The sequence below is a fragment of the Martes martes genome (assembly GCF_963455335.1).
Source record: "Martes martes genome assembly, chromosome: 17".
NCBI lineage: Eukaryota > Metazoa > Chordata > Mammalia > Carnivora > Mustelidae > Martes > Martes martes.
Window position 1 is genome coordinate 31,742,395 of NC_137905.1, and position 70,620 is coordinate 31,813,014.

Genomic DNA, 70,620 nt, shown 5'->3' on the forward strand with positions numbered 1-70,620 from the left:
TTGGCACCAGGCTTATAAAATGCACTCACAATCACCGATAACACAGAAGATCAGGCCCAAGCGTGGGACACTGTATTTTATACCCTCTGTGGAGTTTTCCCTAATGCAACCATAAATCAGCCCGCAAAGCCAGGCGTTCGGTCCATGCTAATAGAGACAACAGTGAGAAACCCAGGGTGTGTGGGGGATGGAGACACTTTGGGAACTTTGGGACGAACTTCAAATCTTTAACCTGTATCAGGGCCACCTGGATGTCAACTTCAAGGGGGACAGAGCCCTTCTCTTTAGGAGAAGCCCAGGGTCACCCAGGGAGACGTGCCTGCCCAAGTCCCCGCACGTGCATTAATGTGTGTTTTTGAGCACTTGAGTAGAGATTCAGAATCTCGCGGGAGGAGAAAAAGGAACGAGATAGATGGCAAAATTAAAAAAAAAAAAAAATCAGAAGGCAGAATCTTTCTGATGCACACACTTGAGTGTGGAAAGGAGAATAAAGTATTGCAAGGAGGGAAAAATAAGCAGTCCGAAGCCGAAAACCACACAGTTTGTAATCGTTTTCGGCAGTAACTACTATGTTGTTCCTCTGGTTTCTTCCCTGAATGCCCCCGTGAAAGACTAGCATCAAATTAATTTCAAAGAAAAAGGACAGACTTTACTTTTTTTAAAAACTCACCAGCACCCGTCACGGGAGTTTATCTAACTATTTTATAAAGCATCCTGGGCGGGAGGTTTCCCTGGTCTTGGGATGTTGAATTCAGTATCAGAAAAAGAAAGAAGCAGCCTGTCCTCTTGGCTCATCTTTCCCTGGGCATGGTGGCTGACGTTCAGACCCCAGATCTGCTTATGGAAACTGCTCTGCTCCCCCAGTCCTCTTTCCCTCCCTGATTCCTCTCCCCCCACCCCTTCCCTGGTGGGAGTCCAGCTGCCCTTGTTCTGTGCAGGGCAGGGGTGGGGGGGAATTCCAGTCAACCATGCCTGATGGGGAGCCATATAGAAAGAAAGAAGGGAAGAAGGGAAGAAAGAAAGAAAGAAAGAGAGAGAGAGAGAGAGGAAGGGGGGGGAAAATCTAGGTTGGAAAAAAAATAGAGAAGTAATTACTTGCATTCTTTTTTTTCTGCCATTTTCATTCTTCTAGAGCTTCAAGACATCTACGTCCTTGTCAAGCAAGCAAGCAGACATCTAACGAAAATTATTCCTCTGTGTGGGGTCTTCCCAGTTAGTTCTCTTCCACCAAGTGAAACAAAAACTGAAAAAGACTGAATTTGCGGGAAAAATGGACTCTGCTTAATACAACCAAAATTCCCTTAAATTTGAAGAAAGGCTGCTTCCAATCCTTACACATATTTAACCGTTCTGTAAAGACTCTCATTTGCATCCCTGAACACCATTTAAGAGTGAACTTGATTTGGGCTGGAAACTGAAGGAAATAGACAAACCCAGAGCCCTGGTCCTTGTAAATAACCACGGAGGGCAGCATTGACCGGGCTGGAAACCTGTTTCTCCGCAGCCTCTATCATTCCAAGTTTTATTTTCCTTTTAATTAATGTGGAAAATGCACACACACACACACACACACACACACCATTTCTTCTTTAACAATCCTTCCTCTAGTGATATCCTATCGAGGTAGGAAAATAAGTCATTAAGTGAAAAATTTGCATTGAGGTTAGAAGGGGAAGAATCCTGCAAATTCTTAAGACTGGGAGTCTTGAACGTAGTTTATGTTTCTGATATCTGGCTTCATTGTATCCAAATGAAACTCTCCGGCAGTTTTATACAGTTGAAATGGACACAAAACAAAACAAAAAGATGAGAATGAAAGTTAGCTCCCTGCTGCACCTTGCCCTAGGTCCCCATATCAACCTGAAATAACCAAGAAGGAAGGAAAGAAAAGAAAGGAAAGGAAAGGAATAGAGAGAAATCACATTCTCCTTCCAAGAGGCAGACTCTGTGCTCAGTGATCAGGGAAAAATCCAAACGCCTTTCCTGCGCATGGGCTCCCCTCTCTCCCTGTCACTCTCCTGCGCGAAGCGAACACCTTAGGGACATCTCTGAGCAGACCGAACCACCTAAGACCCACGAACAGTCTTCTTACCGCGGGGTCCCTCCCTGACCCAGCCAAGCAGGTGCACAAAAAGTTCTTCCTTCGGCTTCCAGACCACAGGGACCTTTCTGGATGGTCCCGCCCACAGAGCATAGACAGGATCCCGAGGAGCAAGTCCAGGTGGAGAAGGCCAGGCTGGTCCAGCACCGGGCTCAGAGCTCCTGCCCTCGGTGCCCTGGGAACCTCTGGTGGTCACATGACTCCCCAGCTGAGGACAAGGAGGCTGACCTCCTTGTAAAATGTGTCAGCTAGGAGAAGGTGGCGGGGGTGTGGGGGTGTACCTCCTTTGAGGTCCTGGGTGGGAGGCAGAGGGGGACATGTGAGATAGATCCCAGAGGACCTCCCCCACCACACACACAGCAGGATGGGATTTACTGTGAGGCCTTTACCTCCTCCTAATCACGTCTCCTCAGGGGAGTTGGGGGTCCTGATCTAACCTAGTCTGGTCACTTATAGTGAGCCCCGAGGCTTTAGGAGGTAACCTGTCAGGGTCTCCTTGCTGGCAAAGGTGGTGATGACCTTGTACTTCACAGTGCAATTCTGATGACCTGCCTGGACGTCCTCGAGGCTCAGCCACCAGCAGACTCTGTGAGGGGGAGGTGGTGAGTCCGTCCAGCCCCTCTACCCCCAAACGAGGGAAGAAGTGCTTGTTACTGACACCAATGAGATGAGCCCAGGGGACAGAGATACAGCCCGGCCATGGAATCCTTAGCCCAGGGCCCCGCACACAACAAAGCCTCCAGAAAACAAGCTTGTTTGCATGTGTTTGCTTTCAAAAATACTATCCTTGGGGCGCCTGGGTGGCTCAGGTCATGATCCCAGTGTCCTGGGATTGAGCCCGTCAGTGGGGAGTCTGCTTGTCCCTCTGCTGCTCCCCCCACTTGTGTCCCTTCTCTCTCTCTCTCAAATAAATAAGATCTTTAAATATATATATATATATATATATATATATATATATATATATGATCATTAAGAAAAGACAGAGTAGGAGGGAAGGACCCAAGCTATTTGAAGGTCCCAGAAAGTTCCCGCCTACAAGGGTCCCTCTAAGACAGTCAGGAGACATGTCAATCCCAAACAACCTCAATCAGTGCCAGGTGTGTGCTTGTAAAGGTTACCATAAGAAATGGGGAGAGGGGAGGGCGGGGATGGAAGGCCAAGAAAATACAGATTTAGTCATCCTTTCCGGGGAGGAGACCTCAAAAATAGCAGGTCGTGGGGATCTGAAAAGGCAACTTTGAAGGCAGGCTTTGCAACAGTGTAAGGTGAGTGGAGTTCACAGATGGCTGGCCGGTGGGGTCCTCAAGGCTCGCTGGCCTGAGTAGGAGGCCCCAGGGGCAGGAAGATTAAATTCAGGGATGACGAAGACCCCCATGACGTCGAAGTAATATTTCAAACTCAATCCATCACCATCCGTCTTGTTTTACTTTCTCACCCCAACGAAAGAGATCAGGCCCGCAAGTGGGCATTAGAAAATCCCATCTTCCATCGAAGAGTTAATATGGTATTTTTACGGATGTGATATTTAGGCTCTGAGACTCTTATTCATGATTCAAAGGACGGGTGTGGGCGGGTGAGGGCTTGGGGAATTTAAAGAAGCGCACAGTGACTCGCGTGGATGGAAACACGGATGTCAGCGCTGCACAGGGTAAGAAGCTCCCACTGGTGCCACTTGGGTGCTGCCCACATAGTGGGCCCGCCTGCAAGGATCGGTGGGCCCCAGCGTGCCAGATGCTTCTAGCTCCCTGTGCTAGCCCACGCTGGCTCTCCTGCATGCTTCTGCTTCCATCAGAATGCGCGTGTGTGTCCTACTGTCACTGTCCCTTCTGTCTGGCATCCTCCTGCCCCTCCTCAGTCTCTCTCTCTGTCCCCAGGACTCCGCACCTCCCACAGACACCGTTGCTGATAATTATAGTTTATTGATTCTCCCAGTGTTTGCTGCCCCTGGCGTGGTGTTCTTCATCCCGGCCGGGGCACCTTCTCATCGTCCATCACAGCCTGCGTTTCTCAGAGGGAAAAGTGCTCCAGGTTCCAATCCAGAGAGAGGGGGAGAGAGAGAGAGAGAGAGAGAGAGAGGGAGAGAGCTGCCCCATCGAGCGAGGCCCTTGCGGGGGCGGGGGGGGGGGTGAGGTGGGGTAATATCTCAGAGGTGGGCCTGGCCGGGTGCCTCACCCCCAGGCGCCCCCCTCTTCCCCCACCCCCAGGCCCTGGGGGCTTAGTCAAAGGGAGACCCTTAAAATAAGAATCATAGCAGTAAATGTGTAAATTGACACTTACCACACGCTGGGTGAGTCCCAAGTGCTGTCCTCAGGCATCGTCTCCCGTCCTCCCAACCCCCTCCACCTCCTCACTACACAGGACCCTCGCCCAGAGAGGTTCAGCGCTTGCCAGAAGTCACACAGCCATGGCACGGCGCAGCTGGGATCTGCACCCGGAGCCCCGCGCACAGCCCGCAGATCCCCAGCTGTCCCTCAAAAGCAGGAGGACCCATAATGTGGGTGAAGCAGATGGTGTAAGGTGAAGGGAAAATGCCCCCTGAGACTGGCGTGACTGGCAGATTCCCCGCCCCTTGCCACCCAGAAAGAGAAGGTCCCCAGCCAGTGCCCCAGCTGCCGTCAGAGACAACCTGCCTCCCAAGCTGTTTACTTCTCAGCCATAAACAGGAAGGCCATAAAAGGGGCCCCTTTTGGTCAACCAGGCCGGGGCTCCTCTCCCGCCTCCTCTTCCTTTTCCTCCTCCAGTACGCGTCCGCGGGCGGAGGGAGCATTTCCGTTCAAGGTTGCTCCCTCCCAAGTGCCTTGAAGTGCCTCTCCTGGGCTGCAAATGCCATCTGCAAAAGTCATCCCTGAGTGGAGAACGGGGAGATACCGGTGTCACCCCAGAGAGCCCAAGGACAGGCGGTTACAGTGACAGATATGCGGGGACCTCCCCCAATCTCCACTGGTCCCCCTAATCCTTTAAACTAATGGATAAGCAGAAATGACCCATTGCCTGGAAAGAGAAAACTACAATTCTTAAAGAAGCCTGGAAAGAAGGAGGCAAGATATTGAGAGGTGAGAAGAGAAACCGAAAATGAAAAATTAGTGTGTCTCAAAGATGGTTTTCTAGGACATTCTTTTCCAAGAACTTCTGGGGAGGGGGGGGAGATTCCATGGCAAAGCAGGGTGCCATGTTGTGCTGGGAGATGTCCAGTGGTTGTGGGATATTAAAGATTCTGAAAAGTCCTGCAGCAAAGGGTTTTGCTTCGTTGTGCATCAATTTTCCAACTATCTTTGCTTACAAGGTTCTATTTCCATAGATGGCCCGTTTATTCTATTTTTTTTTAATTTTAAGTAATCTCTACATCCAACAGGGGACTCAAATTCATAATCCAGGCATGTAGAGTCATGCTCTGCTGACTGAGGCAGTCAGGTGCCCCGAGCCCATTTATTCTTAAGGCATTTTGTGTTTCCCTCTATGCTTTGGGAACCTCTGAGTTAATACAAGAGGTCAGATGCTCTTGGACATGCATGAGTCTCATCTGACCATGACTTCCCTTAATGTTAAGAGTTACATGGACATAACCTGCTTAACTCTTCATTGTCCCACTCCCCAGGAATAAGCTGAGCCCCACAGACAAACAGTTTAAGAGGAGACAAGTTGGATGTAAATGCCTTGGCCTCATCAGGAACCGGCTTCTTTGGGGTCCAAGCCAATCTCCAGTTGCTGAGAAGGCTTTTTCTGTGCTAACCCCTTGTCCCTTTGGCTGCGTGACACCCTGCCACGTCCAGCTTCACCCCACGTGTTCACAGTGCCAGTCAAGCTTCCAGATATGCATGATATGGAACAATCAGTGTTGCCTCGAGGACTATTTGCGTGTGAAGATGACAGCCTCCTATAAAAATTTGAGTGACTGGGGCGCCTGGGTGGCTCAGCGGGTTAAAGCCTCTGCCTTCGGCTCAGGTCATGATCCCAGAGTCCTGGGATCTAGCCCCACATCCAGCTCTCTGCTCAGCAGGGAGCCTGCTTCCCTTCCTCTCTCTCTGCCTGCCTCTCTGCCTACTTGTGATCTCTGTCTGTCAAGTAAATAAATCTTAAAAAAAAAAAAAATTGAGTGACTGACAAAACACGTTCTGTGCGATTGAGTGTTTGCAAATGTATGTTACTCTCTACGCCCAAGAGTTCCTCCAAACCCCAGTTATTTTGCTGCATGAGACCTCTCCTCTCAAGGCCCTGGACATCTGACTGCAATCCAGCATGCTAAGAGCCACCGCCCCCTCGAAGCCTTCCCAGACTGCTGCATGTCACAGCCCAGTCCCTGAGAACATACTTGCTCCCAGCCTGAATCTCCTGTTGTTGTTTGTTTGTTTGTTTGTTTGTTTGTTTCTTAGTGAGAGGTTGGATGTTGTAGGATCTCAAACTGGTGAACCACACCAAGCTCCCTGATGTCTTGACCTCAAAGAGTTCAAAAAAAAAAAAAAAAAGAAAGAAAGAAAGAAAATGAAAATGACTTCAATGAGTTGGTTATCTATAATATTTAGGATTTTGCATTGAAAATCTGGATAAACGGCCTCTCTTTCATAAAAATCAGAAGATCTGGCAACAACTGACCCACAGTCCTCTTTTATAGCTGTCAGCTGGAGTGGAGTAGCAGCCTCTAGAAGGGACAAGTATCTTTAGTTAAGAAAGTCCCACTGTTACCTGATAACACTGGGAAATGAGGACACTTTGTCCCAGATCTACCACTAACTCGCTGTGTGACCTTGAGCAAGTTACTAGACCTCTCTGTGCCTCGATTTGTCATCTGGAAAATGAGAACAGTGGTAATACCCTACCTGTATCAGTTAGGTTCTGCTAAGTTTACTACGGTTTAAAAAAAAAAAACAAACTGATCTCCAAAATCTTGGTCAATTCATATAACAAAAGCTCATTTCTCACTCAGCTCTCTGTGTCTACTGCGGGTTGACACAGGGCAGGGTGAGAGGAGGAGATGCTGTAATCATTTTAACGACTCTGATTCCCCGGGCAGAGGACGTTCCATCTTAGGACACGCTTCCATCGGTGCAGAGACGGTGAACGTGACGATGCAGGAGAAAAGTGGGGAATCATACACTGAGTCTTGAAACTTCCTCGAAACTTGAAACTTCCTCTTGGAAGTGACGTACATGAAGTCTACCCCCAGTCCATTGCCCAGTGTGAGTCAGGTGGCCTTCCTAACTTCATGGTGGGGGAGTAGGAACAGGTAACGCTAACCCGGGCCGAGGAAAAAGAGGGAAACTAAAGCAGATTTACGGTAACGTTTCCGAGCTCCTCTCTTCCTTGGGCTCCTTGCAAGACCCTGAACCTAATTTTATTTGTAACTTTTTTTTTTTTCCTTCCAAAGGACCTGCAAAATTTTATCAGCTTCAGACCGTGCAAAACCTCAACCCACCTCTGGTCAGAAACACTTGTTAAGAACAGGGAGGGCTTCCCCGGCGTCTCAAAGGCCTGCTCTTAGAAGCGAGTTAAACCTGCAGACTTTCAAGAGTGTCCAACACTGGCTCTGTATGCCTTCAGCGTTAGACGTTATGATTATTAGAACAATAGTAAACACAGAATTCTGACTCATGCTGGGCACAACACGCGCGCCTGCGTGGACACACACACACACACACACACTAAATTTGCTGGGTAAGGAGCTCTGGATCATCAGGAAGTGATGAGTAACCGATATGAAGAAATACCATGATACTAGAGCTAAGTACAGTGTGTGTGTGTGTGTGTGTGTGTGTGTGTGTTGTGTCCTTGGGAACTCGTAAAAGTTTCATCCTTTTTCTGGACCTCTGTGTCCACTTGTGCCCACGGGGCCTGGTCCCAGATGACTTGTCTTCCCCATTATGCTAAGAGAGGGACCTCTTTAATGGGCGAGGCTGCCCAGGTAGGAATGCTAGCCGTGGCCAAGAAAGCGGATTAATTATAGGGCCCGTCCCACCTCTGCAAACCACCCATCTGGGAGGTCAGCCTGCAGATGTTGTTCCTCTTGATATTATAGGCCTGTGTGTCTTTGCCCTTAGTTACCCAAGGAAAGCTTCCCAGCAATCCGCTTCCGGCAGCCTCCCTCCCTGTCCCCACACATTGTCACTGACTCACAGCTGTGAGCCCTTTCTCTAACCAGCTTTGCTAGTCAGACACAGAGATGAAAGGGAGAGCCTTCCGAATGAGGCAGTGCAATCTTCTCCCTGATGTGTCCTTCCCTGAATTGTCTTCACGCTCCTTTCCCAGGTCCTTCTTGCAGGGTCTTTGGCAATGAGATGCTCAGGTTTTTCCTACTTGGAAGCAAGAGAATGTAAAGGAAACTTCCTCACCCTAAATCACAAGAAAAGTCCCATCCAAGCTGCGTTGCCTCCTTGAACTGGCTGAGTGTCTTGGGCAAACCCTTCCGTGTTCCTCACCTGTAAACATGGAGGCACATTTCCTGCCCATCCCTGATGAAAGAAAATTAGTTGGCTACATGTAGGCCACCTTACAGGGGCGCCTGGGGGGTTCAGTCGTTAAGCGTCTGCCTTTGGCTCCGGTCATGATCCCTGGGTCCTGGGATGGAGCCTGGCATCGGTATGGGGGAGGGGGGGGGGTCTCTGCTCAGCAGGGAGCCTGCTTCTCCCTCCCCCACTCCCCTCGCTTATGTTTCCTCTCTCACTGTGTCTCTCTGCCAAATAAATAAATAAATAGAAATCTTAAAAAAAAAAAAAAAAGGTTGCCTTACAAACGTCACAGGGTGAGGATGAGGATACCATAGTTATTCCTGCTCTGATTTCTCTGCATCAACAGTTACTGGTTTTTATCGCCGTATAATGAAGCAACACAAATCTAGTGGTTTCCCATAGCAGCCATCGCTTCCGTCACAGTGCTGTGGGTCAGAAATCAGGCGGGCTCACCTGGCTTCCCGAGGCAGGATCTCATCAAGTCGATTTCTCCAGGGGCTCTGGAAGAATCGGCTTCCAAATTGCTTCGGGCTGTCGGCAGTGTCCCCTTGCGTGTTACGGCAGGCGTGGGGGTCCCACCTCTCTGCAGTCTGGCAGCTGGCTTTGCTCTCTGCTTCCCCCACTGTCCACACTCCTTCCCACGTGGCCCCTTCACCTTCGAAGACTTCCATAAGTGCTTCTCAGTCTTTCAGTCAATGATTCAACTGATTGGGTGAGGCCCACCCAGATAATCTCCCTATCCTAAGGTCAGGATCCTTGGGACTTTAATTCCACCTGCTGAGTCTCTTCCCCAGCAGTCCTTGCATTCGGGTTTGATTGGATAATCTGAGGAGACTCTTGGAAAGGGGCAGGAGGCGTTTTTTGTTGTTGTTTTGAGCTGTGCCTATGGCAAGGTGATTCTTAAACTGCATTTTGCAAAGGCAAAATGATAGCAATAACGTTCTGTGAAGAAAGGAATTCACAGTCCAACCATGGTGGGAAAGAGTTAAGCAGAGTGAAATCACTTTTATTCACATGCTTTTCACTTGGGGGACACATCAGAGCCACCAATATGCCTCATGACTCTGCAACATATACTTTGCCTAAATTTATTGAGCTATGGTACCCTTTTCTGCCAAACACCTGTTTTTCCTCATAACCCAGTTTGGGATCCGGTTATCAAATTTTGAAAGGAATTTTAGCTACTTGTACAGTCAAGGATTCAGATTGGTTGATAGGGATTTCTTTGTACCTTTATACACCCGGGTTTGGTTTTGTTTTTTAAAGATTTTATTTATTTATTCATGAGAGATGGAGAGAGAGAGGGAGGGAGGCAGAGGGAGGGAAGAAGCAGGCTCCCCACAGAGCAGGCAGCTGGAACCAGGACTCGATCCCAGGACCGTGGGATCACAGCCTGAGCCAAAGGCAGACGCTTAACCAACTGAGCCACCCAGGCATCCCCATACATCTGTTTTTAGGGACTGGTGACCTGAGCATTCCCGGTTGTCTCATTATCTTTAGGTGGCCTCCGAGACACAGTCCTGGTTGACTAGTTACCAGAAAGAGTTAATTATTTGTGGGTATCCTAGGGGCCTCCACGCCTCTTCCTCCAAGAGTGAGGTCCACAGTATTGGGTGCCTCAGTCACCTTCACTGCCTCAGAAGCCCTTTCCCAGAGCTCATTTTGCCCTAGGTTAAATCTGGAACGTGGCAGTGAGCTCCACCCCTCTGAAGACCAGAGGGAAAGGACATGGATGTTAACAGTCCGCAGAAAGCGGGCATCTGTCTGTCCATTGCTCTTCCCAGCTGGGCTTCTCTGACCACAGCCTGAAGCGGAGAGGAATGCCCCTTCATGGAAGGTATATGTCCCTAATCAGCAGCCCCATCCCCTGCCACCCCTTCTCTGCTCCCGGGCACCCCTTCCGACAACTGTCCCGGGGCCATGAGACTGGGAACACTTGAGGCCAGACCCGTGGCCACGCTCTCCCTTAACCCTGTGCATCTGGGGGAAGAAATCGGTGCGAATTTCATATTACGTCCCCTGACATCAACTCCAAAATAATTTTCGTTTCCAACCCATTCATCTGTGACTATATGCCTGATTTCAAATGCTGGTTTATTTTCCCCCTAAGGATTGCCTGGCCATCTTTTGGGCATACAGCAAGTTACGTTCTGGGCACTCAAATAAATTGCAACTTCAGATGGAAGGTTGCTCTTGCTGGAGGCAAGTGATTAAACATTTTAATAGCACAGCAGACTTATCAACAGACTTACCAAAGAAAAAAAAAAGGGGGAAGCAATTTTATTCTCCCAGCTTGTGTTTCAAGGTATTTTACCACTGGGGTCAAATGTCTGTCAAAGATTTTTTGAAGCCCAAATTTGACTTTGAACAAGTTCAGACGGTTTCTGTAATGCACACTGTTCCGCGCCCTATAAACAGCCAAGGATTTTGCCTGCAAATGCCTAACTATCCAGTTTGATATCACCGTGGCGCCTAAAAGGTTTTTAATATAGATATTAAATATATCCATATCATCATTTCAGCGAGAGCATGAGCTGTGCTTTTTCCTCTGGGGTCTTCCAGGCTATTTGCTGCTGACATACACTATTAAAAATAAACCTACCCCGAGGAACTAGTCATTTTACACGGTATTAGGACTAATGTTATCATTTAAGTAGCTGTAAAGATTTGCCAACTACAGAGGTCCCAGATAACGATGGAAACATGATCACGTGAGATAATCTTCCGTGCGGAAATGACTTTCATCATCTGTAATATGTCGTTTAGACGCTTATTTAAGACTTACACTATTGAACAAATATTGATGCCTTCAACGGAATAAGAAACATCAATGCCGTGGTGAGGGAGAGCACCGGATTCCCTTCTGGGGCTGGGGACCAGACCGGATTTGAGATCTCCTGGGATCTGTGTGGTGAGGAGGAGGGAAAGGATGGGAGAGGTGAGGGAGGAAGGGGGTTCAGTTTGGTCTGGCTGCACTTCCTTTTAGGCACACGCCAGACTCCAACATATACAAGGGGAAGGAATCTGTTTATCCCCATTTTGCAGATGATGCAAAGTGAAGTTCAATGAGTTTTCCTAAACTCAAATTCAGAGCAAAGTCACCGCCAGGATGCAGTGGAACCGGGATCTGAATGTGGTTCTGATCCCCAGAGTCTGCGTGCACCCCACAAGGTTGTCCTCCCCGTTGGCAGAGGGACCAAGACTCTAGCGGATTTCTCGCTCCATCCATGGGGCAGTGAATTAAGTGTCTGTTGTAACTCAGCAAGCGATTATCTTTTTGACCATCTATGATGCATCAGGCTCTGTGTTAGGCACAGAGCATACAGAAGTGCCAAAGAGAGGTCCACAGGCAGACCCTCAGGTTTGTGAGAAGCTGGATGCCTTCACGGCTCTGTAGCGCTTGGGGAAGACTGGATGGACCTCTTCAACTATCAGAGCCAGAGCGTCACAAATGAGACCCCCTCCATCACAGCAGGCTCAGGGCTCCCAGAAGATATGCTTAACTTCACGTCTCCCGTTCTACCACACTGTGTCACGCATCCACTGTCTCTGTGACCCTCCTAGCCGCCCAGGGAAGTCGGCAATTAGCCCATTTCACAGATGAAGGAACTAAGGCCAAGAGAGGTAAAGTGATTTATTCACGAGCATGCAGGCAGAGTGATAGAGTGGAGAGAGGACACTGCCTTCAGCCTCCCAGGAACCCACTATAGAGGAGAACATCAGCCATCGCTAACGGCTTGCTGGGCCCTTTGAGGTGGGTGCTGTTATTTTGCCCTTTTTCGGGAGATCAGCCCGAGGCACAGAGAGATAAGTCATAGGACATCCAGCTTCTTCTAAGGAAGTGGGCTTTTCTGAAAAAGACAACTTGGTTTTAGTCACGCCTCTTCGGTCATATTAGGCTCCCACTCTGGGGACAGATGTCTTATTAAAGGCCAAACACCAGAGAGGATCTCTCTGCTCGTCCCTCCTTTTCTCACTTTCTCTCTGATGCCGAGATCCCTGTGGCCTCAAGAAATCAGGGACTACTCAAAGAGCCTTTTCAGGGGTGCCTGGGTGGCTCAGTCAGTTAAGCAGCCGACTTGATTTCGGCTCAGGGCATGATCTCCAAGTTGTGAGTTCAAGCCCCTCCTGGGGTCCCCGAGACCGGGCCCCTTAGCTCAGCAGGGAGTCTGCTCAGGATTCTCTCTCTCCTTCTGCCCCTCCCCTCCATGCTCTCTTTTTCAAATAAATAAATCAATCTTAAAAAAAAAAAAAAGAGCCTTTTAAGAAAACTATGGGAATCTATTTTTATATTACAAAGACATATAATTTGCAGGAGGGCTGCAGGGTAGGGAGAACGGGGGACGGAGGCAGGCACCAGCGCGCGGTTCTGCGGGTGCCGTTCTGGTTAAGCCCCACAGCTGGTCTGATGGGATTTGGCAAACCCAGGGCCTGTCTCCCTGCTAGTCCTTTCTACCTGCCGCATTTGCATATACATATGATATCCGTTATCCTAATTATATCTATTTTCCCAGGTACAGACAGACATACCCCAGAGTTGGGGTGCCCATTAGCAGATCACACGGGCCTCTGCAGCTGTGTTTTGATTAGCAGAAAAGGTTCCCTGGCATCGGAGAACCGAAGTCACCTTTCAGAGTATGACAAGCGCAGCCAAGCGTCTCGCAAGTGAAAATCAGAGGTTTCTCCAAGGAAGGAGTGAGAACAACCACAAAGAATTAAAAGGAAATAACCTTTAATGGTTTCAACTGTGAAAGCTCAGTCAGGCTTAAGGACTGCCATCCATCAGGCAGCGAGGCACCAGAGTGCTCCTGAAGCCTGGAGTCGCCCCCATACCGGCTTCTGGAAGGAGGAGACGGCAGTGGGAGCCCCCCAGAGGAAGCCCCACCCACGATTTTCCAGGCTGGGCTTGGGGGTGGGGGCACGGGAAGATGGAGAGGCCAAGGATGGTGGCAGGAGGGAGTGCAAGGGCAGGGTTCGGATCCTGGGGCGTTCCCATCTGCCTGGAAGATGTGCAAAAGATATGCAAATCCTTATGCAAATCCACAAAGCCTTCTTTTAGCCCCTGAGGCTCAAGGACTCCTTACAGAGGACACATAGTGTTTTCATGTTTGCTTGCTCCCACCTTGCCATGCACACCCATGCCCTCCTCAAGGCACTTGTGTCTCTATGCTATGAATGTGACTTCTGGGTCAATAGTTTAGGTGTTAAGCTTGAGAGTCCTTCCTAATACATGCATGTTCCTAAGTTCTATCCTATTTCACTCTTGGCAACTCTATAAGCAGGTCTTATGAACCCAACTGCACTGAGCCTAATGGCACTCAGTGACTTGCCCAAGGTCAAATGTCCAGGCCACCTTGAACTCTCTGACCCTTGTGCCCTAACTTCATATGTGGTGCTGCTACTCCCTCTACACTTCTCTGATGAAAATATCGCACCTGCAGAGTGGCGGTGGACTGGAAAGGCTGGGAATCAGGAGAAGGGATTGTCACTGTCTTCCCCAAAAGGGCCACACTGGAGTGGGGGAGGCAGGGCTTTGTGGATTGAAGATGCTTTCCAGGTGATGACGATGTGTTCCCAGGTACGTCTGGTTGAAAGTTATTCATTAATTCATTCTTTCCCCAAAAAATATTTACTGAAGACCTGAGATGTGCTAGGCATTGTTCTACATGGCTTCGATTATAATAAACACCCCGAGACCAATTTAGAGAGGGCAGTCTCTCTGAGGAAGAGCATCTGAGACCAGGATCCTTCTGGAATCCAAGCCAGCCCTGCAAGAATTAAGGGGAGAGGCTTCCGGCAAGGGTGCAACATGGCAGAGTTTCAGGAGCTTCTAGAAAGGGTGTTTGAGAACCGGAAAGGAGGTGGGCTGGCTGGAGCTGGCTAGAGTAAGGTGGTCGAGGACAGATGGTACAAGATGAGTTTGGAAAGAGAAGCAGGTGGGAGCCCATGAGGAACCCCAGAGGGTTTTGTTTGTTTGTTTGTTTTGTTTTGTTTTTAGGTAGCCTTTAAACTACCGCCAAATTTGTAACTTAAAAATAAATTGGGGTTTTTTTTATCAATAGATTAGAATAGCATAGTATATTCATGCAGTGGTTCTCAAACTTTAGAAAGTATCAGAATCACTTGGAAATCTTGGTAAAGCTCCAAGAACTTTTTCTTTTTTTTTTTTTCTTTTTAAGAGAGAGAAAGAGAGGAGATGGAAATGAGGGAGAGACAGAGAGAGGGGGAGAGAATCTTAAGCCGGCTCCATGCCACTGTGGAACCCGACTTGGGGCTCGATCCCACAACTCTGAGATCATGACCTGAGCTGAAATCAAGAGTTGGACGCTTAAACCACTGCGCCAGCCAGGTGTTCCCAGGAACTTCTGATAATGCGTATCTGGGGTGTGGCCTGAGATTCTACAGTCCCAACTAGTTCCCAAATGATGCCCATGTTGCTGGTTCAAGACCATGCTCAGAGAAACACTGTGTTAAGAATGGACCACCTATATCATGGGCAAGTTTTGTTTTTTGAAACTCTTGTTTCAGTATGTTTGTATGTACTAGATCCTGATATAAAATGTATTTTTTTAAGAGTGGGCCATATTTAAAAAAAAAAAAAAAAAAGAGTGGGTCATATTTTAAGAAGCTGGAAAGCCCCTAACTTAGAAATTGAGGACCTTTCCTTAGACGAGAAATCATCATCCTTCAAGGTTTGAATCCACTCTGCTGGAAATCTTATGACATCCCTAAAAATAAGTAAACGAGCAAATACGTGAATGAAAAACAAAATAAATGAGAGAAAATCTATCTGGAATAGGAAAAGGGTTTATTCATAGCCTCACCTCAGCCTTGATTCATTCGACCAAACCTTTGAAAATACTGTGTCACGCTTGGGCACAGAGCCTGGGATCATGCTGTCCCCTGTCTCCCACACCCAGGAGCACTATGGCTGCGGAGACCCCTTTTTTCCGCCCTGGGGCCATCTCTGCGGGGCTGCCATTCTGCCGAGGGTAGACCAGCATCCAGTCCAAAAGATGGAAACCCTCTTGCCCTGCTCACGCTGTGGCTCAGACGCTTTCCCCACATGCCTGTTGAGTGGTTCCTCTGTCGTTTGGCCCTTCTTCTCCTATTAGCTGTGCTGGTTCCAGATCCCCGTGGGAAATCAGGGGTAAGGCCCTACTTCTCACTCCTGGCCAGTTCTGATATCAGTTACATATCGTGTCTAATCCCCACTCAGGAACGGACCAGCCTGCGGGGGAACATGAGGGCTTCAATGTGGAAACTCAATAGAAAGGCACCCGTCCCTCGAATCTGCACCATCTTGGTCAGTTCCGCCTGCTTTGACCTAGTACCATGCACCGGTAATCACCGTGAAAATGAATAAGGCTGTCTAGTTGGAAATCCACAGAGTGCCTGGAAGGACAACAGGCAGTTGCTGAAATTTTGGGGACAAGTCAGGTTTAATCGCTATGACTTAGATGGTGTTCCAGACAGTGTATTGGGTTGTCAGAGCCCAGGCTGGGCACAGAAGCCCCAAGAAGCCTGCGAAGCCATTCAGAGGGACTGACCATCCGCCCTTCCTCCTCTCATCATTTCTTCCCGTCTCCTGGCCCCTCGTGACACAGCTCCCTCTGTGATGTGTTCCCCAGCCCCTGGCTCCCCTCTCACCAGCAGCCAGCTTGCACTTCTTTGGCACTTCTTTGGCACTTCTCCAGTTCTGCCTGGAACAGAGGAGGGTTTTCGTTCCCCCACTCACCTGCCGCCACTATGCAGTGCCAGGTCCGGAGCGTGACAGAAATTCCACAGAAGCCCACGAGTGGGCAGCTGCCGCGAGGTATGGAGAATGTGCCAGCTGAAGTCCTCAGGAGTCCCCGAGGAAGGCTTCTAGGCTGTGTGCACACCTGTCTCCCCGGCCATGCTGTCATCTTCTTGCGGGGAAGGACTCTGCTGTATCCATGTGTCCAGCTCTGTGGACCACCATTTCCTCAAAGATCCAGTGGCTTCCAGAGGGTCCTCAAGGGTAAGAGGTGAGATCACAGAGACCTTGAATCTCCTTGGAAAACTCCAGGCAGAGCCAAGTCCCCGGACTCACAAGGGAAATTCTCTTCCCTCTCTCCTGCTACCCTCCCTCAACAGTACTAGTTCTAGACGCTTATGATAGAATCCATGGGACCACCCTCCTGAGACTTCCCTTCTCCGAACTGAGGCCATGTGAACCCCTCATTTCATTGGTTCCCGAAGCCCTGTTGCATTTTTTCTGAGACTCTCCAGGATCTGGTTGGTCCCCTTCTTCCTTACACAGGGGGCAGTGTGAGTTTCTGCTGCTTGAAACCCATAGATCCTGGCTCATGGTACCAGATTGCTCTGAGAAGTCTCTCCCCTTGGGAGATGTCATGCTTTTGGTGAAGTTTCTCCTCTGCCCTCCCTTCACCCTTACCCCAAACCAAGAGTCACCCATGGATGGTACCAGTAACTCTATTAGGGGGCAAGCTATGGTTTTAATACAACATTAAACGATGCAATGAACCTATAAAGGTAACGCAAGGTGGGTTAGCAGAGCTCCAGGGAAGAATGTCTGTAAGAGATGTGTTTCTGCCGTAGATGGGTCAGATTCTGAAGTCCAGTTTGGCTAGAGCAACAAACAAGTAATGTATCTTCGTTCCTTTTATGTGGCTGCTAGGTGTAAGAGCCCTTATTACCCAGATAAAGAGAGAAACTGTATCACAGGTTATCAGTATGGGAAACAGATCCACTCACCAGGGTCTTTGTTATAAATAAAAGGTCAGTTAAACTAATACGTATTTCTGGATATTGAAGTGCATTATAATTCCCTTTAGTGGACCATGGTCAGCTCCCTAATATCTGTGTGTCCCCTTCTGTTATCTCAGAAAGGCCATGGAGTTTGGGGCTTGACACCACCTCCAGGGACAGCTCTTGGGTTAATCACGTTGAAGCATGTGGTTTAACAGCGGTCACGTGACCCACTTCTAATCCAGGAGACTCCATGAGAGGTTGGCCAGAGGCTTCTGAGAGCTCTGTCATGTCCTTTAGAGAGTGAGGCTATGACAGTGCACTCTCACTTTCCCCACCGGGGACCAAACACGTTTCCTTACTGTTACATCGGTCTGAGTAGAGTTATCATACTAACAGTCAGCCCTGCGCTCATCCCAGCCGATGAAAGGAAGTCCCTCGGGAAAGGCAGAGGCACTGGCTGGTGAAAAGCTGAGTGTCTGGGGTGTGAGAATTCTGAGTACAAACCCCAGCTCTTCCACTCGATGCCTGTGTCAACTGGGCGATTTGCCCAGCCTCTGGGCCTCAGTCTATACATCTGTACTATGGGGCCATTAATGTTCCTGGAGTGGTTATTTGCCCCCTGGAGCTATGTACAATCCAGCCCCCCCACCCAACATTCAAAACTCCTTTCGGGGATCCCCCAGGAGGGTGTCCTACTGGTGGAAGATGGAGCCTGTCTGGCTTTACTATTGCCTAAAAGAGAAGAGCTTTTGTTCCTCCCCCGACCCAGCCAAATGGCAGGTTTGGTTTTTTTGTTTGTGTGCTTGTTTGTTTTAATTTATTTGACAGACAGAGATCACAAGTAGGCAGAGAGGCAGGCAGCGAGAGGAGGAAGCAGGCTCCCTGCGGAGCAGAGAGCCTGATGCGGGGCTCGATCCCAGGACCCTGGGATCATGACCTGAGCCGAAGGCAGAGGCTTTAACCCACTGAGCCACCCAGGCACCCCTGGGGCTTTTTTTAAGTTGTCCCCAAGGTGGGGCCAGAACTCACGACCCTGAGATCGAGAGTCACATGCTCTCCTGACCGAGTCAGCTGGGCAGCCCACAGGGCAGGTCTTGACGTGAGCCCAGCGTATCCAGATGGAAGGACTCTGGGCCACGGAGGGGACTGGAAGTTCGGTGGACTGGTCAGCAGAGCCGGCCCACGCAATAGCCCTCCCCTGCTGCCTGACCCTCTGGGGCCAGGCCCCTTTCCACAACCTGGGTTCCAGCTCGCCAGCCACGCTGGAAGCCCCAGTCCCCTTCCCGTAAACTCCGTCCTTCTGGACTAGCAAGTCGGCCTCGGTTGCTCGCAGCCAAGAACGCTGCCATATAAAAGGGCCTTCTTTGTAAGTCCTCTGTGAAGCCTATGACTGAGACCGCGCTTGTAAAGGGTTTCAGTGAATGTTTGGCTCAGCGCATGGAGCTGTTGAGATTATTACGAACTCAGATGGCCCAGGAAGGGATGATCCGAGTTAAACACAAGGTTTTAATTGACCGGAAAGGGTACACAGAGTCCTAGTTGCCGAATTGGCAACTTTCCCTCCACACGGAGCCTCTGGCTGCTTGGGGTGTCCCGCTTGCCATATTCACCATGAATTGGCAACACTTGATGAACACAACGGAGTGAAGGCCCAGACCCTCCAGAGGCCAACACCAAGTAAAGAAGAGTGTGGAGTAACGATTTCGGCAACGCAGCGTCCTTCACCAGGGTTTGCCGGCCGTCACGTAGAGGCCAAGAGACAGCAGGAGAAGTCAGTGCTGTGAAGGGTCAGGGCTCGCAGGCAGAGGTCAAGACCAGCTCTGGAGTTCAAACAGTCATCCCACGGCCACGTTCCGTGGCTGCTCGGCCTTGGTTCTTTACCAGCAGACACGCTCTGAAGTGGTCGAACCAGCTTCTCACCGGACGGGGGTGTGAGTCAGGTATAGGCTTACGACTATCGTTTGTCATTGGGTACATTCCAGACAGCAAGTGGTCGTGGCCAACAACATCACCTCCAACAGCAGCATAGCATCTCCTTCCTCTTCCTAACACTTATGGAACCATCATGAAACGCTGGGGATGGGTCACCCATTTTCCATGCATCAGGCCATCGGCTCCTTCTTGGTACCATTACTGCCGTTAACAGACTGAGACTTAACAGAAATTGAGTGGCTTGGAACAGCCCTTTACCGCTCATCTCTACCTCAGCCAGATGGCCAGGAAAGCCCCTCCTTCCCCCACCGACACACATGCTCACAAGTTCTGACTCCTTTCAGCCGGCCTTATTCTCAACAGACCTTTCTCTGCAGGCTAGACAGCCAGAGACAGACCTGCTAAAGTGCCTGCATGTTCTTCCTCAGAAGATGGGTTTTACGCCCCGGTTGGGGTTGGTGGCATATCCTGTCTCTTGCACATTATAAACTCTTACACACAATGCCAGACAAACACCCTTCGGTGATTCTACCTGGATTGACCGGGGCAGTTCAGGCCCACACGCAAAGGCAGAGGCTTGGGTATACACTTTTTTCTGGGCGTTTGGCCTTCAGCCTTCAGGCGTGCAAATCTCCCCTGACACCCCAGCACCAGGGGGCCCCCCGAAAAGGGATGATTTGTGAATGGGATTCTCAGGTGTTTTGTCCCAGATTAATTGTTTTCAGACCCAAGGTGTCAGTGATGGAAAAATGAATCACAGCCTCATTACTTTGCTGAAGAAAACAAATCCAAGGAGGCAGGTGTCTTTCTGAAAGGTCACTGGGCACGCGGATCTGGCTTGTCTCTGCAGGGGGCACAGAATGGCGGTGGGAGGGGAGACCCCGTGAGGACTGTCAGGTACGCTGTCACCACGGGGACCGCCCCACGCAGTACCACAGAGCCGGGGGTGGGGTATGGCAGTCCCCCACCCCCACCCCACCTTTCTCACTTCTCTTCCCTCACTCCAGGGAGGTGGAACCCGGCCGATCGATAGGCTGCATGGCCACAGGTGCCTGCCGCGTGGTCATTTCTCAAGCAAGACCCTGAGGGCACCTATCACAAGCAGTCAAAGGTGGCCCGAGACAGAATCAAGGCCTGTCCCATTGTGGGGCCTGTCTCTGCCTCTTTGATAAACATCCCGTGCCCAAGCTTGCAGCAAAGAAACTGTTTCCAGAATATACCACGCCACGCTTCTGGCACCTGCTGTCCCACTTTCCCCCATCAACATTTCCTTGTACTCCACAGAAGCTTTTCCCAGGTTCCCTGGCACAACGGTGGGGCCAGCCCCAGGGATCGCCCCTCCGCCACATTTTCTTCCTGCATGTTGTGTCAGGAGAGCCGAGCCGCCCCGGGGACAGCTGCTGGAGGGTGGGGAGGAGCTCCTGGCTGGAGGGGACGTGGCACGGAGACCTGGGAAGACAAGAAGCATTGCAAATTCAAGTAGGGAGGCCACACCTCGTCAGTCGTTCCTCTTTTTTTGGAGAGGATAGGGCATTATTCTGCCAACCGAGTTATCTAGCATGCTTTTTTTCTTCCTCTTCTTCTGTCTTTGGGGGAGGGGCGGAGCCAAGTCTGGATGTTGCAGCCAAGGTGGCTCTGAGCATTTTGCTTCTCCCCCGATGCCCCCCCGCTACTGCCCCCAGGAGGCTTCTCTTGCTGATCTCAGCCAGAGAGAGGTGGGCCATGGCCAAAAAGCTTGTGGGTCTAGTTCTGAAGTAGAAGGCACGGGCACACAGCCACCGGGGCCCTTGGCTCCCTTCCTCTCTCCACGTGAATGGGAAACCTACATCACCTGACCCACAGCAACTTTCCCATACAAGGCAGAGGGGTAGGGTGTGGGATGACAGGGAAGCTGCCCCTGGCCTTGGTGTGAACCCACATCACTAAGAGGATACTGGCCTTGAAAGTCAGGAAAAAAACATGAGACTTTTTTTTCTCCACTCCACGGTCAGCTTAGAAACCTATAGAACAGTCACAGGTGGGAGTGGGCACCATTTGAACTAGGGTTTCCTCAACCTCAGCACCGTGACAGCTTGGACCCTGTCACTACTTACCGTGGGGACAGTCCTCTGTATTTTTCTAGCAGCGTCCGTGTGTCTGGCGTACATCATGACAACCAAAAATGTCTCCAGCCACTGCCAAACGTCCCTGACAGTGAAAATTGCCCCGAGGAGGAGATACTGCTTCTAGTGAAGGTGTAGAGGCAGGAGAAAGCCTGGACGCCGACGTCTCCAGGATCTGGAGATGAACATTCCAGGGCCCACACAACTAATAACCATGTCATTAAGCTGCAAGAGAATTTGCAGGGAGATGCAAAAGGATTTCATAAACAATCATCATCATCACCAGCTACCTTTTCCAGAGTGCCTGTGATGTGCCAGGCACGTACCAGCTGTTCAACACACACCGTGTCTAACAAGGATTAGTGGTTATTAATGCTAGTGCCTCGTGCTGGTGACTCAGAGTAACGGGCAGCCAGAGCCACATTTTCCCCAAATACGGCAAGCACCAGATACCATGGCCAGGCCACACTCATCGCTTGCAGGAGCAAAAGGCCATGAGTTTTTTTGCCTTCACACGTGCAGTGCCTGCCCAGGGACATTTCGGGACACAGGAGGAGCTGGGGAACTGAGCCATGCTCCTATCGGAAGATCACTGGCCCCCGTGGACCCCTTCCCATCACCCGATGCCCACCTTGCTGGACTTTTATATTGGCCAAGCCCTCCTTTACACCCTCACTACACAGAGCGGCCCATGCCCAGCAGCATCCGCATCACCTGGGAGCTTGGGAGAAATCTGGAATCTCGGGCCCCACCCCTGACCCTCCAACTCAGAACCTGCATGCTCATGAGATCCCCCAGTGACTTCTCAGGGCACTAAATTCTGAGACCGGAGCAACAGTACCAGCTTGCTGGCATCTGTTAGCATTTTATTTTATTTATTTAAGATTTTATTTATTTATTTGAGAGTGAGAGAAACAGCATATAAGCAGTGGGGAGGGTCAGAGGGCTGAACAGGGAGTAGAAGACCCCCGCTGAACAAGGAGACCAATGCAGGACTCGATCCCAGGACCCGGAGATCATGACCTGAGCCAAAAGCAGATGCTTAACCCACTAAGCCCTTCCGGCCCCCTGCATCTGTCTGGATTTTATTTTATTATATTTTTTAAAATTTTTTCTTTGTTTTTTAAAGTAAGAGCCTGTAGCAGAGAGGAGTTTTGTGAGACATGAGTTGATGCGTGTAAAGCTCTTTTTTTTTTTTTAAAGATTTTATTTATTTATTTGACAGAGAGAGAAAGCACAAGCAGGGGGAGCAGCAGGCAGAGGGAGAAGGAGAAGCAGACTCCCTCTGAACTGCGCAAGGAGCCCGATGTGGAGCTCGGTCCCAGGACCCCGGGATCATGACCTGAGCCAAAGGCAGACGCTTAACCCACTGAGCCACCCAGGCGCCCCTAGCTTGCATTTTAGAGTGTACATAGATGGATGGCAACAGCCCAGCTCTCTCCAGACCCATTTATTCAACAAATATTTACTGAACACCTACCATGTGTAGTCAGGGCCTTTTACCAACAACCCCCCCCCACCCCACCCCACACAGGTGACTCTAGGGAGGAAGTCACTCGATTTACAAAGAAAGATAATGAAGCCCCACCAGCTTAAGAGCCTCAGGGACAGTCATGTTACACATAACCAGGGCAAGGGATTTTCATTCCAACATCCTATTCCTCAATGCTGGCTCTTTCTTCTACACCCATACTAGTTTTCAACTACAATCATCAGGGCAAAAAAGAAGAAACAGAAGTTTCTGCCTGTCTTAACCACTGAATCATACCAAAAGCAGGACTAGGGGCCCGGCGGGGGCGGAGGTGGGGGGTTGGGGGGTGTTATTCAGCCTGACTGCCGGCTTCCGTCATGAACTCATCTAGAATCAGAGACGGTTTAATTCACGGGGGTGAATTTTTTGTTCAACTCCATCAGTTCTAAATCAAAGGCATTTAAAGACCATCCATAAAAAAATACAAAGCAACCACAGCTCTGGAGATTTTAATGAAGCTGCACCCTCTAAGTGTCTCTTCCAGTCATCTGAAATCGAGATGGAGGTCCAGACTGTGTCCCTGTGGCAGACTGCAAACTCCTGCCCCAAGTCCCCTCCTCGCCTGGCCTTCCTAAAACTCAAAAATTTGCTTTTGTTATCACTTACTTCTGCCTGGTTTGGTTTTTGTCTTCTCATAAAGCTATCATGAGACCCGGTTCTAGGCCCCCCGCAGTTCCAAACCTCTGTGATTCCAGAGAAATTACTCCAGAGCCTCAATTTTCTCATCTGTAAAATGGGAAAGGTAGACACTGCTTCACAGAGTTCCTGGGCGGGGGGGATTCATGAAGCTAATTAATGTGGGTACTGGGCTCAGCCCCAAGCCTGAGTCCTGGCAAGTATGCAACACAGGGCAGTTCTCTTCTCCCTCCCTTTGCTCGAGAACATTCCTGGGGCAGTGGGGGGAGGGGTAGCTGGGGGCTGATGGTGATGATGAGTCTTCTTAGTGATTGGGTTGAGCCACTAGGCCTAGGAAGGGGCCCTATTCAAATGCAGAGGATGGAGCTCAACAGAAGAGCAGTTGCCGCCCTAGATGTTTGATGTAAGCTTGCCGCCATCTTGGGCATGTATTCTGTGAACTTTCTGTGATGCTCAGAAAAACCAAAAGGTCGCCATGAACGTCTCAGATGGAGGAGTGGAGCTGTACAAGTCACAGAGACACCTGACGTCCGTCTGGTTCTCCTCAGGAAACCCCCCACCACATGAGACTTAGACTTCTCTGAGACGGAAGCTCAAAATGGCAGACATCTACATTCCCAGCCTCCTTTGGGGCTGGGCAACAGCCACCAAACGCCTCGCTGAAGACTTTGACTCGGGAGCCCGGGCCTGTGAAGGACCCAGGCTGCTGAGGGTGTCACAGCAGTTGGAACTATAGCCAATGCCCAGAAGCTTCTATGCCCAGCTTCTGCGGGGTCAGCTGTGGGACGGCTTCCAGAGGTGATAGTCATGTCTCTTCAGGGGCTACCCTGGAGAGGCTGAGCCTGATCCCCCCCGCCCTCCTGAGGAATCTGCGAGCATCCCAAGTCCCTTAAAAGGTTATTTCTCTGTGGAAATTAAACTGTCTCTTGTTGAAGCTGAGAACCCTAATGGAAGCATTTCTCGGTTTAATTTCTGGTCATCGGTTTAGCTTGTAGAGAGACTTGAGTACATGCTGATAGAGAAAAACCCACTCCTGACCCACCTCCACTGTGTTTGCAAGAGAGTTTCTCAAAATGAGAGAAATGTGTGTCTCTGGGACACGCATTTCAAGGTTGACTACGGTGTAACTAGGGTATGGATAAAAATGCAGATTTCCCTACCTCTGAAACTAATAATAAGCTATATGGTAATTAATTGAATTTAAATAAAAAGGAGACCCACAAAAAATGCAGATTCCTGGTCCTCACTGTGCAGATACTGAATTAGAACTGCTGTGTGCATTTTCTCACAGACCCTTGCCCCTCCCTCCCAGTTGTTTCGCTCCCCAAAGTGTGAGAACTGCTGGTCTATGGTACTTCCTTGCTTTTTCCACATAGACAGCTGTGACATCTGTGGATCCCCATGTGATAAAATGAAGAAGGTCTTTGTGACCAGAGGCAACTGGCCCTGGGGAGCTCTGGGAGCCCTGGGTCCCATCTACCTGCCCCGAGCACTGAGAGGAACAAATATATTATACGGCACTACCTGCTTTGGGGTTCTGAGATTCTGACCTACCACAAGGTTTCTCAGACTGTGGTCTGCAGGCCAGTGCTTGGTCTGGTTTGCTGTCTGTCTGCAACCCTGTAACTAGAGAAATGGAGAGCAAGCATCCAGAAACTACTTTGACCAGGTCCCTAGGTGGTTCAGTCAGTTGAGCATCTGACTTTTGATTTCCACTCAGGTCATGATCTCAAGGTCATGGGATTGAGCCCCACCTTGGGCTTCTGTGCTCACTGGGGTGTCAGCTTCTCCCTCTCCTTCTGCCCCTTACCCTGCCCGTGATCTATCCCTCTCTCTCTCTCAAATAAACAAATACAATCTTAAAAAAAGAAAGAAAGAAAGAAAGAAAGAAAGAAAGAAAGAAAGAAAGAAAGAAGAAACTACTTTGACAGTTTGCCAAGATCATTTATATTTGCTGAATCCGCGACACAATTTTGAGCTTACATTTTGTGTGATTCTGTTTTCTATTCCATTTTTTTCTCAGAACTTCTTCTAGTAATATATTTTCATATTTTCTAGTGTTATATTTTCAAAAATGTTGGTCCATGGCAGATTGGAAAAAACCTTGTTCTTCACTAAAGATGGCCCTTCAGATGACAACTGGTCTATGGCCTTTCAGACTAACCTCCAGTCCCAGTAAACTGTAAGTCAATGTGAACAGTGTTGGTCCAGCTTCAGACCCTGAACTCTATCTGGATTCACCAGCTGCTGGGGGCTGGAAACTTCTCTCTCAACACCAATATAGCCTCTAATTCCAAGACTAGATTAGCACCTGACATTCAAAGGCCTTTTTGCTTCTGGGTAGAATAATAGAAAAAGTCATTATGACTCAAAAACACAAAGAAAACTTGATGCTTCTTCCAGGGTCAAGGTAGATGGCTCAGTGCCAACCCTAGTCCCATACCCACCCAAGCCAATACTTGTTCCCAGATCAAATGCAACCGAGCCACAAAGAACTTTCTGGGTTCAAATGTTTAAACAAGACAGTGGCAACTTCCATTTTCTCTTAAAATTCCTTATCTTTTACATCCATTTCCAAGGTTTTCCAAAGTGGGGTACCTAATTTTTCAACATTGTGGAGCAAAGATTGAAGTGTGCTGAACCACATACACATGTGAGGTAGACAGTCAGATCTGTTTTGAATTATGTATGTCATTGTGAAACCATCACTACAATCAAGATAACGAACATATCTCTTACCCTCATGAGTTTCCCTAGACGCCTCAACAACCTCTCCTTCCCTCCCCTTCGGCCCCCAGGCAACCATTAAACCACAGCTTAGCTCTCTGTCACCATAGGTTGGGTTGTATTTTCTAGAATGCAATATAAATGGAATGAGGCTTTGTTTCTGCTTTCTTTCACTCAGCATAATACTTTTGAGATTTATCCACATGACTGCAAATACCAGCATGTAATTCCTTTTCATGGCTGCGTAGTATTCCACTGTATGGCTACTTCACAACTTATTTTATCCTTTTGACTAAAAAAAAGACCAATTTTTAAAAAAAAAAGATATTTCATTTCTTAAATCCTCCTGGAAGTAGAATAACAAGGAGAAGAGGAAAAAGAAGAAAAAGGAGCACACTTTTCTGAGCCCACTATCTTCTCAGGATCTTTGCAATTGCTCTTTCCTTGGCCCAGAATGCTTGCGTCCCCAAATTGTGGCATGGCTGACACCCTTCCCTCATTCTCATCTCAGTGTGACGGTCACTTCCCTGGAGGCTTTCCTGATCCCCCTCCTCTTCCTCTCTGTGCCTCCTCCCATGCATTCTCCATCACATCACACAGTGTTATATTCTCTAAAGGACTCATCATTCTCTGCATTTATTGAGTCTTTTTTTTTTTTTTGATGTCTATCCCCTTCATTAGAATGTAGACTCCAGGAAACCAAAGAGATCCTCTCCATTTTTCACAATTATATCTTTCATGCCTAAAATACCGACTGGCATACAGTAGGCGCTCAATAAATGTTAGTTAACTGAATGGATGGATGGATGGATGGATGGATGGGCAGGCAAAGGGTCACACTATAGACTGAGTTGTGTTTTTTAAAGTTTTAAGACCTTTCGTTTTGAAACGTCTTAGAACTCCTTGATACAGTAATGACATTTGGGAGGCCACCCACCAACACTGGGAGCTACTCACAGATCAGTTCAGAGGCTAGGAAGAGAACAGAAGGAGCAGCTGAAACTTGGAAACCTACTTAATGCACTGGTGAGAAAACCAGCCTGGGCTAGCCCCACTGCTGGCCGGCTCCAAACCTCCCACAAATCATCTGAAATGTTAAATCATGTTTAAGTCCCCGATTGTGACCACCGGGAACTATGAAGGACACTCACACATAATTTACATACTGCCGAGCTCCTGAGAGCCTCTAAATAAAGCCCTCGAGGGCCCCCAGGCACTATTTTTGAGGAGAAGGACATCAAGTGACAGATTGAATCGAGTCCGTTCCCTCCACGCCAGAGAAAAAAGAAACCTCCCCCTCGGTCGCTGACATCTGTGACTGTCTTAAGCTATGTTTGCCGTCAGAGGCTTCCCAAAGCCGCCGTTAGGATCCTGAAAACCTACACGCCTGACCGTTTCCCATTTTGCCAAACGGGGGTGCCGCTTGGGAGTTTTTTTGTTTTGGTTTAGTTTGGTTCTGTTTTGTTGCTGCTGTTGTGTTTTGCTCAGATTTTCCTTCTTTTTCTAGATCTTAGCCATACAAAGGGTTTTCATCTCAAAGCAGAGGGAAGGGGTATTCATAAGAGCTCTCCGCATTCCGACCGTAAATATAAAATTACCTTTGATCACAACGTGGTCATAACACCGATCACGAGGTGGGCACAGTAGCCGCCAGACCGGTCACCTCCAGAGCCAAAGGACATGCACCTGGGAGGGCAGGACGGGCTGATGGCATCTCCCACCCCAACCATTAGATTTAGGCTACGGGGTGCTCTGTTACTGAACCTGTGCTCCATTTTTATAATCGGACAAAAATGGAAAGCAAAAAAGCCAGCAACAGGAGGCCTAAGTAAACACTGTGAGTACTTTATACCTTTCAAGGGGCCCAAAGCAAAGCAGCACCTGTTTTATTGTTGTGTTTTGTTTTCTGCTCAATCCAGAGGAGTCCATACAATCAAAACACACATGTGTGAGCCAAATAAAACAGCAAAGTGAATATGGGCTGGCACCTAAGCCACAGGCTACTTGCATGTCACTGGTGCTCAGGAACCTTCTAGAAGCAAGCAGAAGATCTGTCTCTGGCCCACGTGCACAATGAGGCTTGGGCTCGTGCACAACCTGCTCTACTTTCAATTTTCTGTATTATTCAGGACTTCCTGTTAAAATGCTAGCAAAAAAGATAAATAATTAAAAACTAAAAAAAAAAAAAAAAGTTAGAAATGCCCTGAAATCAAGCACTGTTTTTACCCTTGCTCCTATGCTGTTCCACTCACCCCCCAACACTGAGCCAGGCAATAAACACACGCCCAAGAAATAAACTCTTTGATCAACTGCCTGCAAGCAAGGAAAGGAGTTGCCGTGTTTCCGTGGTCTCCCGCACACCTGGCACGTTACGCCGCTGGGTGAATGAGTAAATGAATAGAATGATGGAGTGAATGGGGAACGATATTTTCACCATCCTGCAGCATTTGATCCTAACAACCTGTGGGGTGGTAACAATAACAGTTAACACTTATATTATGTTAATTACATGCCAGCCACTATTCTAAACTCCTCATACATATTAACTCTTTTAACCCTCAAGAGCTCTACGAAACCAGGACTATGATTATCTCCCTGGAACAGAGGAAGGAGCGGCTGGAGGTATACGGGGGTCACGCTGCTCGGAGAAGGCTGAGTGAGCTCTTTGCTGGATGATTCGAAGCACTGTGCTTCCTCTCCGCGAGCTACCTTTCCTGCAGCAGGAAACGAGAGCGTAGTGATATTAATTTGACCCACTCCATGGGTGTGCACCTAGGACCGTGTTCCCAGGACGCGGTTCAGTGACAGCCAGGATGTAAATTCCCGCAGCCTGACTCCAATGCCCAGGTAGGGCATGTGAATAAAGCTGGCCAGGGACAGTCATTTGAGATCAGCAGAAAAGACACTGTCAAGGAGATGGAGATAAAAGCCCAGCTTTCTCAGCACTATTCTCCCAAACGGGAGATGCTGTGGGGTCCAGGAAAGAAAAGGAAAATAAAAACAAACCTGGAAAATGAGGGTTTCACCCCAACTCTCCCAGGAGAAGGAGACAGATCTGGAACCAGCTTCCTGTCTTTGGTCCCTGGGCAAAGGCCGCAGGGAGTCCAGGGACCAAGTTCTAAGCAAAAGTTGCATCTGTAAGGGCCTGAGCAAAGGTTCTAAGCAAGGCTTCTCGGGGACTGGGTTTTACTACAAAATAGGTCAGAGGGTCTGGGGTGGGGAGGGGACTTGGGATGAGAAAGTAGAGGCCGGGAAAGAAAGAGAATTACAAATGGGAAGGGAAAGAAAGAGTGGGGCTATTTCCTGACCTTAGTGTGCAGGTGTTGATGGCTTTAGGATTACAATTTAGGAGATAACTCCTCCTGTTTGGGGAAGGCACAAGAAAGTAGGGAGACCCGGGTTTGGAATTGGGAAATGGAGGTCTCTCAAATTTAAAACCCCTCCTTAAATGGGGGATTAAGTCTTAGAGAACTGTGTTGTTGCTGCGGCCAGAGAGAGAAGGATGAAAACCCAGAGAAAGAAATTATAGTACAGAAATTAAGACACTTCATCAAGCTGGAAAAGGGGGAAAGAAGAGCAGGGTGGGCTGTCCACTTGCTTCCTCCACGCCACCCCTTTTTACTCATCACACATAGGGCACCAAAAAAAAAAAAAAAAAAAGAAAGAAAGAAAGAAAAAAACAAACTTGCACTAGAAGGACAAGTTGAAGTTGGTTGGGATGAGGTAAAATTACCATTCTGACTCAAAACTGCAAACTCGGAGAAGAAACACCTCTCTCCCTCACAGAGAAACCCAGAGGAATATCCCCTGGGCAAGTCAGAGCTCAGCTGACATTTGCAGGGTTTGTAAATTCTCAGTAATGTCAGTGACAGGCCTTGCGCACCAGGCTGTGGGGCAGACAAGAGCCAGGACCCCAGGATGGTTCTGAAAGCAGAGTTGTCTGCTTTCAGATGTCTACCAAAGAGAAACCAAAGGGTGCTTTCCTCCATGAACTTGGACCATCCCCAGGCAAGGTCTCCAGGCAGGCAAGCTTTTCATAAAACCAAGATGCCTGTCTCTTTGGAAACTGTTGCTCTGTTCTTTGAAGAGGGACATTGTGCTACAGAACGGTGGCAGAGTATAATTTTTTTTTTTTTTAAGATTGTTAGAAGAGATTTCCTCAATGAGTTGATCTAGGAGTTACCACTGGGAGGTCATTTGAGAGGATCTCCTATATGAATGAAAATGAGTTTCCTGGCAGACCCTCCCTCACCCAGGCACACCCCCAAATGCACACACAGCCCAGGGCTCCACGGATTTCACACCCATTCCCAGCAGATGACATAAGAAGTCATCATTTTTCACTGGATCCCAAAGTCCTACCTCCTGAGCTCAAAGATGAGAATCTGTGAGCCCTGCTGGGCGCTCTGAACATCCTGCTACCAGGTTCCAGGAATTAGCTACACTCTATTGCATGATGATAATTTTTTTTTTTCACGCTGAGAAAACCGCAGTGGGATTTTAACCAAAAGGAAGCAAAGGTTTTCTTTTTATAAATTCGATTAGTCTTTTCCACTTTCGGTACCTCGAGACATTTCCTTTGGGAGGAATTTTATACCCAGAGACCCCTTAGCGAGGCACTGTTGCATGCGGGGCGCACCGAATTTAAGTGCAAGACGCTTCGTGTGGACGCAAAGCAAAAAATCCCGGGCATTCGCAGTCGCTGGCGAAGTCAGTTTCTAAATGCTGCCGTGGGGATGGCCCTGCAAGGGAAGTAAGATGAAGCTGGCCGCGGGCAGGCTGCAGGGAACCTCTGGCTGGGAGACGTGCGGGTGGTTACCAAGCCCGACCTTCGCTCGCCACGGCCGACTTTCCCGCCTGAGCCGGCGCCGGGGCGCCTGGTCCCCGCGCGGCATTCGGCGCCGGTCTGGAGATAGCCCTTGGCTCTGAGCGGCTAGAGTCCCCCTGAAAGTGCGCCTTCTCGCCGCCGGAACTCGGGAGCGAGGGAGCCGAGTGCGCACCGCTTCGACTCCGCCGGGACCGAGGGTACCCACCCCAGCCCGCTCCCCGAGGCCTCAGGTTCGAAGCCTCTCCCACGGCCGAGGAAAGGTTAGGATTTGAGCGCCCGCAGTTCGGTTAAGGAAGGAGTTTCTGAAACTCCCGGAGAAAGCGAAGTCCCGGGGCGTGGAAAACAACCGAGCCTACGGTGGGTTTGGTCTTTGCTTTGGGTCAGTTTCTCTGCCTCCCTCCTCCCACTGCTCTAGCCCCCACGCTAGCAGAGCGTTCTAAGGGCTAGGGTAACTGTGTCAGTCCTTTCTCTGCCCCTCCACCCCAAACTTTCAGACCAGAGAAATAGAAGTAAATCCCAGGAGTGGTTAATGCGGGTGCGTCCAGGCGTCCCCATCCCAACACACACACACCATTATCCGGGTCGCCACCACCACCATCACCATCACCACCGTGGCCCCCACTCCGTCCCTCCCACCTCCCGGTACATGAAGGACTGGGAACCTGATCTCCAGGCTCCTGCCCTAAACGTTTCCCCATCGATAATACCGAGACCATCGACGGGCCTCCACCCCCACCCCCGGGGCACTGCTGCCGCCCTTTCGCCGTTTTTTTTTTTTTTTTTCCCTTAACCCAAGAAAACGAAACCTCCTCTCCTGCCCTCCTAGCCTTGGCCCGGGGGCCCGCGGGGCCTGGGGCCTACGGCTGAAGGAGCAGGGGCACGGCCAGGGCGCGCGGGGGGGGTCCCGCAGTTCCGGGGTGCCCAACCAGTGCGGGCGGAAAGAGGAGGAGGGTCCCGGGCCCAGGCCAGGCCTCATTTCAGGCTCCATCCCAAACCTGGGGTCAGACTGGGCCAGCAGGAGATATTTTTGCAGGTGGGAGAGCCAGGCCCTTGGAAAGGGGAGGCCCAACACCCTCTCCCCTTCCCAGAATCTGGGATGAAGCGGAGAGTCTGGAAAACCCGTTCGCTGGGAACTCAGCAGTGGCCCGTGGCCTTGGGGCACAGCCCTTCGGTCCACCAACCCCACAAGGCGCTCTAGGTCTTGGGAATACTGAGGAGACGCATTAGGAGAAGCACAGCCAGCGAGCCCCCCAAATGTGAGTTCACACAACTCGCCAAACGCCTCCTCCGTGTGCGGTTCTCGTTGGCCCACGAGGTCACGACCCTGGCGCAGCAGCAGCCTCACTTCGGGCCACCCCCCGTTCCCTCGCGTAGATAAGCCCCTAAGTGCCAGGCCCTCTGGTGGAAACGGCTGGTCGGAGCCGCGTCCGCCGGGCTCCCCCAGCAGCTGCCCCACCCTAGGCCGGGCCGGCGCGACCCCCTATAAAGCGCGCAGGTCACTGGGGCGAGCAAGGCGTGGGGACGGGCTTCAGCTGTGGCACTTCGGTCGCACTCACTGCCTTCTTTCGACCCGCTCAAAAGTAAAAATCAACCCTCACTCGGTCTCCGTTTTTATTAATTTAATTATTTCTTTGCCTCGCGGCACGCGAAGCCTCACCCGCGCCCTGACATCGCAGCTCCCGCGTCAGCGAACCACGGAACTTGGGCCCCAGACAATGGCCCGTAATTGATGTATTGCCATCAACAATAAAGACCAATTCTCCTCTCCCCGCCATTCCGACCATCCCCCTCCTCCCATCCCCCCTCCTCCACCCTCCCCTCTCCTCTCTCCCGGCCACAGAGGGAAAGAAAACAAACAAGAAATTAGCGGGGGACGCCGCTCCCAGAGCGAGACGCCCGCCTCTAGCCGTCGAGGACGCAAAAGAACGAAAAAAGTTATTAAAGTTTGGATCCCCCCAATTAATTCGTCTCTGCTTGCCCATTTTTAATTAAACATCGGGAAGCTGTTTTTGCGTGTGCATTTCGTTTGGTTGTTTGTTTTGGTGTTTGGGAGGAGGGAAGTCTCCCCCCCCCCCATCTTAATAACACATAGAGCAAGGAACGAACACGTGTGAAGCTATTCCGGGAGCTTCCCGTGGCGCACGCGGCGCGCACCGGGAAGAAGGGTTTGCGGGATCGCCAGCTCGGCTCGGTTCCTGGCAGCACGCGGTGACCCGGAGGCCCGGACTTGCAAGAAGCCAAGAGTGTTAGAGACGGATGCGGGCGGCTCCAAATGCAGGCACATTCGGAGAAAGGAGCGTGCGACTGCATATGTACCGGCACGTTAGTGTACCTGGGATAGTGCGGGCTGCTGTGTGCGAGGACCACAATTTGCAGGGGTGGGCGGGGGGTGGGGGTGCGGGATTGGCACGTGCTACTGTACACTTTCCCGGGGGTCTGGGGGAAGTGAGCTTCTCGCACCCCAGGAGCACGCAGATCCATCTTTGCCGAGGGATCTCTTTAAATATTCAGTGAGAAATAATGGCATTTGAAGCACCACCTATGGAAACATTATTATCTTCATTCTTCAACATCAGCCCCACTGATAGCTTCGTTTGTCTTTTTATCAAAATCTACTGTAACCAACAGGACCTGGGGAGAAAGGGAGAGCGAGGTGGAGAGGGAGTGTGTGTGTGCGTGCGTGTCAGGGACCGAGCAAGGGCAGAAGAGAGGAAAAATAAGAGGGAGAAAAGGTGAAGAAAGGGCGAACGAGAATAAAGAAAGAAGGGAGAAGTGAGACCAAGGTGGGGGGGAAAAAGTCGCCAAGAGGAACACAGAAACATTAACCCGCACCCGCACACAAAAGATTTGGAATTTAAAAAAAAAAAAAAAAAAAGACCAACGAAGATAAAAGAGAAGAGTCATTTGGGGAAGAGCGGTAAGGGTCCCAAGCACGCGAAACTCTACTCGAAAGATTGGTGCCCACTTCGCGCGAACCGACTGTGGTGCTCTCCAGACTCAAGGGCGCTCCCGAATTGGGGCGTCCTTATGAGCCCTCTCCTCTCCCGATAGCGAGATAGGGCAGGGATTGTGTATCTGCACCCCCCCTCCTCCCCCATTCCTCAAGCGAAGTTTAGTTTGTCCTTCGGGCGCAGGACTTCGGGAACCCTGGAGCGAGGAGACCCCGAGGCGCGAGGGGAAAGAGCTAGGCTGAGCCGAGGACTGAGCCTCAGGTTCGCGGTCGCCGGAGCCCAGCGGAGGGAGCGCAAGACCCACGTTCCCGATTCAGGACCCCGGGGCGCGGGTAGGGAGGCTGCGTCCCAGACTGGGGAGATGGAGCTAGTGCGAAAAGTTTGGGTGCCGCGCTCGGCAAGCGCCGGAGAGACGGAGGCGAGCTTCTGTCGGGCCAGACAGCTGTCCCCCCACCCCCACCCCCACCCCTACTACTCCCCGCTCCGCACGGCCACCTGGTTGCCAGGAGCTTGGGGCGCGGTCCCCTCCCCCCAGGGCGGGGAGCCCAAGGGTCCCGAGGACTGGCTTTGCCCACGGCCCGGCCGGCCTGGGCCGCGCCTCCCGAGGCCAGGGGCGGGTTGCAGCGTTCAGGGTAAGCGGCGGCCCCTCCCCTCCCCCCGGCTGGAGCTGAACTCGGATCCCAGGCCGGTCCCTGCTCTCCGCCCGCCCCGGGCTCGGCGGCGCCACCGCCGCCGCCGCCTCCCCGCGGAGTGACGCGCCCTGCAGCCAACCGGGGCAGCCGGGGGGGAGGTCCGGAGGGGTCCTGGGCGGAGCCGGGCCGCCCCTTATCCCACGGGCTCGGGGCTGCTTCTCCCGAAAACTTCAGCCCTAATTGTCCTGGGAATGTCCGAGGTAGAGAAGGGAAGCGAGGGAGCAACGAGAGGCTGGAGGATCGGGGCCCTTTGAGAAGGATCCGGGTGGCGGGAGAGTTGTCCCTCCCCCCTCCAAAAGCCCCAAACCCATCACGTTCCCAAACCTTTCCTCGGTCCTCTTCTCCGCGCCCCCGCGAGCCCGCGATCCAGGGGATGGAGAACTCGGGGCGAAGGAGCGCCGAGCCAGGCGGCGAGCGGGAGGGAGGCCGGGCCGCGGGCAGGAGGCGGACCGGCGTGGGGCTGGCTCTTCCCCACTCGCTTATTTTTTTTTTTTTATGGGGTGGGGGTGGGCTGCTTTCTGGTAGCTCTTAAAGAAACGAAGAAACACTCACGAAACGGGACTTCCTCCCCCCCAAATCCCGCCACGGGACTCCCTCCCCCCGCGGGCCGGCGCGCCTAGCGCGGGAGTTGGGAAGTTCGCCGCGCGCCCGCAGCCTGGGTCTCCAGCCCCCGCCGCCCGGCCCCACCCCCCACCCGCGAGGCTTAATTCCGGGGAGGGCATGCTAATTCGGGTCGGCCCAGCCCGGGATGGGGGGGGCTCGGAAGGGGGGGCGCAGGCCGGGGCGCCGGGCGCGCAGAGGCGAGGAGGAAGGCCCGCGGCGGCCGGGCCGCGGAGTCCCGGGCGGTCGCGAAGAGGGTTAACCCAGTGTCGGGCGGCGCGGCGCGCAGAGCCAGCCCCGCGGCCGGCTTATTGGGCCAGCGCGCGGAGAGACAGGGGTCTGCAGCAAATCACGAACTAATTGATTAAGGCGAGCGGGTTTGAATAGCGCTGGCCCGGTGCCAATCGCCTTTCAAAGAGCCCCTCTATGATTAATCGCAATGCATTATTGATAATCATAATTATAGCAGGACACATGCGCGCTGCGCCCGGGGCCGGGGAGCCGGGGAGGGGGCGGGCGGGCCGGCGGGCGGGGGGAGCCGCCGCCGCCGCCGCCGCTCGATTTCCGTAATTTTGAGAAGATTTTTTTTTAGTAATTTTTTATTCTGCCCCAGCTGATGTTTGAGCCAGCATGTCGCGGAGGAAGCAAGCGAAGCCTCAACATTTCCAATCCGACCCCGAAGTGGCCTCGCTCCCCCGGCGAGATGGTGAGTGCTCCGGCCCGCGCCGCGGACACACACACGCACACACACGCACTCACACTCACGCACACCCGGACCCACGCACACGCGGCTGGCCCCCGCGCCCACCGCCCCGGCCGCTGCCACCGCCGAGTCCCCGCTCGCCTTTCCCACTCGGCGTATTTCTTCCTTCCTTCCTTCCTTCCTTCCTTTCTTTTCTTTTCTTTCTTTCTTTTTTTTTTTTTTTTTCTTTCCTTTTAATTTTCAATTTGCCTGCGCTGGGCTTCCCCCCTGGCCCGGAGAGAGCAAACACTTCTCCCGGCAGGATCTTTCCGGAGTTGTTGGGTCCTCCGGGGGGCGGGGAGGGGGGGGAGGAGAGCGGGCACGCGGGCCCGGCTTCTCCGGCCCGGCTTTTCCGGGGAGCGGCGGCCGGGTCCCGGGTGGCCGGCGGGACGCGGGGCGGACGGAGGTCTGCCGCCCGGGGCCCCTCACGCTCCCCGCGCCGGCCCCGGGGCCCCCGGGCCGGCCTCCGCCGCCCCGGCCCTGCTGCCTGCGGGAAGGAAGTTTACTTGGTACTCCGGGCTGAACTCCCAGCGCGGGGGAGCCCCCGGGCCGCGCCCCCCCCCAAACGCTCACACTCCACCTGGGTCCGCGCAGGGGAATGGGATGCCTTTAGGGGTTCAGAGCTGCCAGAAGACGGGGACCTGTGTCCGGGCGCCGGTGCCCGACACGCCGGGGTCGCGGCAGGGGCGGAGAGTGCTCTTTGCTGCTGGTTGCTTCTGAGACGCAGTGCAGGCGGACGGGGAACCGTGTTGGTTGGGGTCAGGCTACCCAATGGGTTTATCCCCGTATTTTTTCTCCCAATACATGCACCCCACCCCTCGCCCCCGAGAAATCTTTAGATTGGGTGTGCGCCCGCTGAGGATCGTGGTACTCCGTGCTTCCAGGAATCGTGAGGGTCTTTTTCCAGGGCTGTTGAGGGGGGGTCTCTAGCCAGAGGAGAACCCCCCCCACAGAGGCACTCGCTTTCTCGGATGGAGGCGACAACTGTGGGGTCCCGAAGGGAATGAACAAGTCTAGAGAAAAGTTTGTGTGAGGGCGCCGAGGCCGAGAGTAGGAGAGGTCCCGACTGGGGATTTGGGGTACGCATGGAGGACACCTCGAATCCCTCTTGGTCCCTGGAGGTGGTTCACTTTAGGGGCCTCCGAGCTGCCAGGCCCAGCGCCTGAGGCGAAGGAGCCGCGCCGGGGTCGGTCCCGGCAAGATGCTCGTCTCTCGGCTGCGGGAGGACGAGGGCAACCCCGGCGGAGTCTCTGCGGCTCTGGATGCCCTTCGGAATGCTCAAGTCCTGGGCGGCATTTGGGGGTATGGAGGAAGCACCTGGAGCCCGACAAGGCTCAGAAGCGTGCCCTTAGATCGTCATCTCTGCCCACTAAACTCCGCGGCCGCCCGGGCCCCACGGTCCCCCGGCTCCTTCCCTAGAGGCCTGCTTCTCAGTAGGGCTGGGGCGCGGGGAGCCGCGCAGAGCCCAGGCAGAGAAGCCAAGGGACTTCCACTCCCCTAACCCCAGCTGTTGGGAAACGGGACTCCTGGCGTGGGGGTCCCCGTAAGAAATTGGGGAGAACTGAGACAGATTAAGAAAATTGTTTACAACATTTGCCGCCACCCCCCCACCCCAGTACTCTTTCGAGCTTCCAGCCTTACCCAGAGTCTAAGATTTCTCAGTCTGCCGAGAAGAGCCCCCAACCCCGCTTTCCATCCCAGGCCAACCCGGGGACGCGAGATAAATTGGGGGGAAATTACCCCAGGCCGCAGCAACAGCTCCGAATATTTTTCCGGGTTTTCTCAGCTGGTTTCTTCTGCTTCTCGCCCCGACACCCATCTTTCTCAAAGTTTCTGCTAAGACCTTTCCGCCCTGGAACACTGTGAAAGTTCCCAGTCTGTGTAGGAAAAACCAAACGGGAGGAGAAGAAAAAGTTTTTCAGGTTTTGTTTTGTTTTGTTTGTTTTGTTTTGTTGGGGTTTTTAAAAATTTTTTGTCCATTTGTCCTGATTTCATACATTTTCAAAAAGGAGAAAAAAAGACTGGGGCTTCCTGGAGAAAGGATGCCTGCTAGATCTTTGCCTTTCTCCTGTCGCCCTGCGAATCCAGAATTTTTAATAGTTAAGGTTTCTCATAAAGCAATAGCATAAAAGGAGTTCACTACCTCTTACCATTATTATTTATTAGGACTTTTTTTTTTTTTAGTTTATTTGAGCTTTGAGGTAAGTTCATTAAGTCACTGAATCAAGTTTCCTTTCTTTTTTTCTTTCTTTCTTCCTTCCTCCCTCTCTTTCTCTCCCCCCCCCCCTTTTTTTTCTCCCCCAAAGCTGGTTCATTGTCCTAAGAAAGAGCAAAGTGTTAGGGGCATGGCCAGGACTTCCCTCCCAGCTCCTTCTCACCTCTCCCCACCCCCTCTTTTTCTTCGGTGGTAATGGTTTTAGGTTATGACTGTTTTTACATGGTTGAACAATAAGTTTGGGGGAAGCTGCCTAGAGGGTAGATTTTGTAATAGGGTTACAGGATTCCGTATGTTGTAATAATATTAGCACACAAGTAATCGTCCTCAGTGTCTGCCTAACCCGAGAGACTTCCAGCACCCCATCTTTTTATTTTGGGGTAGTTGGGAGAAAGTGGGGCTTGAGAACATGTGAACTATCTCCAAGTTACCTTTAAAAAGTAGCGACCTTTTCTGCAAGGAATCGGCAATCTCTTTGCACCTCCCGAGGCAGAACACACTTCACCGAGTTGTTAGGGTTTGGGGCTTTTTTTCTTTTTTTTTTTTTTTCTTGGTTTTGTTTTGGGTGGATCTCCCCCCACCCCCACATGTACAAAGGTTATTACATTTTTAGGAGACAGCGCCTCACTCCCAACAGTGTGCTACTTTTTCTTATGTCTCAAAATGGTCGGGAAATAGGGTCCATGGAACCTCAAACAAACTGAATTAAATCTAGTTGGTGCGTTTGACACACGCTGGCACCTCAGACGTGCTGATTTCTACCTAGAGCAGGACCTAGAAAAGTTTGTGGGCCCTGGCGCAGGAGCCCAAAAGCAGAGACTCAGGCTGAGAGCAGCCTCATGTATGTATGTGTGTGTTTGTGTGTGTGTATGTGTGTGTGTGCACGGGCATACAAAGAAAATCAGAGCCATGCCAAACAGCCACACGGATAACTCCCTCAGAACAAGTTCAAGAAAACAAGATGATTTGGTCAGCCTTCCGATGTTCCTATTTTAATTTAACTGTAATTCCAGGAACCCCTCCATTCACCTGGGAAATTTTTCTGTTTCTTATGAAACCAAGATTATGGCACATATTACTTGTCTCTTAAATGGTATTCAACAAGTCTCGAGTTATTTGTAGAAAGATGACTGCCATTGGAAAAATTATTTACCGAGATAAATAATTCGGAGAAAGGGGAATATTAGAATCTAATGATTTTCTCTGCGGGTTCTTTACTAAGCTCTGGGTTCCAGAGGTGTGTGTGTGAGTGTGTTGGGTTTTTCTTCCTTGGGTGGTGTTTTTAAGATTCAGGTAGCTACAGGGATGGCCCATTCCAACTCCATTCGTTTATTTAAGTATTTTGGTGCTCAGCTTTCTCAAGGAAAAGATAATATTGGAAGAGAGATAAAAACATCATGAACTCAAGATAAAACATGGACTCATATAAAGTATCATAAATGTTCCTCTTATTTATATTAATAATGAAATTCTATTATTTACCAAAGTAATTTACTCATTGTGAGCAGCTTAATGGCAACACATTGATTTCTGGGCCCAAAAGGTTAGAGAGAACTATAATTAATTGCTTTTTTTGAAAAACCGACACCTGCACGATAAGGCAGTTGGAAAGAATTCATGTTTAATCAGGCCTATTCTAAGTTTGTGGCATAATGGAAGATTCTGGATGAGAGAATGCAAACTGTTTTGAGGGGATTTGCTCCGGGCTGCAAATACTTTCTAAAACGTTAAAAACAAACATACCAACAAGCAAAGTGGAGTTGGGTGTGAGAGAGCGGACACAAAAGTGAATTTGTGATAGTGAGGGTCTCATGGTTTCTGGTACATCAAGTTTCTCTTATGGTTTATAGGTACAAGTGCCAATTTATAGGTTATCCTTAGGGGACTTTATTTCCTTTCTTTCTACATCCTGCAGGTAGCAAGTCATCTTTACCAGGAGCCCTTTAGAAGGCAAAAACCCACATTTCTCACGTGGAGAGCTTAGTGGGAACCCGAGCAAGCAAACGGCAGAGTCCCAGTCTGCTAAGTTTTTTGAAATGGTTCAAAGCCCAGCTCTCTGTAGTAACCAGAACAAAGTCCTTCTGCCGTCTTAATTCAGTGTTTCTAAGACATCGCATGGTGTACAGCTTGCCCCGTCTTCCAGAATTTTCTTAGCTTACCAAAACTGAAGGAATTGAGCAGTTTAGCCGAGATGGTAAATTAGCCGGAGCCCCAACACCCCTCCCCCCCCCCACACGCACAGAAAAAAGTGTGTGTGTGCCAGGCTTTAGAGAAGCTAAATGTGTCGAGCTGTTTTAACCTTTGCTAGCCTCCTCCCATGCAAAGGTGACAAGGTCCAGATCATAATATGTACTTCAGTATCTTCCCAGTGACCCCCAAATTGAGTCTTGCTAGTCACTTAGCAGGAAGTTGGTAGTTTACTTTAGTCTCACCTTATCAGCTTGGCTTCTTTTCCTAACCTTATTCCCCTGTCACCCTCAGATGCCAGACCCCCAAAGGGGAAGATTGACAGGTAGTCTCCATAGCTCAGTTTTACCCTCAAACAACAGGGATTTAGTTTCTTGTGCCTTTGCCAATGTTTATGTAGCCAAAGTTTAGATCTCGCCTTAAGGAGTCTCTTTTTTTACGCGTCACTGGAATAGGAAAAGCCACAAAGAAGTTTTTGAACAAACCCTTACAACTGGAACCCCACCTAGTGTTCAGTTTGATTCATCCAAGGGGAAGACATTTTCCCCCTTTCATTTATTGTGTGTGTTAGGTGGGCTCGCATCCCTGCTTAAAAAGGAGTGTCTTGTCCGTGGGTTTTTTTTTTCCCCCCAGAGATTTTGCTTGTGTTCTTCCACTCGAGAATACACTAATCCTGGCCAGAACACGGAGGAAATTGAAGCAGGCTGGTGATGTGTCATTTGGTTGCGTATCACAGAGAGGGAAACTTAAGACGTTATTATAGACAGTATGCAGGGCACACATGGGAGTGTTTAAAATTTCTTTGGAATCTTAAGCTGGGCATTCAGGTTTAGGTTTTTCCCAGGTCTGGGCAAAAAAAAAAAAAAAAATATATATATATATATATATATATATATGATATATATATATGTATATTAATAATAAAAAGATCAAGACTGGTCAATCAAAAATGTTCCTGATGGCCTTTCTCAATTAGTCTACGGGAAGGAACAGCCTGTAAAGATTATAGGCTCCAAAATCATAATCCTGTGAGAGGTTCTATTAAACATGTTAATGTGATCCGTAAGGTAATGGAAAGTGAAGTGAAGGCTCTTTCTGAAGAGCTCCAAAAAAGAAAACTAAATGTGGTAGAATAGGGTTGTTTTGTTCTGTTTTGTTTTGTTTTGTTTTGTTTCCTGGCTGGCCCAACCTTGCTGTGTGGGGCATAGTTTTATTTTTGTTTTCACAGTAGACAGATATATTGGAACACTTCAATTTTCTGCCTCCTATTCTGCCATGTTAGGTTGAGATGATGAAAAACTGACAAATTTGAGTTGGGTGTCCAGCCCCTAAATAGGACAAGACCGAAAACATCTGGGCTTTGAGTATAAGTTGGATGGAACTGTTAAGTTCACCACCTTATCCTCTGAAAAAACAAAAACAAAAACACAAACGCCGGAAAAATTCCAGATATCCTTTTTGTGCGTACAAACTTAGCAAACCACTGGCTCTCAAATTTTCCTGCCCGAGGAGGATTATAAAATCAATTTGTATGCAAACTCCGTAGAAAAGGACCTGGAATGTTACTTTCACCCTAGTACAGGGAGCAAGGCTACTGTATTTACTATAATGGGGTCACCAGTTGCAACCCTGTGTAACAGATTATTGAGAAACAAGATAGCAGACGGTCCGAAAAATGAATTAGAACATGGTGGTAGTGTGTGTGTGTGTGTGTGTGTGTGTGTGTGTGTGTGTGTTTGTCTTACTACAACTTAAAATATTCCCTCTGGTAGTTAAAGATTCAAACTAGTCCTCATGCTTTGTCTTTGTCGTGTTCAGCTTCACAGCAGCTCAGGTCAGAATACAGATAGATTTAAAGTTAAGAGCTATTACAGTATAGCGACACCTGCTTTTGAAATAAATCAAAATAGATACCGGAATTTTTTTTTTTTTTTGGTTTTCATAAACATCAGGAGATTAAATTAGTCAACTCTACAGTGAGATCAGATGGCAGCTTATTAAAATGTCGTGAAAATCCAAGCTAAAACCCTGGGCAGCTTTTGAACACAGTCTCTTTCTTAGAAGCAAGCAGGCATTTATTTTTAAGCATCTACATTTTCCGTCCAGTTAGCACAATCCTAAATTTAAAAATGTTCAGGTTGAAAAACTTGAAAATTCTCAAGTGAGTCTTGAAGCAGTGCAAATGCTAGAATTCGAGCCCAGGAAAGCAATAATCAGCTAAATCCTGTAAAGTAACCTTCTTTTTATTTTGTCCATATATTATGAGAATATCAGATGTTTGCAAGTTATAAAGAATTAAAATGCCCTTTAATCGTGAACACAGATGTGCTAAATATTTGAAAAAAACTACATTGTAATGTGTACAATTGATGAAGTCAGTTTTCTGATTTCCCTTGCTAGTTATTTAGTTCTGAATCTGTCATTATTTGTCTAAGCCCAGCTGACCAAGCAAAACTGTGTTTTAAAGTGGCTTTATGTTTTGATAAATGTGAGCTGGTTGAAAAGTATTTTCCACTGAATGCAGAGCTTAATAGAACATGCTGACATAATAGTTTTAATGCATTTTGTTGAAAATGTGTGAACAAACAGAATAGCTTTTGTTCCTTCATAATTGGCTGTAAAAGTAGATGGAAACATAACCATTACATATGGAAATGTGCAAAGAGAAAGAAATAACATTTCTGTTGAATATATTAGGAATTGCATTTCCTAGTTTAAAATAAGCATCTGAAATGGATGCATCATTTAAAATTGGTTGTCAAAATAAGAAGCTTTAAACGGAATTTTTGTCACATTATTTTTGTCCCAAGTTAAGCAACATAACTTTGGTGAATTTCGTTTAATATTTTGTTTACATTATTTTAAGGCAGGGAGAGAGACAGAAAGTGCTTAAAACAGCACCTTGAATGTGCATAGGAATCCGGTGCCAATTAGGATGATTAAACATTAAATTAAAACTGAATCATTATTGGTATTTTCTGCTACAGCTAAGATTTGTTTGGTATTGTTAATGCATTTCGCTCCATACCCTTGTGGAGATTAAAAGATGGGTATTAGCAAAGCTAGCTTGTTAAGTATAACTTAGCTACTCAAATAACACTCCCAGTGAATAAAGTGTGCATACATCTGGCATACTTCACAGGGGGTTCTCATCAACTTGGGCATCACTCAAGGCAAATAGAGTTAAAGGAATTTCCAGAAGTTAGTATTTAGGTATTAATTATATTTTCTGGAATGCAAAAGTCCTCAAGCTTTTTTGGATGTTTACTACGAAAAGGCAGATGGCTGGCTCTTTGGAGTTGACTCTCAAGTTTACCGAAAAAGCAACATTTTGAATTTGTATTTATTCATATTTGCAATTAGTTTTCCTTTCTTTTCTTTTCTTTTCTTTTCTTTTTTTTTTTTCCCCCTGCAAGTTTTCTGGGAGATTCAATTTGGAAGTCATGGAAACTAACTATTATCTGATTCAGTTCTGCAGAAAAGCATGCAGGGAGGTAATCCTTGAATTAAACAGTTTTTTTTTTTTTTTTCACAGCCTTCGGAGATGACCACACACCATTTGTACAACAGAAGTTGGTGTTCCCCATGCTGGGCAAACAATGGGGCTCCATCCTGTCTTTGAATAGGATGTTAGCTTGGAGTTGGAGATTTTTATGTTTAATTTACAAATGGATCTTAGCGAGAAGAAATCTGAGCAACCCGTGGAAACAAACATGAAATAAAGGGATTTTTATAATGAAAGGTTCAGGACAATCTGTTAAACAATTGATAACAGTTAAGAGCAAACTGTTTTTAAAGGCATTCAGACAAGGAGAATTGCACAGCCGTTCCAAACTCTAAACCAGGAATTATTTCTTCCCTTCGCCTTAACAGCACATCCTTCTAGAAGTTGATGTTGAATCAGAAACGTAAAGCTTGTGCCAGTTTTTATAGATAGAGAGAGCACTTTTGATGAAATATTTAGAGACATAACGTTGCCATTTGGAGCCTGGTGGCATCTATTCCTTGAAGAGTGGAATGGTAGCCAAGGCTGCATTCTTTAATTTTAAAAATAAACATGCCATGGGGGTAATATATAGGTGCGAGGCAGGCCTTGTAACAGATTATGATCATTGCGTTTCTCTTCGTTGTGTGTGTGTGTGTGTGTGTGTGTGTATGTATGTGTGTGATGCTTTCTTCTCTGTATTCAGCAGAGTCTTGAGCGGTCCCGAGGATTTGTTACTGATGTGGCAAAAGTGTGATTGTCACCGATCAGCCTTAGCTCAGGTTCTAGGTAGGGGCTGGAGGTGATTTTTAAGTTGTCAGTCTTCTGCTTGGTGATATGAAGCCCCCGCCCCACCCCCCCACCCCCGTCAACAACTGATTGGAACCTGAATGACTACAAATTAGTTTAGTGACAGAACAAACTGTCACAGATATCTTTGAATCAGTTGAAAATGAATAGGGTTGACAGAAACTCAAGAGACTAATAAGTCCTCAGAATGGTTGCTGGACCCTCTCTGGATGAGTAGACAATAAGGTGTATAAAATATTGGAAATCAATATCTTGCTATGGAATTTCATTATGCACCAATGTCTTCAGTTCGTAGTATTTTATATTTTGATGGATTATCTGAAGACCGTGGCTAGCTGAGAGAGGGGATTGATAGGAATTCCTCCACACCCTCCACATGTAATTATGAACCTTCTTAGGTGGTATTGACTGGTTTTCGGGGGCAAGGGGTTAAAGTTTGGAAGACAGAAAATGACTGGTCACGCTCCTTGTTCTGAAGTCGCGGGTGACCCTGTGTGTCCCGGCCCCCTTTCTCACCCTGCCCCTTTTGATGTTGGCAGGAGACACAGAGAAAGGTCAACCCAGTCGCGCCACGAAGAGCAAGGACGCCCACGTCTGTGGCCGGTGCTGCGCCGAGTTCTTTGAATTATCAGATCTTCTGCTCCACAAGAAGAACTGTACTAAAAATCAATTAGTGTTAATCGTCAATGAAAGCCCAGCCAGCCCACCCGAAACCTTCTCTCCCACCCCTCCTCCCGAGCATCCCGATGAACAAATGAATGACCCCGTTCTCAAAACAGATCAGGCCGACGGCAGCGACCTTTCGGAACACCTCGGCCGCCACAGGGAAGAGTCCATGGAGGTGGAGGCCCCGGGGGCTAACAAAGGTGGCGGGGGCGCTCCAGGGGGCGGCGGCGGCAGCGGGGGCGGCGGCGGCCCCCCGCCAGGCTGCAGCGGCGTTCCCTCTACCGGTACCTCAGCGATCACAACCTCTCTACCTCAACTCGGGGACCTGACGACACTGGGCAACTTCTCCGTGATCAACAGCAACGTCATCATCGAGAACCTGCAAAGCACCAAGGTGGCCGTGGCCCAGTTCTCCCAGGAAGCGAGGTGCAGCGGGGCCTCGGGGGGCAAGCTGGCTGTGCCCGCCCTCATGGAGCAGCTCCTGGCCCTCCAGCAGCAACAGATCCACCAGCTGCAGCTGATCGAACAGATCCGTCACCAAATACTGCTGTTGGCTTCTCAGAACGCAGACTTGCCAACATCTTCGAGTCCTTCTCCAGGTACTTTACGAACATCTGCCAACCCCTTGTCCACACTAAGCTCCCATTTGTCTCAGCAGCTGGCGGCAGCAGCTGGCTTAGCCCAGAGCCTCGCCAGCCAGTCCGCGTGCATCGGCGGTGTGAAACAGCTCCCCCCCACCCAGCTACCTCAGAGCGGTTCTGGCCACACCATCGTTCCACCCAACAGCGGCTCTTCCCCCAACATTAACGTTTTGGCGGCAGCGGGGAGCACCCCGTCCTCGGAAAAAGCGGCTTCGAGCGCTGGCGCCGTGCACGCCAGCCACCCAGCAGCCTCGGCGTCATCGTCACCAGCTTTTGCAATAAGCAGTTTATTGAATCCTGCATCTAATCCACTTCTACCTCAGCCGGCCCCCGCTAACCCGGTGTTCCCCAGCCCTTTGCCCAACATCGGAACGACTGCAGAGGAGTTGAACTCCTTGTCTGCCTTGGCCCAGCAAAGAAAAAGCAAGCCACCAAATGTCCCCGCCTTCGAAGCGAAAAGCACGTCGGACGAGGCGTTCTTCAAACACAAGTGCAGGTTCTGCGCGAAGGTCTTCGGGAGCGACAGTGCCTTGCAGATACACCTGCGCTCCCACACCGGAGAGAGGCCCTTCAAGTGCAACGTCTGCGGGAACAGGTTCTCCACCAAGGGGAACCTCAAGGTCCACTTTCAGCGCCACAAAGAGAAATACCCTCATATCCAGATGAACCCCTACCCCGTGCCTGAGCATCTGGACAACATCCCCACGAGTACCGGCATCCCGTACGGCATGTCCATTCCTCCGGAAAAGCCGGTCACCAGCTGGCTAGACACCAAACCGGTCCTGCCCACTCTGACCACTTCCGTCGGCCTGCCGTTGCCCCCGACCCTCCCAAGCCTCGCGCCCTTCATCAAGACCGAAGAGCCAGCCCCGATCCCCATCACCCATTCGGCCACCAGCCCCCCAGGCTCTGTCAAAAGCGACTCCGGGGCCCCCGAGCCAGCCACGAGAAACCCGGGTGGGCTCGCAGACGAAGCCGAAGAGTCCGCCGGGCCGCCGTCGGGGGGCAGAAGTGAAGAGAGCGGGACGGCCCCTGGCTCAGCCCCGGTGGCCGGTGGTGGCAGCGGCTCTCTGAGCTCCCCGGTGGCCGACGGGGGCCCGGGCAGCGCGGCGGCTTTTCCCAACCCCCTGCTGCCGCTCATGTCTGAGCAGTTCAAGGCGAAGTTTCCTTTCGGGGGACTGCTGGACTCGGCCCAGGCCTCGGAGACCTCCAAGCTTCAGCAGTTGGTAGAGAACATTGACAAGAAGGCCGCCGACCCCAACGAGTGTATCATCTGCCACCGGGTCCTCAGTTGCCAGAGCGCCTTGAAGATGCACTACCGGACACACACCGGAGAGAGGCCCTTCAAGTGCAAGATCTGCGGCCGGGCTTTCACCACGAAAGGGAACCTGAAGACCCACTACAGTGTCCATCGGGCGGTGCCCCCGCTCCGAGTCCAGCATTCCTGCCCCATCTGCCAGAAGAAGTTCACCAACGCCGTGGTCCTGCAGCAGCACATCCGAATGCATATGGGCGGTCAGATCCCCAACACCCCAGTCCCCGACAGCTACCCTGAGTCCATGGAGTCGGACACGGGCTCCTTCGATGAGAAGAATTTCGACGACCTGGACACCTTCTCTGATGAGAACATGGAGGACTGTCCCGAGGGCAGCATCCCCGACACGCCCAAGTCCGCGGATGCGTCCCAAGACAGCTTATCTTCTTCGCCTTTGCCCCTGGAGATGTCAAGTATCGCTGCTTTGGAAAATCAGATGAAGATGATCAACGCCGGCTTGGCAGAGCAGCTGCAGGCCAGCCTGAAGTCCGTGGAGAATGGGTCCGTCGAGGGGGACGTCCTGACCAATGACTCATCCTCGGTGGGCGGCGATATGGAGAGCCAAAGTGCTGGCAGCCCGGCCATCTCAGAGTCTACCTCTTCCATGCAGGCTCTGTCCCCATCCAACAGCACCCAGGAGCTCCACAAGTCCCCCAGCATGGAGGAGAAGCCACAGAGAGCAGTGCCCAGTGAGTTCGCCAACGGTCTGTCCCCCACCCCTGTGAATGGTGGGGCTCTGGATCTGACGTCCAGTCACACAGAGAAGATCATCAAGGAAGATTCTTTGGGGATCCTCTTCCCTTTCAGAGACCGGGGTAAATTTAAAAACACTGCTTGCGACATTTGTGGCAAAACCTTTGCTTGTCAGAGTGCCTTGGACATTCACTACAGAAGTCATACCAAAGAGAGACCATTTATTTGCACAGTTTGCAATCGCGGCTTTTCCACAAAGGGGAATCTGAAGCAGCACATGTTGACACATCAGATGCGGGACCTGCCGTCCCAGCTCTTTGAGCCTAGTTCCAACCTCGGCCCCAATCAGAACTCGGCGGTGATCCCCGCCAACTCGTTGTCATCTCTCATCAAGACAGAGGTCAACGGCTTCATGCATGTCACTCCTCAGGACAGCAAGGACACCTCCACCAGTCACGTCCCCTCTGGGCCTCTGTCCTCCTCTGCCACGTCCCCAGTTCTGCTCCCAGCTCTGCCCAGGAGAACCCCCAAGCAGCACTACTGCAACACGTGTGGTAAAACCTTCTCCTCGTCCAGCGCCCTGCAGATCCACGAGCGAACTCACACTGGAGAGAAACCCTTTGCTTGCACTATTTGTGGGAGAGCTTTCACAACAAAAGGCAATCTGAAGGTACCTCGCTCTGTCTGTCCCCCACCCAACAGCCCTCTGGCTGGTTTGCCATTGATTATCTGTAATGCATGCTCTCCCGAGCCAGCACCCCCCACCCCCCGAGGCAGGACATGCAGGGGGAGAGTTCTCGCGAGGGTTCCTGCCACGTGGGGCTGACAGGGGAGAAACGCGGGTGCCCCCGGCCGGCAGTGCGTGAGTCAGGATCGTGGCAGGGAGCGGGGCGGGCTGCAGCCCAGCGGAGCGGGTGGGTGCCTGAAATCATTTGGTCTGCTAAGCGAGGCGGTGGCTCCTCCCCACTGTCTCACTAAATGCACCAAATGAATTGCCTTACCTACCCGGGAAGACAGGCCCTGCGTTGCCATGGGGTATTGATTAAAGACCTCCACGTGGCCTGTGTGCAGCCCGTATCACTTCACAATTACCGTCCTCTTCGGCGGGTGCATCTATTTTTCATAACGGCGCCGTCCAGCAAGGCCCGCGTCCCCTAAAAACAATAACGTCACGCTGCCCCGCTAATGGGTATTATGATAATTGATTATACGACGCTTCCCGCTGATATGTGTTGGAAATAAAGCAAACACGCTCAGGTTCTAGAGCAACAGTTGAGCGCTCTGACTGTGTACATTTTTCTGTTGACAGAGTATTTCTCTAGAGATTGCTGCCAGTAATGCGAGATGAATAATTACTTTCTGGCTTTTCTCTCTGTGCACCGGCCCTCCACCGGGCAATCTGTGAGGGGTACTTGCTTCCCATCTGAAAAGGACATTTATAGGGTAAAGGGTGTCAGATACAATCCTTACCATTGCAATGAGAGTGGACATAACAATTCTAACCCTGAAAGGAGCTATCTGCGCCTGACGAGCTTGCTTGAGGCCATTATAAGCTAAATACGGGTAATAAAAAAAGAGTAAGTAAGGCAGGCATCTTGGCCCAGGAAGAGGGAAGGCGGCCCGGGGCCGGGGAGGGCGCACGCGTTATTAGGAGGGGGCTCGAGTGGATGGTTCCCTATTCCTTGTCCACTGTCTGGCACTTAATAAGAATAGACATGTGGGCCACTTGGTTTGTCGAGTGTTGGGATATGAGCTGAGACAGATTCAACTATTAAGCTTCTCCCTTCCTCTCTCTCTCTGTTTCCCTTTCTTTCTTTCCCTTATTTTTTTTTTTTTCCTTTCCCCTCCCTGACCCTGGTCTCATCTCAGGTACACATGGGCACTCACATGTGGAATAGCGCCCCTGCGCGACGGGGTCGGCGGCTGTCCGTGGATGGCCCCATGACATTTCTAGGAGGCAATCCTGTCAAGTTCCCAGAAATGTTCCAGAAGGATTTGGCGGCCAGGTCAGGAAGCGGGGATCCTTCCAGTTTCTGGAATCAGTACGCAGCAGCGCTCTCCAACGGGCTGGCCATGAAGGCCAATGAGATCTCCGTCATTCAGAATGGTGGCGTCCCTCCAATTCCTGGAAGCCTGGGCAGCGGGAGCAGCTCACCTATTAGCGGCCTGACGGGAAATCTGGAAAAGCTCCAGAACTCCGAGCCCAGCGCTCCCCTGGCCGGCCTGGAGAAGATGGCCAGCAGCGAGAACGGAACCAACTTCCGGTTCACCCGCTTCGTGGAGGACAGCAAAGAGATTGTCACAAGTTAAAGCAACTCTGGCTGGAGAAAGAGCATCCCGGCTCAAAAAGAGACCCACGGTTGCCTCCTCCTCCTCCTCCTTGCCCCGTCCCCCCTCCCCCTTCCCTCCTGGTTCCCCCAGATCTATGAACTACAACATTACGAAGACATTCTTTTGTACCTTGTTCAACTTCTAGAGTTATAAGAAAGCTTATTTATTAGTGATATAACCTGGCTTTGCAAACAGAATGCAAGCGTTAACTTTGGTCTTCTGTATTTTGGACTAAATACTAATTGACTAGAGTGCTGTAAATTTGCTGTAACATTTATGGCAATCGCAAGTTGCCCTGCTAGGCGGTCTTAATCTGGCATTAACTTATTTTCTATATCCGGTTTAATATGAATCTGGTGTTGATGCAATGCCTCAGTGATGCATTAGATCTCTAATAAAGTCTGTATATAAATGTACACTTTGATCCTGCTGGAAAAGTTTTATCAGCAAACACATTGTCTAATCTTTCGAAACAAATTTAAGCAAAGGACTGAAAGTACAGACTGATCCATGTGGTTCTTTGAAAGGTTTGGGCTTTTGGGTTTTTTGTTTTGTTTTTGTTTTTGTTTTAATTTTTATTGGAAAATTCAAGTTGCTTTTTTTTTTTTGTAGATTTAACCATTTCCGTTTTGAACTGCTATTTGTATTGTGCTTTTTACTTGAGTCGTCCTCAATGTTGATAAGTTTCTGTACAGTAATAAGCACGCAGAATTCTTTAGAGAAAATACAAGTGTTGTTTTGGTAGTTGAAACTGAGACGTAACATTTTGCCTTGTAGGTATATTCACAATAGAAAATGTGTGCTGGAATTACACAATGCTGCTAAGTATGGCATCTTGAACAACCGTCAGTGGAGAAAATGTAGATGCTCTTGTACATACGATAAGAAATATCACTTTCATTAAAATGTACATATGTTCCTTACAAGAGCGAATGCTTCTTCTTGATCAAGAGAGCAGGTATAGTGTTTGCTTATTTTGTATTAGGTATGGAAGAAAAAAAAATTGGACTGTTACATGCACTTTCTTGGAAAGTTGAAAGGAAAGGGGGGGGTCCAATTTCTTTAACATTTAATACTTACTAACAACAGAGATACTGTAATTTTACCCAAGTAATCAAATACATTTTTTTTGCAACAGATAAAACAAAATACTGTGTCTGTGTTTTTAGAGTGCAGTTCTATTTAGCCAGACCCCGAAATGTATTTTAACATTTCCCCAGGCGCCAGTTAAGCGTATGTGAGTGTGTCTCTCCCTCTAAATAAGGAATTGCAAAAGGCGTAACAGAAACAGGTTTGCATGGGCCTGTGGGGGTTTTTTTTGTTTTTTTGTTTTTGTTTTTTTCCTCCTCTTCTTTCATTTTCATCTTTTGTCTTTTTAATTTGGAGGATCTAGATATTTTGCCAGTTATCTATGACCCATCTGGGCACTCTGCTCACACTCCCACCCCCCAAAAGGAGGAAAAATGAAAGGAAATAAACAGCCCTTATTGGAAGTTTGGTCTGGACAGGTCATCCCTGAAGCAGGACGTTTGGCCCATATAGATTTCAGGTTTATTTCAACTGTGCTTGTTTCTTTTCTCAGGCAGGGAAAGCAGCGTGGCTAGCGAATGCCCCAAGCAGAGGGGGATAGAGAATCTGACTCTGAAACTAGGCCTCAGACCACAGAGGTCAGTGTTCTTTAATTAGGCTTTCATGTGTTTTGAAACTCACATGCATACCTGAAAAGAAAACGTCCATTACAACTTGAATATTTCGTCATTAAAATTCAGTCTGAGTCTTCCTCTCTCCCTTTTGTTTTAGGGGAAACGTGTTTTCCTCCTGAGCACTATTTTGGGGTGAGCAAACAGACAGGGTGGAAGTTGGTGTCTACAGGGGTCTGGCGATTTGTTTCTTTCAGGGAGGTAGGTGGTGAGCCCCTGCCCGTGGCCGCGCTCAGGTAAGGGACAAGCATTGGGCCGCCTCCCAGTAGAAGTTTGCACGGGGCGGGGGGGGGGGGTGGCAGGCCACCCGGGGCGCGCCTCCCCAAGCTGGGTGGCTCAGCTTGGGGGAAAGGGGACCAGGCCAGGACAACGCGGAGGCGGGCGCCCCTAAAGCAGGAGAGGGTGCTTGTGGGGCTGTGCGCGAGGCGTCAGGGTGCAGAGATCTGGGGCCTGCGTCTCTGCAGCCCTGGCCGCGCGCCCCAAGAGAGACGCCTTTGCTCAGGAGTGGGGACACGGAGGGAAGGCCGCAGTTCTGGCCAGAAGCTCTTGTTCTACGCGGGGCCAGAAGGGGACGTTTCCGTGGCGTTGGGGGCGTCCCTCCCGGAAGCGGTCCCTGCGTCCCGGGACGACGCCCTGGGACAGGCTGGGAATCTGCGACTCGGGCCACCGGGAGGGGCGGTCTCGCAGTGCCCCTCCGCGCCCCGCCCGCCGCTCGAGAGGGGCCCAGCCGGCGGATCCCCGACGCCCACCCCGGCGCACGCCCGGCCATGGCCCGGGTGAGCCGCCCCAGGCCCCGGCCTCCCACTCGCCGGCCCCCCGCGGGGTCACGGCCTTGCGCCACCCCGGGCTGCGCGTCCGCTTCCGCGAGTCCGCTTCCGCGAGGCGGGCGGCCCGGGCCGGGAGCCGGGCAATTGTTTCTCTACCCGCTCCCCACCAACCTCCTCCCTTCTAGCGCTTTCTGGAAGGGAGTTGCGGGGAGCCCAGGCAACTTTTCGCTTAGACAGACTTTCCGAGGCAACGGAAGCCCCGGAGGGGAAGGTCGGAGCCCCGGGGTCCGGGTCTCTCCCCCTCGCTGCGCCTTTGTCCCCGCCGAGCCATCTATCGATCCACTATCTCTCTAACCTATCGATCATTACCTGCCCACTCGCCTTGCCGGTCATTTCCAAATCAAGGCTCGCGCTCGGCCCCGCCCTGTGCGATCCCCACGCTCGGCCTTCAGGCTCAGCACCCCCGCAGGAGAGACACGGATTCAGATTAGTAAAGCAACGCGGTTTATTTCTAGGCGGACCAAGTTCACGCAGCAGCCCCCCACCCCCACCCCACCTCCGCCCGCTAAGCCGCGGCTATGCTTTGTCCCTTCTGAAACTTGGGATGCGTGGAGGTAGTTTGGAAACCAAAGAGAACTGAATTTTCTGGGTTGTTGTTGCCGGGAATGACGACGGGGAAGTTGACGACATTTTTGAACTAAAAATATGGATTTGGGTGACATGCGCCCCAGTTCCTATTTTTAAAATGTGCACCGTGAAAGTATCGTTAAGCACAGCGAATCATGCAAAGAAGCCCCTTGTCTAGAAGATAGACTTGGAAGGGCAGTGCAGTGATTGACAAGGACCTGAAGAAGAGAGACCGATGAGGGACCCAAACTGCCCAAGACACCCCCTCCCAGGAATGACTGTGGGGGAGGGGCAGGAGAAGGGAAAACAGGTCCCTGCCGACCCCTTAGAGACACCTGAAAATGACTCTTGAGTTTTGAGTCTTCACATCTCAGCCCCCACGGACCAGGTTGATTGAACTGACTTTCATGGGTGTGGGGGGGGGCAGTTTTGTTTGTTTGTTTGAATTAGAAAAAGTGTTCATACAGAAAATCCTAAATGATTTGCAGTTGACATAAACTTCTAGCAGTCGATTATTTGCTTATTGTTTTTGGCGTGTTGTGAAAGTCAAGAATGAGAGAACCTAAAGGAAAAAAGAAGGAAAAGGCTCCCCACTCTGTTAAACCCTAGCAGCCCTGTTAGAAAAATAAAGCGTCGGAACCTTTACTAGGAGTCGCACACTCTACCCCAAATGAAACAAATGTCAGAGGGGGTAACAAAGTGGGAAAACATGCAAAGTGAATTTCAAAGGGTTCTACAGTAAAACGCAATCTGAGATTCACAGAAAGTGGAGACGGATAAGACAGGAATTAGGTCATCGCGTCCAGACCCCAGGAAATATGTTTAGATCAAAGCCTGCTCCCTTAGAATAAACAAAACTGGGCCCATTGGGCCCTACCAATATTTTCATCTCTGCGCTAAGAGCTGCTAATCTAACCGGCTCTAGTTGATGAAAGCGGGTAAAAATTACAACTGTAAAAATGACTAAGTAAAAAAAATGTCCTCTCAACTGTACTAGGAAGATAAAGATTTAGATTTGAGCTAAAAAGTAACAAGATCCAGGCCCAGATCAACACAAACTTCCTGGAATTTTAGCACTAACTAAATTATCTAATCCCAGGCCATTGTTCCCTCCTTGTCCGCACCCCCCTCCCACCCAACCCATGCAATTCAGTATACCAGATGATTTACATAAAAAAAATGTTAAATTTTAACTGCAGGAGCCTTGCAGGAGGCCAACTTTTGGGTTCACTTACTTTACATTCCTTAAGGACCTACCCCCCACTAACCCCAGTGTTGCCTCCCGCCTTGAGGGGGAAGCTCCCTGGCCTTTATTGTTATGGATGGTCCTTTAAGGCCAGTCTTTGAGTTTCCTCTCTTTCTACGGAGGGCAGATAAGCAGAGACTAGAGCCTCCATCCTAGAAACCAGGCTTTGGGTCCCTACCATTCCGCAGTCCTTGATGCTTTAGCAGCTAAGCCCAAGTACTATGTAAAGCTTTCTTTCACAGCAGAGCTGATGGCCTGAAACCAACTGCCAGGGAACATTTGATAGATAGAAACATCCAGAAACAGGACAGGAAATCCCAGCAAAGGAAAATTCACCCAGGCTAAATCCAGGGTTGTAGCTCCTTGCTGAGCTGGGTTTCCTCTTAACTGTTTAAACATATGATTTGGCCTCTCTTCTGTTTCTATGTCCATCTGAGCTCAAGTTGAACAAAGACTCGGGGACCGCCTGTCAGCTTGGTTCTGACCCCCTCCAAAGCCAGGACGACGGGGGTGGGGCATGGGAGGGGCCTTTACAAACACCGCCAGGAACAGGCCATCTTATGGGCATGGGGGGTGGCCTTTGGTGACGGTGCAGAGGGCAAACCCAGGATCAGCTTTTGACTTAAAATTCACGGAGGGGTCTGAGAACAAGTGGCCTGTGTCGGAGGCCACACAAGCCGATCCTTCCTTGTTCGGCCCAAGGTGGACCGCACCCAGACGGCCAAGTGCAGCAGAATTGCGATGCAGCACCATGGGTCAGTTAGGACCTGGGGGCAGAGAGGCTAGGGGTCATGGCATCTTGTCACAATCACAGCCACATCCAGTACAGGGCCTGAATGGTCACCTAGAAACATGGGTGCAGGCCCACTTCTGATGGGAGGGATAGGGAAGGACCTAAAGTCCTGCTGAGCTCCTTCTACATTCAGAATCTGGGGCTTCGGGGCGCCTGGGTGACTCAGTCATTAAGCGTCTGCCTTTGGCTCAGGTCATGATCCCAAGGTCCTGGTATCAAGCCCCTCAATGGGCTCCCCACTCAGCAGGAAGCCTGTTTCTCCCTCTCCCATTTCCCCTGCTTGTGTTCCCTCTCTCTCTGTCTCTGTCAAATAAATAAATAAATAATCTTAAAAAAAAAAAAATCAGGAGCTTCCACATGTCTCATCTTGTTATAGATCTATGAGACAGGCAGGGTCTCTGACATTTACCAGATGACAAAAGTGAGTCCCAGAGAGCAGAGAAGGAACACGAGGACACCCCAGAGCCGTCACTTGCTTGACGGCCAACACCAGGGCACAGTCCTCACTTGCCTGACCCATAGACCACTTTCCCCATCTCTCACCACGCAGGCTTTGCTTTCTGTCTGTATTTCCAGTAGCTTCCATCAGACTACCACAGTTACCATGTCACACTGTCGGGGTCCCACCCAGACCCTTAACCTATTTGATAATTTCATGTCAGTTACTCCCTTTTTATTTTTATTTTTTGTAAAGATTTTATTTATGTATTTGACAGACGGAGATCACAAGTAGGCAGAGAAGCAGGCAGAGAGGAGGAAGTGGGCTCCCTGCAGAGCAGAGAGCCCAATGCAGGGCTCGATCCCAGGACCCTGGGATCATGACCTGAGCCGAAGGCAGAGGCTTTAACCCACTGAGCCACCCAGGCGCCCCAAGTTACTCCCTTTTTAAAACGTAAGTGTATTTATTTCAGAAGGACTAGCAAACACTGAATTTGATTCTCTGCAATAGTCTTTCCAGCGCCGTGCAGGAGAAATCTTACCGTCCACCGCCATTCCGTGCCATGACCCAAATCCAAATAACGCCAATGCCAACACCACCGAAGAACACCGCCGCTCTGTCCTCTCCTGATTTTCTAACTGCCTCTTACTTTAGACAAGTGTGAGGCCTGTGGGCCTTGAAGAATTTTCTTTCCCCGTCTGTCGCCATCCAAGCCCTCTACTTGTCAGCATGCCTTGGCCCTGGCCCAGAGTTTTTCAGACTCTGGGTTGGGACCCATCGGTGCTTTATGAAATCAGCCTAGTGAGTCATCACCAGCATTATTTTTTTTAATGGAATAGAGTAGAAAGCATCAGAATATATCCCACTCGATAGTAAGGGTGAGAGGTGTCTTATTCATTCCAGTGTGTGTGTGTGTGTCTGTGTGCGCACACGCGGGTGCACTAGAACACAGTGATTAACACAGTTAGCATGGGTTGCCATCAGAAAAAAGTTGGAAAGCCACTTACGAAGGCCCTGGAAAAGGCAGTTCTCCCCTCTCTCCTTCTCAGCTGAAATCACAGCAAACCAGGGCTTTTGAGAGGAGCCTGGCCATCAGGTCTGGGGATGGGAAGAGCGAGCGGAAGTGAGGCGCAGGCAGATAACCTAAGCTCCCGAGCTTTCTGCAGTGACTCATCCATTAGGCAGCGCTTTCTAGCTGCCCCTTCTGCAGGGAAAGAGAGGCGAGCCGCGGGGCTCCTGGCGTCGGCCTGTGTGTTCTCCCTTCTTGGGCTGCTTCCACGTGGAGGGTTTTAAAAGCATTTTGCTGTAAAGGGGATTTCTCCTTAAACGCATACACGAGTGCCAAAGAAAAAAGCCAAACTCAGCGCTAAAGCTTACGCGCTGCCATAAACCGCACTGTCCCAGGAAGATCCATCCCCACCACCCCCCGTTGGTAATTGGGCCCCAGCTCTTGGGTACCTAAGATAACGTTCTCTCCCGAACCCTGCCATTTCTGAACATCCCTAGTCAAGCTGCTCACAATGGGGCTTACCGGGGCCCAGAAGTAGGAGGTCCTGAGCAATCAATCATTCTTAGCAGATCCTTTGCAGAAACACTGCTCAGATAGGGAGGCTGTCTGTGGCCTTTGGCAAAGGGCTCACTCTAACAGACACACCTGTGCCTGGGCACATGCGCACACATTTACCCAATTTCCAGAGCCAAGAGTGGCCAGGAAGGTCCTTCTTTGTTTGTGCAGAACTGAGTCTGAGAGCTGGGGCCCAAGTTATTTATCCTTCCCAATCTTAGTCCAGTACTTCCTAGGTAAATTATCACAGAGATACAGGGGTGCCTTGGTGGCTCTGTCGTTAAGCGTCTGCCTTTGGCTCAGGCCATGATCCCAGGGTCTTGGGATCGACCCCTACATCAGGCTCCTTGCTCAGTGGGGAACCTGCTTCTCCCTCTGCCTTCTGTTCTCTCTCTGACAAGTAAATAAATAAAATCTTTTTAAGACAATGTATTGAGAGTGATTATGAAATGTCAGGCATCATGTTAGATGCTTTACTTGCATTCACTTGTTTAATTCCTGTAACGATCACATGAGATGGGGACTATCGAGACACGCATTTGATGGATAGGGAAACTAAGGTACAGAGGGATTCACTGAAATTTCTAAAAGCACACAGCTGGCAAAACAGAATTTAAGCCCAGCTCCAGGTGCTTGCCTTTTAACCACTGTGGTATCCTTTTGCCCTGTCCCAAATCTTGCCAACAAACCACCAGCCAGTCCCTCCCTAACGCAACCCCAGGCCCAGAGTCACAAAATAAGTACATCAAAGCTCTGCACCTTTCACTTTTTTCTACGCTATGTCGAGGTCTCCAACGAGGTAGCATCCTACAGGATTCCCAGGCCAGGGCTCTTGTTTCCCAAACACCTGCTCTAGCCAGGAGAACCCTCCCGACCAGGGTCCTTCATGCTCAGCACGTGGTGTAGACAGAAAGAGCAGGTATCCACACTAATTGGAAATCCACACGCTGATTCCCGTACCCCGCTTCAGGGAGCCCGGGATGCTTTATGCATGTGATCTTCATTATCTACCCTGTAAAGACCTTGTTAATACTTACAGATCAAAATATTTGTGTATCTCTTCCATAGAGGACATGATCCAGCCACCTAGCCGTGTGTGGGGCAGGGGGGCTTTGCTTGCCCCCCTCTTTCCTTCTCTCATGGGAAAACACACTAACTGGTTTTTCTTTCCTTGTTCACACACGACAAGCCATGCACTCGTTCACGGTGGGGGCAGAGGGGGAGAACTGATGACACTCATGTTTTCTTTTTTTTTAAGATCTTATTTATTTATTTGACACAGACACAGCAAGGGAGGGAACACAAGCAGGGAAGCGGGAGAAGGAGAAGCAGGCTTCCCGCGGAGCAGGGAGCTCGATCCCAGGACGCTGGGATCATGACCTGAGCCGAAGGCAGGCGCGTAACCAACTGAGCCACCCAGGTGCTCCCAACATTCTCGTTATCTTACTGCACAAAGCTAGGGTCACTGGTCATATAGACTCGGAGGCTGCCCTAAGGACCTCATCTGAACCTGATTACACCGGCAAAGTTGATTTCCAGGTAAGGTGGCATGGGCAGACCCCCCAGGGCTAGAGGGAGGCCATCACAAAGGCCCAGGTGAGACCCAAAGAGAAGCTGAAGAAAAAGAAGGTGGAAGGAGCTCTGGGTGTTTTTGAGCAGATTTCACAGCCCAGAAAAACCACAGCTCTCAGAGCTAAAAAGGCACCCAGAGGCCCTGGGTCACAAAGCGGAGACTCACAGGCTGACTTCGACCCGCATATGTGTTTTATTTGGCTCACGAGGCATATTTAACAAATTTGAAAGCACTGCCAGCATTTGAAAGTCAGGAGATCTCATATAAAAGTTCAAATTTCCAGAATATTTTTTCCTTTTTTTTTTTTTGAATGTCAAATGATCTAGTGTTCTCACCTTCCCACATTTCAACAATTGGCTGGTACAGAGGTGTGACTGTCTGTCCCATGGAGGGAGCAAACCTGCCCTCCTCTTTTCTCCTGTTCCCACCCAAACCATCTCCTGCTGCTACCAGCCCTCGGCTCTCGGAGCCTACTTCACTTTCCTGCCCCGCCGTGGCCCAGCCCGCTCGTTCTGTAAATGACGAAAGGAAGGGCCCGGAGACAGGAGGACCTTGGTTCGTGGTGAAAGCCGCACAGATTAATTCAGCAGGGAAAGGTGTGAGGGCAGAAGGCAGATAACCTTCACAATAAAGAAATAAGGATGTCAGGAAGGTAAACCACAGCAAGAGGGCATTTCAGGAGGAGGACTCCATCAGGAAGCAAATCTTGGGGTTCAGACAGGACCTTGGATTTCCTGCACACGTTCTGGCTGGAAATTCGAGGTAGAGAAGGGGACAGGAAGAACACGATGACTTCAAGCTGGCCAGGATAAGCCAGAGCTTAGGTTTCCCTGGTCATTCTTTGCACGCCAAAGGCTTAGTGCTTTACAAACCACTTCCATACTCACCGTCTCCTTCAACCCTGCAGGGTGCAGAGGATGGTACCTGCATTCCTTTTAAACAGATGGGGAAACTGAGAGCTAGAGAACTTAACGAGACCTTTCCAGGGTTGCCTAGTCAGTGGCAGAGAACTATTGAAATCCAGCTTTTCTCCTTGCTAGCCCAGGGCTCTTTCTAATGAAACACTATTTCAGGAGGTTGTAATTGTCCTCTGGCAAAAAGGTTCTCCCACCTTTGAGTCTGGAAGGTTCAATTCAGACCCAGCCACAACAAAGCCTAAAAAGTGTTAGCTTTCCAGATCGACATGGAGTTATGTAGAGAGAGCAATCTCTAATTAACCACTTTACCCAGAGCCTCCCTTCCTCTCTTCCCTCCCACCTTTCCTCATTCCTTCCTTCATCAAATGGTTATTAAAGCTTATTAAACTATGAAGCACCTCTAAGTGCCAGGCAGTTTGGTGAGCCCCAGGCTTACCCTCTGGTGCTCGCAGAGCCATGCAGACCACCGCCGTGGAAAGGCATGAGTGCAGTGAGGTGTTCTAGAAGTTCAACACCTGGGACCGCAAAGTCTAGCTACAACAGGAGATGAACTCAGGGAAGCCCTCCCAGGCCCCAGGAATGTGCCTGCTGCTGTGTTCCTTCCTTCCTTCCTTCTTTCAGCAAATATTCAGTGAGCACCTGCTCTGTGGGGGGTACTGTGCTCTGTTCAGGGATACAGCAGTGACCAAAAGCAGAAGGAATCTCTCCCCGTAGGTTGCTTACAGTCAGCTCCTTTTCTAAACGCTGGTATCCTACCCATGTGGAATATTAACAGGCCTTAACAACATCAACTGCCATAGAGATATTTACATCCTGCATTATTAGGATGAGAAGGGGACCAAACTGCCACGGGCCACGTACTAAGTGAGTGTCTGCATTTCCAGGGACATGTGTTTCTGGAAGTCTAGAACACAGGAGAACCCTCCTGCTGAAGAAGTCCTGCACGTGGGAAGAATTTTCTTCCTATGAGCTTTCTGCACCCAGAAACCTGAATCAAACAGCCCTTGCCTGCATTCCAGGTGGGGACACTCTCCCCAGGTGAGGTGTCTCCTTCCAGTTCAGATTACCTCCAGCCAGGCTAGGGGCAAAGAGCAAATATTTTCCACAAGAAACATATTTATGACGGATTCAGGCAGAAGAACAGTGGCCTCTGATGCCCTGTAATTAAAGAAAGAAAAAAAATCAAAATAAAAAAGGTAGTGTTCCTTACCTAGGAACCCTCATTCATAGTTTGCGGTAAACCCGCAAACACTCGTGGGCTGGTGGGCTTGACATTTATCGCTGCGGGACAATCACCGGAGGGCTCATACAGACACGGTCTTTTCTTGGCCACTGAAGGAAAGGCAGCAGGACCTGTCTTAGAATCAGTGAAAGCTGGGGTGTCTGGGTGGCTCAGTCCTTAGGCATCTGCCTTTGTCTCCGGTCATGATCCTGGGGTCCTGGGATCGGGCCCTACATTGAGTCCTCTGCTCGACAGGAAGCCTGCTTCTCCCTCTCCCACTCCCCCTGCTTGTGTTCCCTCTCTCGCTGTGTCTCTGTCAAATGAATAAATAAATAATTTTTTTTAAGATTTTATTTGCTTATTTGACAGACTGATTTCACCAGTAGGCAGAGAGGTAGGCGGGGTGGGGGGGGCCGAGGGAGGGGGAAGCAGGATCCCCGCTGAGCAGAGAGCCCGATGCGGGGCTCGATCCCGGGATCCTGAGACCATGACCCAAGCCGAAGGCAGAGACTTTAACCCACTGAGCCACTCAGGCACCCATGAATAAATAAAATCTTAAAGAAAAAAAAAAAGAAACAAAAACCAAACTGCAGTAACAGCTATATTAATGAGAAAAGAGACAGAGATGGAGGGATTTTACAGGGTAAAGGAAGAACACAGAGATGTTCACAAAAAGGGCAGTGAGAAAAGTCAAGTATTACAAAGCATCCTGGGTAAGAGGAAGACGGAACAGGAGAGGAGATCCGTGACTGTTGAAAGTTAATGATGGAAGTCTTTATTGATAAGACAGTGTTTGTATTTCTTTGTCTTACGTATTTTAAAAAACATATATGTAATTCTAGTATAACGTAGTAAATTTTTTTTTAAAGATTTTACTTATTTATTTGACAGCCAGAGATCACAAGTAGGCAGAGAGGCAGGCAGAGAGAGAGGAGGAAGCAGGCTCCCCACTGAGCAGAGAGCCCGATGCGGGGCTCGATCCCAGGACCCCGAGATCATGACCTGAGCCGAAGGCAGAGGCTTTAACCCACTGAGCCACCCAGGTGCCCCTAACGTGGTAAATATTAATGCACAGTTGCTTTAATAAAGAACCTCTCCTCCTTTTAAAAAGAATCTAGGGGCACCTGGAAGGGTCTGTCTGCCTTCAGCTCAGGTCATGATCCCGGGATCCTGGGATCGAGCCTGTGTCCTTCTCCCTGCTCCTCAGGGAGCCTGCGTTTCCCTCTCCCTCTGCTCCTCCCCTTTCTTGTGTGCTCTCCCTCTTTCTCTCTCTCTTTAAGTAAATAAACAAAATCTTTAAAAATAAATAAAAGTAAAAATTTTAAAAATCTCATTTGTAGGGACACCCAGCTGACTCAGTGGGCAGAGCATGTGACTTGATCTCGGGGTTGTGAGTTTGAGCCCCATGTTGGGTGTAGGGATTACTCAAAATATAAAATATTTTAAATAATTTTAAAAATCTTTAAAAAGAAATAAATCTAAACAATAAAATAATTTTCAGTGTCTACTGCTCAGTTAAGTTTTATAAAGCCAGTGAGTTCAGATTTCAAGGTTTCCATTCAGACCCTACAGTTCACTCCAAGGAAGCTTAACACAGCCATAACCTAAAGCAAAGTTTCACTCTTGCTTTTTTCCCGCGGCTTCCTAATACCAGAGAAAAATGACGGTATAAACAGGTACTTTGTTGTTCGTCTCTTATTACTAAAAATCATGCAGTTTTCACTTTTCTTTTCCCTCTATCGAAGCTTAATTATGGTATATAAGGTACTGGTTTTTTTTAAAGATTTGTTTATTTATTTAATATACAGATAGATATCATATGTAGGCAGAGAAGCAGGCGGTGGGGGGGCAGGAAGCAGGCTCCCCGCTGAGTAGAGAGCCCGATGTGGGGCTTGATCCCAGGACCCTGTGACCATGACCTGAGCTGAAGGCAGAGGCTTAACCCTCTGAGCCACCCAGGCACCCCAAGGTACTGGTTTAAAGCAGTGTTTCTCCAACACTGTGTATGGCGGTCCCTTGGGATGGTATTGAAATGCAGATTTGGATTCCCTAGAGCTGGAGAAGGGCCTGAGAATCTGCATTTCTAGAAAAGCTCTGGGGTGAGGCTGGTGTTGCTGGTCCGTAGCAAGGTTCTGAATGAATTCATCACCACCTTTGTCAGAATCAGTCCCACAGTTGTTGGATAAAGTGACCCCTTGAGAACCACTGTTCTCAAAATTTCCAGTGCATCAACATCACCCAGAAAATTTGCTTTAAATTCCAGATTCCAGGGCTCTGGCCCCAAAGATTCTGATTCATTTCCTCCACCCCTCAGTATGCCTTCACCTTAGCCTGGCTGCAAAATCCAGTACCAGAGCTGCATAATCAGGGCCCTACCAACTTTCCAAACGGGGCTCCAGCTTCTCTCCCCCTTGCTTGCAAAACTCCAATCTCCAATCTTTTTTCTTTGAATGTTCCACATTTGTTCTGTAGGTTTGGACATAAAATTCAGACTTGGAAAACTGCCCCTAGATCTTCCCAACTTCCCTGTGACTCTGTCCTCTTGTTCTTTTTTTTTTTTTTTTTAAGATTTTATTTATTTATTTGACAGACAGAGATCACAAGTAGGCAGAGAGAGAGAGAGAGAGAGGAGGAAGCAGGCTCCCTGCTGAGCAGAGAGCCCAATGTGGGGCTCAATCCCAGAGGCCTGGGATCATGACCCGAGCCGAAGGCAGAGTCTTTAACCCACTGAGACACCCAGGAGCCCCTGTCCTCTTGTTCTTTAGTTCTCAGTGTCAATGTCACCTCCTTCAAGAGGCCCTCCCTGACTACCTTAACGTAGGGTAGCCTAAAATAGTCTAAAGTAGTGCTTTCTCCTAGAGTCTTTTTTTTTTTTTTTGGCCATATCCCCTGACTATATCGTCATCAGAGCTCCTATTACTATCTGGAACGATCTTGTCCATGTATATCGGCTTCGTGTCCTTCTGCCATGAAGGCAGGGACTCTGCCTGTCTTGTTTTCCACTGAATTCCCAGTACCTAGCACAGTACCAGGGTACTGAACGAATGAATGAGTGAATCAATGAACAAGCATGCCCAGGTGGAGAAGCAAGGTGTAAAAAAAAAAAAAAAAAAAAAAAAAAAAAACCAACACCATGAATTCTGGTCTTAGATGCTGAAGACTGCAGAGGAAAGCAGATGTGAGGGTTTAATGAGCAGAGGATCAGAGAAGCAGGAAAGGAGTCGCTCAGCTTCCTTGAGGGTGTGGAAGAAAATTAAATTAGGAAGACAGGATGGCGATGCGTTTGCGGCTTTCTACTCCCGTGCTGTATAACACCAGATCCTTTGTCCTTTTTTTGTGTCTGCTTTAAAACGGGAAAAATAAAGTTAAATGAGAAAATACATACTTCATTATCTCACCTCCCACACATAACAATGGTTGTCATTTTTGTGTTTTTCCTCTTAGCATACTTTCAGTAGTTTCAAACACCTGTGTCTTACAGGGTGTGTATATGGCAGTGGCCTCTCGTGGTGTGCTCTTTTCTTACTTAACATCGTAGGATGAGCACATTCTCATGCCTCCGCAGTATCTTAAAAAATATTTTTTTTAATGATTGCTTAATGCTCCATTAAACAGATCAAATTGTCTAATTCGGGGTCTTTGTTTCTTTTACTCTGTTGTCCGGAGAAGTGCTATATAACTTTGCGCTCTCTCTCTTTTAAGGGGAATAGAAATGTCTAATAAATGAAGTTTTCCTTAATGAGAGTAGTGGTTCTCAACTGAGGACAGTTTGCACCCCGCCTCTCCCAGTGGGTTTGGGTGGGCGGGGCGTCGGGCTATGTCAGGAGACATTTTTCGCTGGTCACCACTGGGGGGAGGAGGGTAGCTGCTGGCATCTAGTGGGTAGGGTTACTGCTGCAGCGTGGGGGAGAGTCCCTTGCAACAAAGGACTGTCCAGCCGGAATGTCAATAGTGCTGATGTTGAGAAACTTGCCAGCCAGGGCAATGTCAGGGTTAATATTCAACCACCGCTTAAAATTGCAATTAACACTCTACCGTTAAAGTGCAGGACTTGTCCCTGGGACTCTGCTGTAGGATAATCAGAATTGCAGTTACTAGAATCTGCAATAGCGGATAGTTTACGTTCACAACTTCTATTTTATTAGAGATGTTTAAATCTCTTATTGAGAGATGTTCTCAATAAGAGAACGTGACACTAGAGCTTCTATTTTCAAAAGTCAGTTTCGAGGATGAACTTTGTGGTCCGGACGTTGGTCCTCGTTTGGGTCCTTACTCTCCTGTAGACGCCGAGGACCAGAGAGTAGACAGTCCCAGGCTGATCGATGGGCTCAGTAGAAAACATTTTCTAAGGCAGAGAAGGGATTTGGCTAATCTAGAAAGAGTTACTTAGTTCCATGTGGATCTTCGGAATCCGCTTCTCTGAGCCTTTCCCTGAAGGAAGGTTTTTCTCCTTTGCAGCTTTTGTAGTAAGTGCACTTGCGGAGGAATTCCACATTTAGTAAGCCAAATCCCTGAAACCGCCCCCACTTCCCTTCTGTTGAGAAATGCGTGCGTCCCTTTCATCCCGATTGCGATCTTTGGGACTTTACCCGACCTTCACAGGGACAATTGAGGTAGAGACAATTTGTTATGACACATCACAGATGATCCAGCTGCCATCGGTTCAATGCAGAACAAAGGGAATGTTTGCTGCTCCTTTTCCTCGGCCCACATTCTTTCTGGGGTTTACTGTGAATGGAAGAGAGGTCTCACTTGGAAATGTTTGGAATTGTGGCTCGGATATCCCAAAGATTAAACAGAAAGCCTTCCCAAGCAGGGGCTTGGTAAGAGATACACCACAGGAGGGTCAGGAATCACTTTCTGAGCCGTAACAATGGAAATGCGATCTTTAGTTAACACGGACTCAGAATTTAGAGCGGGCGAGCAGAGACCAAGGTCAGTGGTTTGCGCCTCGAGATCGATGCGCGCGTCGGACTGAGATCATTTCTGTGTGCTGCGCTTGTTGGTAACTTTGCCTCCTGCACTAATTTATGGGATTCATCTGCGGAGCCTCAGAGCTACAGAGAGGGGGACAGGGGAGTTTCACTTGCGGGCAACTCATCTTCCAGGAGGAAGACATCTTCCCACCTCTCCTCTGCGCGGCGTTGGCTACAAGACAAGCAGCAGCTCCGGGCTCTAAAACGGCTACATCAGCCAGACTGTCATTTGGGAGGCCTGAGAGAAGGGGCGGGGGGATAGGAAAGACAGAGCCTGGAAGACAATTTAAAATAAGCAATCATGGGCTGGAGGAGACGTTGTTGGCTATAAAAGAAGTACAGGAATAAAAGAGATGGATGGGAAGTCAATTCTCGGGTCTCTCTGTTGTAGGTGATGTACGGTCTTTCATTTTTCTGTTCTTGGTCGGCAACCTGTGGTTTCTGACTACTCATTTTCTTTGTAATCTGCCATTAAAATATTGCTTCGACTGCTGAAAGTGATACAGCCGCTGCTTTCCAGATTCGCAGGCTGGCAAGAGATACACACCTGCAGACACAAATGCACCCACACACGCACGTGGCGACACAGAACGCACATCCACAGGCATACGCCATGGAGACGCCTGTAAACATAGGCGATGCAGCAAAGGGGATGTGCTCATCGTCAGCTGAACCCAGGGTTCAAACCCTTCGTACTGGAATGGGTCTGGGGGCAGAGAGTGGAGGGAGGGGTAGTCAGATGGGAGGGGGAAAGGAATGAACTTCACCTCCTACTGCACAATCCCTCCCAATATTCTCCAACTCAAGTCAAAGCCCCCAGGTCAGGTCTTGATTGATATTTCCAACAGTTTCATCTTTGAGTGAGCGAACACTTAGGTAGCATCTGTCCGCCTGCTGGAAACCACAGCGATACCCGTGAATAGGATACCGGAGTTGCCCTCGAGAATTAGAATCCTGGTGGGTTCTTACCAGGATCTTACCCAGAGTGGTAGCCTAAGTTATCATGCCTGGGTTCAAACTGACCTTTCCTTTTTTTTTTCCCCCCCTCCTTTTTAAAAAATTAATTAATTTATTTTTAGTAGGCTCTACGCTCAACACAGGGCTTGAATTCACAATCCCTAAATCAAGAGTCACATTCTCTACTGATTGAGCCAGCAGGCGCCCCTGGCTTTTCAGTTCTAAGTAAGAGTATTGGAATTGGCACCTAAGATTTCTTTCAAGTAATTCCTGTCAGTGCAACCGGGCCTCCCAATGGATGGGGTGGTCAGGCTGTGGGTGACACTGTTTTATTACATGGACCATGAGACCTGTGAGTTGGATTCTTCATTAAAACGAAGGGAGCCTCCTTATCCGCAGAGTTGATGATACTACAATTCTAGCCTTTTTAACCCCAGAATAATTTTGCTTGATACTATAAGTAAACCAAGAGCAAGCGATGCAAACAGGGACTCACAGAGCTCATTATTTGAAAGAGCTGGGAGTGGAACACAGGGACAGACATTTTTTGCCCATTTTCTAGGTTCTTCCTGCAATGGCACATTTTATTCACGCCCAGGAAACAAGTAGAACCAGGATTTTTCACTGTATTAGGTGTATGAGCCTAAGGTTGTATTTGGATCTGGTCAGGAGAGCTGGAAGAGCCTTCCAAAGATAAACAGTGGAAAGCAGCTGGCAAAATGCCCACTGTGTGACAGCTCTTGGGACACAGAGGGTCCCCTCATCGCCGTCATGCTCTGTGTCTTATCATTGTATTCTACGCCAACCTCTACTTCGAAAACTAGTAAATTCACTTCTCAAAAAGATTCCACACCTTACAAAGCCATCTTCAATAGTATTCATTTAAATGTTGACCTGCCCTCCAAAAAATTTACACGCATGGGGTACATTATTATGTAAAGAAGGATCTATTTATCTTTAATTGGAACACATATTTGCATCACTTAAGAAATATTAAGTAACTTCTCGTTTGTACTGTCTACCAGACAGTGATGATAAAAGATATGGACAGTGATGTCTATAAAGTCTGGAAATAGAGTTACTAGTTCTTGACCACATTATTTATATTCACCTATGTTTCCAGACATTATGGACATCCTGTAGATCATAAACATAGTAAACAAGAATAAATAGCTTGACATTTTGGAGAAACTCCTAATGTCTGGCGTGCTTGGCTTCAAAAAAAAAAATACATTTTATGGTGGAATCTCTGTGTTTATAAACAAAGCCCCCAAAAAATGTCCAGAGAAAGAAATCATTTTGACTTTCTTACTCAACATTGGTTTCATAAACCATGACTGAATTATGGCAAATCCTAACTTGAAGGATGATTGAGTTATTTTGTTTAAGTGAGTTTAATATGTTCGGGACTGGGCAATTTTGTTGTTGTTGTTCTCCCTAAATTTCATCCTTCTCTGAAGTTTGACAATTCAGTCATCTGGGTTAATTTCTCTTAGGCATTTCTGAGCCTGACAATATGGAAAATTTTGTTATGCAGGATCTTTCTTTTTTAGTCTCATTCCCCAGGCACGTCCTGGAAGCGAAAACAATTTAGTTTTCAAAAACATTTTTTTTAACCTGAAAACTACAGAACAGATTACTTTTTAGTGTGGTTCTTCACATTATCAGATTCTCTGTGGCTATCAGGCGAACTAGAAAATACGAGGCCACTTCTTAGTTTGCTGTACCCAAATGAAACTGGTTTTTAGTTTCTGCGATGACAAAAATCATAGCCTGGGTGACCATCTGTCTAGTCAATAAGTGGCCAGTGGTGGCCTGAGTCAGCTAATTGTGCATAATTGGGATTATGTAGTAGAGATGACACTCCCCCTCTCCAAACAAAGAAAATCACATTTGTGCTGTTTCATGTGACCACTGATCTCTTCTGGCCAGCAAAAGCAGAAATTTGGGTCAATGTAAAGTCTGTGTCTACAAATGGCCAAGATGGTCAGAATGATCAATTCTGGGATAAGCACGAGACAATAGGCAGTGGGGGAGGGGAAAAAAGGAAACAGGGACAGGGTAATCAGATCGAGATGGAAGGAGGTGGGATTTTGTGGGGAAAATTATTGGCACCCATCTTTTTAGATTCTGAAATGTAGGCACATTCAGTGTCGAAAACCAAAAATGGTTATCCAAGTAGCTTCCTAGGACAGGTGTGTTGTGGGATCCATGGAGAGGACAAGGGGAGGGAATTTGTGTGGGAGGAGGTGTTGGAGGTTTGGGGAGGGGTGTGAGGAGTGTGTTGGGTATGCATGGTTGGGGGGTGTGGAGAGCAGAAACGATGCCACTGATGTCAAGATTGATGATTTGCTGGTTAAGCCCTTCTGATGAGTCAGGTACCTTGGAAGCCAGGCAGCAGCTGAGACAGCCAGCCTTCTGCGAGAGGGTGAATGGTTGGTGTGCTGGAAGATGTCAGAAGGAGATCTTGTCCTCCAGGGACCCTGGAGCAAAGGCCCAGAGCTATAGCAGCACTGCAGACAATGGCAGTCAGTGGTTGTGGAGTGGACGGCTGGAATGAAACCCTGATTCCCAGCCATGATATCAAGAAGGGGCATGGGTTCTCACGCTCCCTATCCCCCTTCTCCTAGAGAGAGTGGCAAAGGCACTGTGGTTGAAACAGTGCCAACAGCACTGTTAATTCTGGCCAGAAGGCCTTGGTGCGGGCTTAGTCCAGAATTTCTCAACCTTGGCCCCATGGTCATTTGGGGTTGGACAATCCTGTGTTGTGGGGCTGTCCTGTGCCTCATGGAATGTTTAGCAGCACCCCAACTGCTACCTACTAGAGGCCACAGCATAACTTCTTCCCTGCCCTCCCATCCTCTCCTCTCCCCAGGTCATAATGACCAAACATGCTTCCAAGATGGTGCCAAGTGTCCCCTGGCTGGGGGGGTGGGAGGAAGGGAAACATCACCCCAGGTGAAGAATCGCTGTTCTGAGCTCTTAGGAGGCTCTGCTCTGCTAGTATCTACTGAGGCAGGGTCTTTCCCAAAACTCATATCCTCTGAGGATTTATGCCTTCATAATCCGGCCGAGTGCGTACATTGGTTCAGGTGTGAGGCTTTGCGTCTGTGTGTGCGGATACATTTACATGGGGCCGTCCATGTTTTACTGACCACTTGAGAATGCTCCGGGAGTCAACAAGCCCTTGTTGGAACGGTGGGTCCAAATTCCAAATGCACGGCTCGAGGCCACGGGGCAACCTCACGGAGGAGGAGACTGAGACAGGAGCCCGCCCGCCGCTCCATGGCGGACCCCACAGGGCAGACCACTCCTGGAATCCCCTATTCACAGGGCCCCTGTGACGTGCCAGGCTCTGTGCTCTGAAGACACAGAGGGAAGAAAGTCAGGCAAGGCCAGAGTCCTCGGTGGGGGGGCTTACGTTCCAGAAGGTGGAGGCACTGTGGAAATGCGAGGGTCAGATGATTTCAGGGGCCTGG

At 49.5% G+C, this 70,620-nt stretch overlaps 1 protein-coding gene and 1 long non-coding RNA gene across 4 annotated transcripts; one reads left to right on the plus strand and one right to left on the minus strand.

Moving 5' to 3' along the window:
* Positions 1–18,765: 18,765 nt before the first annotated feature.
* Positions 18,766–35,115, minus strand: LOC308358899. The gene is made up of 3 exons (XR_013968352.1): positions 35,001–35,115; positions 21,303–21,536; positions 18,766–20,658 (listed from the first exon to the last, which is right to left on the minus strand). It is a non-coding gene; the product is annotated as an uncharacterized lncRNA (long non-coding RNA).
* Positions 35,116–35,341: 226 nt separating this feature from the next.
* On the plus strand, positions 35,342–51,498 carry SALL1 (spalt like transcription factor 1). 3 transcript variants are annotated; one of them, XM_080828356.1, is made up of 4 exons: positions 35,343–35,982; positions 43,956–43,992; positions 45,254–48,699; positions 49,899–51,498. In XM_080828356.1, the coding sequence occupies exons 1-4, from the start codon at positions 35,893–35,895 to the stop codon at positions 50,337–50,339; spliced, it is 4,014 nt and encodes a 1,337-aa protein (XP_080684482.1). In that variant the 5' UTR covers positions 35,343–35,892; the 3' UTR covers positions 50,340–51,498. The 3 variants fall into 3 exon arrangements, with proteins under 3 accessions (XP_080684483.1, XP_080684482.1, XP_080684484.1); XM_080828357.1 differs by lacking the exon at positions 43,956–43,992 and having other exon boundaries at positions 35,342–35,982; XM_080828358.1 differs by lacking the exons at positions 35,343–35,982; positions 43,956–43,992 and adding an exon at positions 44,636–44,693.
* The last annotated feature ends 19,122 nt before the right edge of the window (positions 51,499–70,620 follow it).

Bases quoted from the DNA above. Each gene is read 5' to 3' on its own strand.
- SALL1 (XM_080828356.1), top strand. From the start codon at position 35,893: ATGTTTGAGCCAGCATGTCGCGGAGGAAGCAAGCGAAGCCTCAACATT. The intron at 35,983-43,955 runs GTGAGTGCTCCG...TTTTTTTCACAG, and splicing joins CTCGCTCCCCCGGCGAGATG to CCTTCGGAGATGACCACACA. The intron at 48,700-49,898 runs GTACCTCGCTCT...GTCTCATCTCAG, and splicing joins CAACAAAAGGCAATCTGAAG to GTACACATGGGCACTCACAT.